A 72,089-nucleotide genomic window follows, 5' to 3' on the forward strand; every position below is an offset into this window, starting at 1 on the left:
CTTCTTTCGGCGGCGAAGTGTTGTCGTCAAGGCTCTTGCTAGGCGGTGTGCTGGTACCTCGTTGTGATGATGCGTGAGTTGTCGTCGTCGGTGGCGGCGGAGGATCTTCGGTATTGCGTCGTACAGCAACCGCACCTCCATCGGTTGCTGCCTTTAGTTTCCGGATAGGGGCTCACGGACCGGCCCCGCGCTGGGCCAGTGTATGGTCGGCGCTGCGGCGACAGGTAACGTCCTGGTGACGGCGAGCGTGAGGGTCGTCGTGGTTGCCACTGGGCTCGGCGAGGTAGTCAGCGATGTCGCGTGGTCGCTCGCCAAGCTGTGGACGTGGCGCGTTGACGGCGAACCCTCGTAGGCCCATCTCGCGGTATGGGCATCGGCGGTAGACATGGCCGACTTCCCCGCAGTGATAGCAGAGCGGGCGGTGGTCGGGGGCGCGCCAAATGTCCGTCTTCCGCTGGTAGCTGCGCTGGGCGACGGGCGGGCGTGCTGGCGGCGGCGGCGGTGGACGACGGAACTGCGGCGTTACGGGGCCCTGGCCGCGAGCGCGGAGGGGGGCCTTGACGACGGGCGACGGCGGCGTAGGTCATCGCTTGCGGCTGTAGTTGAGGCGATGCCGGAACTTCTGGCACTTCCAGTGATCGCTGAACCTCTTCTTTAACTATGTCGGCGATTGAAGTCACCTGAGGCTGCGACCTTGGGAATAATTTCTGTAGTTCTTCCCGTACAACAGCTCTGATCGTCTCGTGCAGGTCGTCGGCGCCTAGAGCTTGTGCTTCGGCGTAGTTTGTCAGCGCACGGCGGTTGTATTGTCTGGCTCGCATTTCAAGCGTCTTCTCGATCGTTGTCGCCTCCGAAACAAATTCTGCCACAGTCTTGGGCGGGTTGCGCATCAATCCAGTGAATAGATGCTCTTTGACGCCCCGCATCAAGAACCTAACTTTCTTTTCTTCAGACATGTCGGGGTCGGCGTGGCGGAAGAGGCGAGTCATCTCCTCCGTGAAGATCGCGATGCTCTCGTTCGGCAATTGAACTCTGGTTTCCAGGAGAACTTCAGCCCTTTCTTTTCGTACGACACTCGTGAAGGTCCTCACGAAGTTCTCGCGAAATAGGTCCCAAGTCACCAGGGTGGTCTCCTGTTCTCAAACCATGTCCGAGCAGCGTCATCCAACGAAAAATAGACATGGCGAGCTTGTCCTCGTCACTCCATTTGTTGAATGTCGCGGTCCTCTCGTACGTCTCCAGCCATGTTTCAGGGTCTTCAGCTGATGATCCACGGAAGGTCGGTGGCTCCCGAGGTTGCTTGCAGCAGGATGGGGGACGCTGGGGCTGCCATTGCGGTCGTTGACTTGGCCTTGATCGCTGTGGTCTTCTCGGGAAGAAGTCCGTATTCTGGCAAAAGACCTTGCTGCCTACGGCTAGCTCGCTGGTCCTTGGCGACGTTGGTCTCGTCCTCCGGTTTCGGGCTTGGGTCGCGGCTTTGCAGGGGGCGTCCGCTGCATGGACACAAAAGCACCTCCACCAGATGTCACGTAGTAGTGACGCTGAAGAAAACAGTCGTAAAACTGTGTACAACGAACTGGTTGTTTATTGGGCGAACCTGTGCCACAAAAGCAAGGTACACTCAAAGCACAACGATAGCGGCGAACACAGTCGGCGATCGTCGAAAATCTGATCAGCGGCGAAACGCGTCGGCTTTCTATACCTGAGTCATCGACGGTTCTAGATTAATCCCTGATGCCCGCGTGTCTTCCAGAAAGTTCTAGACAATTCGCGTCAGTCATGCAATTCAGATAACTATAAGGTCGGTGAAACAGGCAATGGACAGAAGCATCGATAACGTTCTAGAACTTCCGCTACAGGCGCGTCCTGCGCCGAGCGATAACGTTTAACATTTGTTAGCCGTGGAAAGCGGCCACCGGTGAAAGATAAACATCTATACGTGTCAATATTCATTGTTACATGCTTAATTAATGTTGTATACTTAATACTGGTATTGCGCGCGCTATCGCATCTTATCCTAAGAGGATCATTCGTGTCAACAGCACGGTTTTGAAACGGCCTTGAGACGGACACCCCACCATGAGGTATGCATAAAAGGCTGTCGCATTAAAAAAAAAACATCTGCGCTAAATAATCATAGTAATTCTGCCGCTTTCATCATAAAACGCCACCACGAAATCGCACTGGTTACGCTACCAGCGCGCAAGCAGCGCTCGTTCTTGCCCGGAGCAAGATGGCCGCCACCCGGTTTTCCAGGCTTCAGCCGGTCGCATGGGCGCGCATAGGGGATCTCCACTGCAGAAGTTTTTTTATAACCTCCTTGCTAGTGCCTACCAAGCGAAACTAAATTCCGACGAGCTAGGGTTGCCAATGGACCCAACAAAAAATAGCCAAATGATCTCAAAATGTAGCCCAAAGATAGCCAGACCCAAATTTTTTGTGACCCAAAAGTAGCCAAAAACATAGCCAAAAGTAGAAGGTTCACCGCGTATTTCCGACTCCAAAATTACTTCCGCCGCATGCAACAAGCACAACAGTGGCCTCAAGATCTGCGTAAAGAATTCTAGTGAGAGCTGCCACTCAGACGTGGATTTGGATACCACTTATTGTTACAACGAGCCGAAGGATTTCGTTTCCGATTGATTCATGACGCTATCAGTATTTACTGAGCCACGTTGTCAGCTAACTTTAGTTCACGCCTCGCTTTACTCGAGGCATTTTTCTATAAGTGTCGAGCAAAATACTGCCAGCTTCAGCCTCTAGGATCAGCTTCGGCTGGTCACGATCGAGTGCCCAAGAGGCGGCCCGAGCTCAATGCATTTTAGAATAGTGATGCCTTTCCTAAGCTTGATTCATGAAGTAAGCATGTTATTTCTATCCCGCTCTCTCTCTCTCTCTCTCTCTCAATTTGTATTTTTTACTCGAAAGCAGCTTGACGCTGAATTGGTAAATGCTGCCGCTTAGAGGCACACTGTACTCTGGAGAAAACTTGAAACTTTCTCGCAATTTCCTCGTGCGAAGAAGGGACAGTTGTGACTGCAATTCGCCTTTGAGTGCAAAAACGGAACGACCTGCTGGCCCGTAGCTGAAGAGGTGAATTAAAGTTTACAGTTTGAATTGCCGCCTGGATTACGGCGCTGACAATAACCCAGTTGGTATTAGTATCGAAGCGTTGAACTGTGCAATTTTTAAACAGGGATTCCCTGGCGAGATTCGTTCAATCTGAAAACGTGTGCGTAGGTTTCTGTGAATGCAGGCACGAATGCGTGTGTTGCCAAACTTCCGAGGGGGGCTGTGTACCTTACCTTCAGTGGGACTTGAAAAAAATAAAGAAATGTAATTCCACTAGGGAACACATACGCGCGCGGCGACGATGTTACCGTGTTTGGACTTTAGACGCAACCTCACAGCGACGACCACGACCACGGTAGAAATGCGCTTGGAGTGCCCATATAATTGCTATCGCAATAAAAGGAAATAGCTCTTGCTCAGTTACCTGTTATTTTATCATAGACAATCACCTTTGTTAAACCTAGTGAAAGCATTCTCACGTTCCAAAAATACTCATTTTACGGGTGGTCAACCCGCCGGGGCAGACAACAGTAACGGAAACGAGCCCGCGCACTCTGATAACCCGTTCTTCGCGAACACACGCGGCTCCACCAGGCTGGCGCACCCTCCGTTACCGTCACTACACTGAAAATGGCGCACGTCCGTTCTTGCTTCTGCAAAAAGGAAACGCAATAAATATCCTATAGCGCATTCGATTATGCTTTCTTCAATAAAGCCGGTGGGCCAACAATATCTGTGTGTTTCCAAAGACTAGAAGGGCAAGGGGCAAGAGGGGACGGAATGGCAGCGGTCCTCCACGCCACCGTGCTGTGGTTACTGATCTTGAGATAACGACAGACGACGAGCGAGTACAGAGTACATAACGCAAGTACAAAGTGCGACAGTGCGCTCGTGCCTGTGCCGTTCGAAGTTCGTGATCATGTGGGAGCCTCACGCAAGACTTTGACCCTACCTTAAAACATCCTCATTCTCAACTGCAATATTTTAAATTTTGAACGGCTTTATGCTTTCGAATGCGGGATGAATTTCGGAAATTTTGTAATAGAGTAAGAAATTTGCCGAGTTGCTTACTCCATTCCGAAACAACGCACCACCAGACGCTTTTAAAAACAAATATGTGCACAAAGTAAAATTTACCTTTGAAAGAGGGGTCCTTCTCCCATTCCTTCTTATATGCACGGCTGTATTTCGCCCACTTGCCCATGCTTAGTTTTGAAAACGGTTTTCTTACTGAACCACGCGTGCAGCGGCAGCAGATGGCGTCGAAACAAAAACAAAAAGAGAGCTTAGCCTGGAAAGACGTGTAAACACGGCAGCGATGACTTAACGGCATGCACTCAGCGCCGACATTGCCTAAAACACAGTCCTTCGAGATTGCCTACATAACTTTTTCACAGCAATGAGCTTTGGGTTTTCATAAACCGGCGATCCCAAATTTTGTCAGTGCTGACGTGATCCCCGGAACCCGGAAGTCCTTAATAAAAAAATGGCCCAAATATAGCCATGTAGCCAACTCAGAATTTTCGACGCCAAGCCGCGTAAAAAGTAGCCTAATTTGGCTATTAATAGCCCAATCTGGCAACCCTATTTGCCTGTTCAACTGGTCGACTTGATTAGGGAATTTCGGCCTCCATTCTGGGTACATAAAAGCATGGAGGTAAAAAATGTTTCCTTCCTCCATGCATAAAAGAGCTAGTTTTGGTGAGCAGCTCAGAGCTGCCAGCATGGTATATTCTATACCGCTAACCTTGGGCGATGTTGCGGTCGGTATTTAGTCTCGCGCGAAGGAGACTGGCTGGCACCTTCCTGCACGACAAGCAGCAGCGAATCAACGGTCGCCGAAATGGACAGTCCACTATAGGTAGACTCTTACAGAATACCGCCCCTGATTTGTTAAAACATAGGTAACCATGGAGGAAGGAAACCCCAGGAGAGGCCCTGACCAGCACGAGCGTATTGGTAGAGTGTACCCTTCTAGTACACTCTAGTATTGGAGAAGGTGTGGCGGAAGTCACGTGCTGTTTTGCGCAAAGGAGCACTGGGATGGGTGCCCCAAATGTCAACGTTGCCTTGACAACCGCGCTCCTGAAGCTTCGCTGCTGCTCTCGGTCTCTGAAAAGTGAGATAAGATTTTTCCGCTGGTGTCTTTCCCGCAGCACCTTTTGTTCGCCAGAAAAGCTGACTTTGGGGTTTGGTGGGTAAGCTTGAAAGTTGTGTTTTGGGTCTGTGAGTATGAGTGTCGGCCAGCAATAAATACACTCAAGCAATCACGGTGCGGGTCTTCGTTGTCTTCTTCAACGTGCCACGGAAAAACACAGGAGCGCGTCTGCTTCACTAAAACTGCTACAGAAGTTTTGTAGGCTTTGTTTTGACGCGCGTCAGCAGCACACACTTCCGACGGCTCGTAACAATGCAAGTTCAAAGTTCGCGCCCATCTGCTCCGGCGAGCTGATTGGAGGCGCAAAGAGAGGTGGCACACCAACATGACTGCACTTCCGGCTTCAAAAAAGTGACGTCAGGGCCTCTCCTGTTTCGTTTCCTTCCTCCATATAGGTAACCATACAAGGCAAATTTTTGAAAAGAAAAAGAATAATGAGAGCTATAGAAAAATGCTAGATAAAGAGCATGTGTAGTATAACTGAATAAATCAAGCAGGCTAGGTGACTATTTGTCGCCGCCCCGTTTCAAAGAAGACGCCAATAAATCATCATCATCATCATTAGCAGCGCCGCCTGGGCTGCGAGTTGTTCCAGTGCTTCCTATAAATAGAGGAGGCGCTGGTGTTTCGCGACGTCCTTTAGCGCGTGGTCTGGCGTGGTTCTGCTCGTGCGCTCGCGAGTGCATTCGGATTTTGGTTAAGAACGCAGTAGGCCTACGACTGCGACTGTCAGGTTAGTACAGGCCGGTACTCGACGTCAACATAGAGATACGCCGATATTTTCCGCGGACAACACGCTCTGTTCGAACGCTGAGCCGAGTAGCACGGCCGACCCCGCTGAGTCGAACTCCGGTACGAGTTTCGAACAGCAGCTCCTGTGTTTGACGCGTGCTGTTTCATGGCATGTCGCAACTGATCATCGAACTGTTCGATGCGACTTCTCTTCCAGGTGCCATGGATCTCACGAGCGTCTTGGCTGCCCTGGATCCCATTATGGTGAAACACTGCGGAGCGGGCCATTGTACGGCGTTTTACAAGGTCATTAAGGGTGAGATTCAAATATTTAATTGTGATCGAACCATCGATGGCAGTCTCTGTTGCTAAATTATCAATGGCTTTTTCTATAGCCCGCACATTTCTTGCAGCCCCAAGGGCGCAAGCGGCGTCAATGAAAGAGAAAGATGATGTCTGGCGAGTGACTTGCGATGATTTGTAGCGTTTTTCAATCAATTGAAATTAAATCAAATACAAGTGAGACTGACATCAGCGAGTCACATGCAGATTACTTAGGTTTTTACCTAGTTGGAAGATTCGAATATCTGTTCGTTTTACATGGATATCTGATTATATCTAGGCAGCTAAAAGTAAAACCACTGCTCTGGGGGCAGGCAATCTTTCAAACAAAGGTATAAAACGATGAATGGTTATTTATTTATTTATTTATGTATTATTTATTTATGTATTATTATTTATTTATTCAAGTTACCCTAAAGGTAGTCAACGAGTATTATACAGAAGCGGGTTCTGGTACAAATAGAGTTATAGTAGTGCGAATATGATTTCAAGAAAAATATAATTAGCAGTTCAGTCGTATACAAAATTAGAAAATAATAAGTGGAATAGGTACAAAAAATGAATATAACTATTGCATACATATTTACATGTTACATAAGCAACACACATGGGTAATAGCTTGAGTTATTGGTTGTTAAAGGAGAATGAATAAAGAGCATAGTCAAACAAAGGTACAAAGTTGGGTATCGAATAAAGTACAGAGCAAAAGTTTGAAGTATTATAAATTGAATAAAATGCAAAATACATTAAACATATAAAAAAAACCTAGTTGATTAATAAAAGACTGTAAGAAGAACAAAGCCAGTGGAATAATAATCGGGGAGGGTTGCCTGAAAGTTATCGTGAATGAAGTCTTGAAATTTGCTGATGTTAGTTTAGCGGCTGGTTTCAGGAAAAAGTCGTCATGGAGGCATGTGTGATGATAAAGCTTATGGATAAGTGATAAGCGAGCAAGTTTATGGCAATGGGAAAGTTCTTGCAATTGAGCACGATTCCTTAAAGCAGCGGCACTAGCGAAAGGTGAGTATTCAGAGTAAATGAAGCGAACAGCACGGTTTTGAAGGACTTTGATGTCGTTAATAAGGCAGTGTTTATAAGGATCCCAGATGACAGATGCATATTCAATTGTAGGTCTGATTAACGTGGTGTAAGCAAGTTGCGAAAATGAATAGGTGCTTGGTATAATGTTACATTTAAGACAGCCGAGAGAATAATTAGCAAAAGCAGGGGTTGTGTTCATATGGTAATCCCATGATAAGTCAGATTGTAAAGGAAGGTCAAGGTACTTGTACGTTGATGTCAGTTCAACAGAGCTATAGTTTAATTTGTAAGATGAGGGTACACGGCCAACACGGTTAGTAAATGACATAGCCTTTGTTTTTGTGTGGTTAAGTGGCATTAGCCAGGATGAGCGCCATGAACTTACCTTGTCAAGGTCGCATTGTAAAGTCAGCTGTCGGTGATGCAGGATGCGTTACGATATGACGCAATCATCGGCGAACAGTTTAATTCTGGATGACAGTGAAGATGTAAGGTCGTTAATATAGATTAAAAATAGTAACGGCCCAATCACACTGCCCTGGGGGACACCAGAAATGCAGTGTCCGAAAGATGAGGTAGTGTCATTAACGGATGTGAATTGCATGTGAGATAAGAAATCTTTTATCCATGCTAGAATGTTAGGGTGAATTTTAAGCTGTTCCAATTTGGCCAGTATCCGGTGGTGTGGGACGCAGTCGAAAGCAATTGAGTAGTCTAGAGAAATTGCATTTGCAAACGCGCATCTATGAAAGAATGAGTATCATGGATGAAGCCGGCTAGTTGCGTGTCACAAGAGTATCCTCCTCGAAAAATGTGTTGGTATTTGAATATAATGTTATGTTCTTCGAGGTAGTTAATGACCTGAGAATGTATAATGTGTTCTAAAAGTTTACAGACAGTACTGGTTAGGGAAATGGTATGATAGTTGGCAGGAGAACGCCAATCAGCGGACTTAAACATCGGGATAACTTTAGCTATATTCCAGTCATTAGGAATGGAACCAGTTGCTAATGATTGTGTAAAAACTGCACAGGACAATGCACTAAGGGATATACTTTTCAGTATTTTATTGTTGAAACCAATGTGATTCGAAGATAATGAAACTTTTAGTTTGTTTAGCAAAGAAAATATCCCAGCTTCAGTGATGGTTATCTCAGGCATATGCATAGCGGTAAAAAAATTTAAGCCAGGGCATGAGGCGATGACTTCGTTATTAAAAACTGATACATGTAGCTTAAAACACGCGTAAAAATATGTAGCCTGTGAAAGTAATGTGGTGTACAAGATTCCTCTTAAATGCGGCAAGGTATACGTTGGCCAGACGGGACACTGTCTGAATGACAGGCTTAGAGAACATCGTTATGCATGCGAGCAAGTAGCCACATCCAGCAAGCTGGTCATGCACCTTAGAATGTGCAAATGCTCAGCTTACTTTGACAAGACGACAGTCTTCGCTAAAAAAAAAGATAATATAACCAGGGAAATCCGAGAGGCTTTCAAAATAGAATAAAAAGAGAACTGCGTGAGCACGCCTTCAGTCATGCTTACTAAAGCTGAAATCACTTACGCAAAGAATGCGTACACACACAGAACGCACCGATAGAATAATGACAACCAGAAACGTGAGAACGCGATCTGAGAGTATCTGCTGTAACCATAGTTCACGCAGTCGCAATACGTCGTGTGCTTTAAATACTGTGGTATGATCTGACAATAAACTAGTTGGTAGTTTGTGCTCCCCTGTGTCACTTCGTGTCCACTTTATATGCAGTGTACCTTTCGTCCTAGTTGCGTCCTACAGTACTTGTGGAAGAAAAATGAATGCACACCAACTAGCCCAATTCATAGCTCTTCCATACATTAGAAGAATTTGATGAGCTTCGAGTGGGCTGGCTGATAAGTTGGCTAAGGGAAAAATTTAGACATGTTTGTAGCAATGAATGTGCTTCCATGTGACCTGATGAAACAGATTGCGTGGGCCAGCATATTTCTGGAAAGTTCAGGTCTTCAAAAGTTAGTAATATAGAGTTAGCAAATTGCATGGTTCCAAGACTTAGTAAGCACTTAAATTGAGTCACAACACCTACCTGCATATCAGGAGGACGTTAAAGTGTGCAAAGAATTATACGAGTAGCGCCGCACTTAAGCGATACCCACACACACTAAAGGAAAGAATTGGTATGAATTGGTAAAGAAACAGTCCTTTTTTTATGGTCATAAGGACGCCACCTCCTCTTCGCTGTATACTGTTGCAGCGGAAGAAATTGAGCTCAGACCAACTGGCTAAGATAGAGCTATCAAATCCTGTTTCGTTCAGCCACGTTTCAGTCGGAGAAAAGATAGATGCAGAGCAGGAATCTACAAGTGATGACAGGGCAAAAGATTTAGGCAGGATGCTTCTAATATTGGTGTACAAGAAAGAAGGTTATCCGAACTTTTGTTGTGACAGTGCAGGGGCATTGACAAACAAGTGGCTGTGCACGAGGTTGAAGAAAGCGGGGGTGAATTCCATTGAGAGGCACGACTTGTAATAGGTACAGGATGATTGGCATTCGGATCACACACAAAACCCTGATGGTTCATGCACAGCTTATTAAAGACAAGGCACACTCTGTCCCCGTTTGTCCATATCGTCTTGGAGAACTGCCAGAGCCTACGCCGCTGATCTCGTACAGCCTCTGAATAGTCACGTCCGGTGCTAAGTTTTGTATTTTTCAATTCGTAGCTGCAGGACAAAATAGACTCGACTTCTTTTTTGTTCTAAAGTTTTACTATGATTGACCGGCTTTTTCCAACAGTGAAGCGGCCGATTCGATATGCTCTGGCGATGATGACGACACCCAAGTCGAGTTGATTTCTGCAAAACTCTGTGATGGACACGCTAGAAAGATTCCCAGTTTTCAAACTGGTCATTCTCTGCAATGCCATAAAACATGGCGTTTGATCTTCGCGATCAATTTTCCAAATCGTAAATCTTGTCCTGCAATACAGATATGTTTTCCAGCTGAGCAGAACCCGCCGGTGTATTCACTGCGTCAATTTTTGACTGTAGGGTGTTAACTGAGCACTTCTGTAAAGTTTACATCTTTGGGCAAGGAAGGAGAGTGTGCTGCTAGAGGCGAGACTTTCGAGTCGATTTCAAGGGTTCATTCTGTCAAGGATTCGCGCAGTTTCAAAAAGGCGTCGTCGTAGTTAGAAGGGCATTGAGTCGACAACGTCTCCATTTTAGCATCAAGATCTGCTACTCGTTTAGTCAGTGCCTGCTGGCCATTTTGTACTACAATATGAAGATGAAGTTCCTTGTTCATAGCATCCAAAAGGTTACAGTTGCTAACTTCAATTCTTTGAATCCCAGTGGACACAAATTGCTAGTTTTTCTCCTGAGGTTTGGTCATAGGACCTGGATTGGCTTTTACGTTTCCGGCTAGCAATAAAAGACTCCACAAACACACAGCAATCACGCGAACACAATTCAATTATTTACAACTTTAGAGCCACCACACCGCAAGAATAAACACATCATCGTGACGATAACAACAGACGATATAGTAACTGACTTATAGCAACATGGTTGGTGAGCGCGGTGCAAGAAATGCAGTGTCGTGGCCCGAAGCGTTGGTGAAAATCGCGCCCTTTTGAGCCCCCATGGAAGTGGCCGATAAGGCGGATGTAGTTCCATCTTCCCAGATAGATAACCGTGCGTTCACCAGATGTGGTGGGTGGGCTATGAGACGATCCACCGATTCTGCGTGTTCCCTTGGTGGGCTGTATAAACAGGTGGCCGACATGGTCAGGCACAGTTTGTTCAGTCCAGAGTTGACGAGCACAGTTGGCCCAGCATGAACAGCATCAGGACCTGTAGCAACATGATCGGTGAGCACGGCGCAAGACATGCAGTGCCATGGCCCGAAGCGGTGGTTAAAAGCGCGCCCTGTGAGATGGTTATGTGTAGGCTATAATTGGTTCTTGAATATGGAAGCCAAGCAACGCTACATATTCGATACGAAATGTACATTAAGTGGCAAGGAAATCTGCTAAAACTAGATAAATAAACCAGTAAGTGACTCTTATTGTAATGGAACATGTGTGTTTTCATTCCCATTTTGATTGTTCTTTGTGGGCATATGTACACCTTGCCTTTTGTATGTTATAAACAGTTGCTATTTTGCACATCATGTATGTCTCCATGTTTTTCTTTGTGTATATGCCGTGTCAAATGTGTAGTGCAAGTTTGGCATCAAAGGTAGAAATTGTGGAAATGTTAAAAGAATACCTTCTTGGATGTTGATGCAGTGGCAGATCCACGTGATGGGGGAGTGGCATTTGGGCGATCACCCCCCCTCCCCCCCAAAGCCACGAACTAATACACCCCCCCACGCCTTCCACCCCCTTGACACTCCCCTTGACAGCAATTTTTCGGCATGTGGAATTTTTTAGGCTGCGGCGGTGGACCATCACTGCCCACGGCAACAAAGCACCCCTCACTTCCACCTTTTTGGTAGGCGTGAAACTGGCTAATGCAACTGCCACCTTTGTAAAAGCTTGTTTATTGGTTCCTCCCCACCCACAATTTTGCCGCTTCAGAGAGTAGAATGCCATTTAAATGAGCAGGGCAGATACTGCAGCATAGGCGGAAAGTTTTCATTTGTCCGGGAGGGGGAGGGCTGGGGCCCGACCAGCTTTCCGAACCGCACTCATATACAGGGTGTCCCTACTATTATGCACCAAGATTTAAAAATATGCAAATGCAAGCTTGTGAATACACACAAAATTGCCGTGCAACTGGCCGCTAGCGTGAGGCTCTGCAGCTTGGCCATTTCGGGCAAACGGTTTCGCAGGTGTTCGACCTTGTCCAGCAACAACGTGAGCACAACGTCCTCGAATGTGTGCAATGGTGCCAACTTTTGCTGGCTTTCAATGTCAATCAGTATATCTCTGTGCAAAATCAGGCATCCTGGTTCAAGGTCGTCACCGTAGAACTTTGTTATATATGCTTTGTCTTCCTTCCCTATGGCAAACTGCTCAATGTGTGCCATAAGCTGCCACATATTGGGTGGATCATTTGCTTAACGAAGACAGCGCGGTGTCAAGTACTTCGTAGTACCTTTGGCAATGCATGTCCTTCACTGATGTGAACACGGGAGCTGAGAAACCTTCTTGATAGCGGCATGGAGTCTTCTTTCGCCTAGCAGCTGGAGCAAATGGGTCATCACCTCCTGCTTTTCCGGCCTCTGCCAAGACCTCCTTCCAAATTTAGGTAAAGCTTTGCCTCAGTCCAGAGACGCTTTCGGTGACAGATTTGACCAATTTCTCTGCTTGGTCAAAACCTAAGCGTTCATTTTTGCAAGGCGGTATTCAGTGCTTCCATTTGTGAAAACACCGTTGTCACCAGCGTCAACGTGAAGAACGATTCAAACTTAACCACCATCCTTAAAAATCTTACTTTCATTCCAGCCTCACTTTGCTCTTCCGATGCCGTCTCAGACAGCAATGTAATCATACTGCTATAATTTGAAAGAACTGATCGCAGTGATGAATTCTTTAGCGTCTATCTTGTCGGGCAGAATTTATGCAAGTTCACGTCCTCTTCTCTACCTGAAGCTCTTGAAAAGTAGAAAGGCGCTTTCGAGAGCAGGTCACTAAGTTCAGTAGTTCAGTGGCAGTGTAAAGAAAGTCACGGCACATTTCTACTTTCCGGCCAACATCGTGCAAAACCAAATTCAGGATGTGCGCTAGGCAGTGTACATATAGCGCGCGGGGTTCTAGTTCTTACATGAGAGCTTGTACTTCTCTGTGCTTTCCCCTCATGTTTCCTGCACCATCATAGCACTGCCTGCGGCACTTTTCAACAGGCACATAAAATCTACAAAAGAATGTCTTTCAATATTGTGGGCGAGCTGCACCACTGGAAAGCTGGTGCCACCGTTGGCATGAAGTGGTATGAGGGATCACGTGGGCACAGCGGCCGCATTATCTGCTTCGGAAGCGCCGAAGCGAACTGAAAACGAAAATTTAGTCCCACCTGCGCTATGGTTCTGATATAGTGGGGATGTTTTTCCGCTTCGGGTGCCTGCTTGAGAGCACTTGAATAATAATAATAAGCACTATAATAGGTAGTGGCTAGCTTTGACAGTGTCCAACATGGTAGGCTATTGCTTGCAGTGCCAAACGCGTACGCAACAGGGCCCGGTGTCAGCCTTCACACGTACCCGACGACCAAGAAGCTGTGTAGCTTGAATTGCGAAACTTAGAACCGGCAAGCAGTCATGGGCTACAACTCGGGTGTGTAACAAGCACTTCCGCGAGGAAGATTTCTGCTACAGCGTTGGGGCTGCGATGTTCGGTGAGTAGGAGAAAGCGCGCACTGAGAAGCTCGCCCACGCGAGCTGCCTGGTTAATGTCATGAAGATTTTGTCTATGAATTTGTTGATGCTAGATACTGGCAAGTTCACCAGAACGGAAAGGGAATGGTAAGAAGCACATTCACGTTTCTGTTAGCACCAAACAATGAATGTACTGGATTAACAGAAAGAAGCAGCGAGAAATTCCTCGCTGAGAAGACTGATAAACATACAGTGCGACGCAACTTGAGAAATAATGATATTGAAACGTCCAAGAATTAAAAAAAAAGAAAAAAAAGATTGAATCGTCCCGACGGCACATCACAAGTCGCCGTTGGTGCCGAATAGCTATTTTTGAACAGCTCTGATAGCGTCCACGCAACAATGGTTGCTTTTGTACTGTCAAATGTGCATATGCTGCAGCCTAAAGCTCACGACACGGTGCAAAAACACGCTCGCAGTGAAAGCGAAACATCGTGCGCGGTCATAAATGCAGACACGCAGTTGGTCGCTTCGAACCCGTGCGATCGCTGCATTGAGGTTTCATTCCGTTATGCTTCATTTGGTTATACAGACAGCACACTATAAGAAGATATTTCACATAGTCTGCCCTTAGCGATTGCCTCCCTTTCACGCAAGAAACTGGTTTGGGGGACTCTATCGCGCCAACTGCGCGCAGTGGACGTTCACTGTATGTATTCAGCAAAGAGATAGCTCCTGTAAACTATTCTGTGCTTTCTGTTTGCCAAAAGATTATTATTTTGACAGTAAAAAACTTCTCTTGTTTAGAGAGTACTTACAGAAATGTTCAGGAGGGCTCCCGCCTGGTGTTTTTATTGAGCGCCAACAGCTAAACCTATGAAGAGCGCGTCACGTTATCCCTCATAGTACGCAAGCGAGGCGCTTCCGACAGATGGCGACTCCGTAAGTCCTCGCCCTGAATAGCAAAGAAGCTCGTCGCAGTGGTGTCCGTTGTGTTAAAGAAAAACCACAGAACAGCACTTCTATTTCCAGGGTTTCTGTGACCACCCGAAAAACTGTAAGTTGTTCTTTGACAGAAATGGCTGCTATCTTGTTCATAATGACGGCGTAGTGCTCTGCCACTTGAACTTCATCTGGGAGTGAACGAAAGATGTCATGTGCCATGATTTGCACCATATCGTTTGAAATCTGGTGAGAAATTCATTTGTATATTGTTTTGAAATATGGCTACATCCTTTTCTTTAAAAAATAACAAACTTTGTCCTATGTATATATTTAAATATATTGTGTCTGCGCATAGCATTCAGTCAAAATTAAACAAAATATTGAAGTTAAAAAATACGGATAAGGTAGCTGCTGCTCATGCTTCTCTAATGCACTTGTCCTCCTATGGTCAGGATTTTCAGAAAGAAAGCAAAAATATTAATTAAAAGCCACGCACGTCCGTACCAACAATGATGCAGTAAGCTTTTAGTCACAATAAAATTTTAAGTGAAAAGGTAGAGGCAACTGAAAAGAAACCTCAAATGATGTGGGTAACAGAACTCTGGTAATGACACATTGCAATGCCCCCCCCCTCTGAAAAACTTCGAAGGGGGCTCGGGTCCAGGGGCCCCCTATGTAGTCGGCGCCTATGTACTGCATATACTGGCCACCCTACCTGTGCATGGTGCCAGTGCCGAAAGGTCTTTCTCTGCTCTATGCCGTTTGGAGACCTGGATGCGTTCTCAAATGAACGAAGAACGCTTGACTGGACTGGCATTCTTACATACTGATAGGGACATTGACATGGCAAAAGTAATTCAGTGGTTCGCAACTAAGGATAGTGGACAACGGAGGTTAGAGTTTGTTATCTAAGGTAGCTTGTATAGGTTGGGTCTTTGCAAGGTTAATTGCCGAAGATGCCAACGCTAATGCTTTTATAACAACCCTGTGAAGCTTATTGCAAATGGACATCTTTGTTTTATAAATAATGTCTTTCCTTTGTGTGTTGCTTTTTGATTCTTCTGTTTTCGTTTGTTAAGGTTGTTGCCTGTTCAGATGCAGTTGTATGTTTATTTTTAGTAGACGTTATTGTAGTAGTATTCCGTATCTGTATAATATTTGAAGTTTGTTCTCCCAGAGTTTACTTGCTGTCCATGGCTCAGTGTTGTACCGGTGTCATATGACCACTTTTGATTGCCAATGTCTCCCTCGCACAGCTTAAGCAAATGAGCCAATCATGACCGATAAATTCGATCCGGATTGGGCTTGATCGCGATAAAATGTGTGCCTTGTGACACCCCTAATACTCTACTTCACTGTCGACCGTTTTTTCTTGGGCGCCGCCATTGTGTAGGCAGTGGCGCCATCTATGGGCAGTTGGCATGCTGGCTTGGGCGAACACCCGTGTTGTATGCTATGGTGTATGCTTGGCGGCAGTTTGTGGTGGATTTTTTCGCACTCGCGTGGTCTATTTAGCATGAAATGGCATCTTCTACGTGAGGAATGGTCCTGTGAGGCGTAGTGAAGGAATTTAAGTATGAAGTAAATTAGCGGCTGGAGTTTCTGCTGGCATTAGGGCGGACAGAGCACCCAGCGTGAGGTGTGCGCGTATGTTTGAGCTTACAATCAGCCTCGGATATCGGTTAAGTATTTCTGAAAATTCGTTTCACGAACGTTACCTTCGTGCAGCATTCTCAGCACTGTAATTCTAAGTTCTGGTTTAGCTGCAACGAGTATTTACGAAATATTTGACGATCCTAACAGTGTGAGTACCGTTCTGCTGGAGAATAAGTCGTGCTGTTTACTTTGACAAGCGTTCAACTTGTTATCTGTAGATATATTGGGCGACTGCCTTGTTCGCTGGGCTAGGTTTCCGCCCACAAATAAAATAGTTTGGTTAATAATAACCGCATGCCGTACAATCTGAATCGCACTTTTCAAGTGGTCCAACGACCAGCTGCAGACTGCGCGAGCATCCGAGGCAGTACTAAATGCTGTGTTATACATCTTTTGGTTCTATATATAGCGTATGTTCCAAGTAGTCCAAGCATGCAGCATGAATTATTGCGTTGTTATCCCATGTTCTGTTTTATTTTGCCGCAAAAGGAGGACATATGAACTTTTTTTTTTTCAGTTTCCTAAGTTCAGTCATCTACGACGCATTCACCCATCTTACGGAAATTATGTCCTTGCAAATAGCATTTGGATTCTCTTTATGCGATCCCCTTTGTATATTGTGCCTTACAGGGCAAAAAGGCAATGCTGATCTAAGCACGAAGCAATTGTGTCTATCATGTTGGTTTGCCAAGAGCAGTGCTCCTTGTGTTGAGCAAAGCCTTCGGCCTCTTGCAGGAGGCTAATGTAGACATAGTGATTTGAAGTCTACTAGACTTAAAATGCGCGAGAACGATGCCGGTGGCTGATGCAAATGTTTTACAACAACTCCTCGTCGAGTGAAAACAGATACATCCAACACAGTTCATAACACATACACACACCGTGGCTGACGATGCATGTCGTATTTTTGCACATCCAAGAGAAATTTTCAGATACTGCAGTGACTGCTGTACCTAAAGGCTATACAGTGGTTGTTTGGCGACCTCGTAAAAACTGACATCCTGTAAATTGCACTCAGAACTAGCTTAAACACCTCCAAATTGTTCTGCAGTGCGTGACCAGCAACACATTCAAGCCGCGCCGGCTCGCGCAAGCCAGAGAGGAGGAAAGGCTCGTCGCGCGTCCTTTCCTCCTCGCTCAATGAAAAGGTCTATAGGCAAAGCTCGACAGGTCTTTTAGGGTAAATGATGAAATCGTCGCACTCTCCTGGTTAATGCTGCTTGTGTAATTTTCCTAATTAATCCTTGCATTCATATTTGTAGCCGATATTATTCAGATCCCTGTATAAAATTTGTGTTTTCACTTTTACTGCTATTACAAGGTTCGAGCATGCCCTCCGGTGTCATTAAATTGTTTTTAAACGGCTCACATAGTTGTCTGCAAGATGCTGTTGATGAAAAAGGCACTAAGGGATGCGAACAGAACCACTTGGATGTTGAGATATCCTTTTGAGCACATTGCGTGCAAAAATAGAAAACTTGTGTTGGTATAATGTTGCGATTCCTACCGCTGTATTCTATACCACTCCGACTGGTCCCGTTGATAACGCTGGCAGAGCATTGCTCTGCCCACTGACGCAGTATGAGAGGGAATGGCATTGGAATAGAATGGAGTGGAATTATTCAGGCTCCGATTACACATTTCCACTATGCTGGGTGCTCTTGGAAGGGAGAGGGAAGGTGTGGGGGAGACGGATTTTAAAGAAATTGCCAGCGACAGCACGATTCTGCTACTACTTCTGTAGGACTTGGAAGAGTCGGAGATAACTTGCGCACATGGGCAGACAGAATAAGCAGATAACTCGCTCACTAATAATTTTCTAGGCTGTGTACTCACTCATATCTCGTGTGCACTCGCACTCCTCTGCATTCACTCTCATTCCTACAGAGGCTCACCAATGCTTTTGTGTTCAGTCTCGAAGTTTGCACGTACTAGTGTCAACTACCATTCACCGGCAAATAATAAAAGTTCACTGGAACATCTATGCAATTTGCCATACATTTTAAGAACATATTTTCTGAAGCTATAATACTTGAATAAAGAATGCTTTTGCAATTACTGACAACTTGGTAATATATACTGACATGAAAAGGCATTGTATCTGCCTTTGTTTAGGTCATGGTGGATATGAGTATTAATACTGGATAAACTAAGCTCTTTTGTTTGCACAGGTAATCCGCAAAGAAAATGCAAAAACAGCAAGATCTGGATTTTTCTTAAATTTATTTTTCTGTTTTGTTTGAATACCAGAAGGGTGAAAGGTATACTAAAGGAATAAGTTGAGCTTTATTAATATATTACCCTTGTACAGTACCAAAAAAGTCACTTTTATTGTGCAAAGAGGCTTTGCAAGCTAAAAAAGATGCAAAAATGAGACAGGTAGCAATGCCAACTTGAAGTTCCCATGCCATTCACCATGATTTCGACATCTGCTCAGGCCTAGTTCATTTTTTTTATTGGTTAAGGCGAACTGTGTTGTCAAGTTTTTGGCAAACCTAACTTGGAAAAGACTGAACTGAGCCGCAGCAGCCAAAATGCATAAGAATGCTTTAAAATTCATGATGTAGCATTGACGTACCGGAACAGGAGGTTCAGACGTTTAATATAAGAACATGGAACTGGGGTCATCACATTCTCTTTTAACCAAAATAGTTTTTAAGGGATACTTTGTCAGCCTAATCTGATTACGGTTATTCTCTAGCTTTGCTTTAGGTAGTCTTACCACGTCAACTCCTATCTAAATACATGAAAACAAAAGATATTGTGTTTGACATGAAAGAGTTAAGAAAAGTTAAAAAGTTTATAGCGAGGATATTTCTTTATTTCATTCATCAATTGTTCTAAACGAATATTGTAAAAAAATTGTGAAGTTTAAAATCTGAAGTAGCAAGTTTGAGTCTCTAACTCGTCAATGAAAATGATGTCGCGATTCTGTAAACTGAACATATTGAGACATCTATAGCTAGGAGCCTTAGAGTATGCTTAGGTGTTTCTCGAGCAACCTCAAGTTCCTTAGTAATTGCACAGGCACGTCATCCTCCATTCCCTATTATGAGGACGGTTGAAACCTGTCGACACTACTTTCGTGCTTCAGTGCAGCGCAAAAGACACCCAGTAGCAGTTACACTTGCTGAGAGAAACAGGGCGAACATCAACACTGTGGTTCAGGTGCAAGAAAATCTAATACCACATAACGAATTTTGGATCTAGAGTGGACAAAATTGATGTATTATACATCATTCAGAAATATAGCCACTTATTTGTGAGTAGAATTTTTGAAAAGCCCTTGTTAGCATTGTAACTGTTCAAGGTAGTTCATATATGCAATGCCCTCACAGATGCAGTTAATAGAGCTGTGTGTATGCTTTTGGTGCAGAGTTATAGATTTTTAAACTTTGTTCTCGCAATTTGCGGCATCCACCAGAGAAAACTCTGAGGCCCTAAATCAAATTGATGCTTCCCATGGTCAGTACAATTTTCAGCTTTCTCTCTCATTTGCAATCAATTTCGTCCAAATAGGTACAGCTGTTGTCTAAAAAGGTCATTTATGCATTTCACAAATTTGAATAGGAAAATCAGTCAACTCCAAGGTAAATCGCTGTGTTAAACCAGATGCTGGTGTTTTGTCTCCCAGATGGCCGAGAGCTCTGGAGGGCTCAAGTTCCTGTGCTGTGGCCCCACGAAATGTCTGTCGATGCCTTGGCGCTGTCCAAGAGAGAGTCGCTGTTGATGGCAAGGGCCCGCGTGTGCTCAACTCTGCAGGTACGCTCTTCAACGTGCCGGTGAAGCCTGTAGCTCACAAAACCCTACCTACCAACCCTCCTGAATTTTTTTCCTAAAGTTAACGAATTATGGCTCATTCTACTATTTTAGTAACGTTGTGTTATGTTGTGTGAAAAAATTATTTGACATTGTGATGTAGTTTTAAAAAGTTGGGCAGAGCGAAATTGCAAAAAATGCATAAAACAAAATTCTCATGGTACTTCCGCTGCTTTCTTGTGGGGCAACGCAAGATGCCATACACCAGAGGGGTATTTGCATCGAGTGAGTTTAGTCTGTATAGTTTCTGAAGCAGGTGTAATTGGAAATTAACAGCCTATTTGCTGAAAAATGCACTCTGATCTAAAATTCATGAGCCATTGCACTCTGTGAAGGTGGATGACCAGTGAAGCTGTATAGATGGCATATCTAAATGTACCACACAGGGATACATAAATGTTTTTGTGGTGTTTATTTTTTCATGCAAGTTACTAGTGCTTTGTGGTCGCTATGGTAGACGGCCGAGAGTTCAGTGACGACGATGGACAGGTTCTTGGCGAAGGTTAAGTCCAAACACGTGCATCTCGTGGTCGTTGGCACCTTGGGATTGGTGTAGCTCTGTAGCCCTAACCGTTCGAGCATAAACGAGGGCAGCCAGTTGCCATCTGGCCATGATACGTCCACGTTGAAGTCGCCAACAATGTGGACTGGAGTTTGATCGTCGTCCCATGGATCGAGCAGCCATCCAAAGTGGTCGTTCCTTAAGTCCTCTACATTGCGCTTGGAAGAGGCAGGTCAAAGGTACACAGTGGCAACGACCGTCCTGTCGGCGGACCTTACGGCACGCACATCGGCACAACACACCGTGCTTTCTAGTTCTTGGGTGTTGTACGAAACATCCTACAGCATGACAGTGGTGGCCACGTCGTTACTCACGTATATGCATGGCAACTCTGCTCGCTCGTCCTCCTCGCCGGGAAAGCGCCGAGTCAACGCGTCCACTGCCTTGTGCCGTCGCTCTTCCAACCGTATCTCGTTGATTTTGGAGAGGTCGTTGTCGAACCACAGCCGATTGCACACTGTACAACTCAATCCGAAGTTACGGTCGAGAAAGCCTCTCTTAAACCTCGTATAGGCACCGTCGATCCGTTTTGCGCAAGAAGCCGTGGCTGCACAACATTGGCCGAAGTAACTTTGTTGCGACAAAGAACAGTGCTGTTTGCAAGGTAAGGCGCCTTGTTGCTCGTGTCAAAGCATCCCCTAATCCTGCATTTGTTCAAATTCTTCTGGCCTGCTCATCAGCGTTTTTGCTGCAACAATTTGTGCATTTCATAAAAATGGGGTTATCCTTAGTATGCTGAATATTTGGCAGCGACTCCATCACCTCGTACGTCGTCGACTGTTATTAAGTCGGAAATGCAGCACTATGGCTTCTGCTTTTCACTGTGAACAATTATGTGCGAAGATACACTCTCTCAATCGTACTTATCGTGAGTGTTAGGATCTATTGCCTGTTTTATTGAAAATTGAAATAGCGGCTTTTAGAGGAGCTTTCTTTCCAGCGTACTTCGATGTTTGTGTCAGTCACTCAGATACAATGAATTCACACCATGAGAAAGTTAATGGCAAGGATACCTGTGGTATTTCCACATTTTGTCCACATTTCATTTTTTTCAGTTCTTGAATTTGCTTTGAATTGGGCTGCCACCCACGCATGAGTGGGTGACGATTATTATTTGGATTCTCATGGATACAGGCAATGTGTAGTTGGTGTTCACATGATCACACATGCTTGCTCGCACTTAAATTGTGCAACCGTCCAAGTCAGTTTAGAGACTACTGCGCAAAAGCTACTTTGACATTGAGAAGACAAACACATGGATGGACAGTGCACTTGTGACTAATTCATTATAAGAAGGCACACTGAATATAATACTTGTGGTGCACATGTGGGGCAAGAAAAAAAAAGCCAACCACATGTGCCACAAGGAATACTAGATCAGATGCACAAAGTAAAGCATCTTATCATGTGGCAGAAATAAATTCGTGCCGCTGCTCTCGACGTCGTACCTCATAAAATCGCTGTTTTTCGGGCGTACGAACCACTTGCTACCGTCCTGATGGGGGCAGACGAGCTGTGGAAGACTGTGCTCGAGCCAATGCTGATGATGATAGTTTTTGTTCGCAGACAGCAGACATGCCCTAGCCATGTACAGTTTCGCTGTAAAATAGTGTCTCACTTGTCAGCCTCTTCTGTTCTGAGTTTGCTGCTGGTTGTGTTCTGTGTCTAAAGGTAAACCCTTAATAAAGTGTGTATGTATTTTATATATGTTTTGTGCTCGACAAACTTGTACACGTCACAAAAAAAAGTTACCAATTACAATTCTTCAAATATGTTATTGCTTACAATGACTAATTACATTCTCACTGAGCAATTATTAAAATTAATTGGTTACTTTATACGTTGCTTTCCTCCCAACCTTTATTAGCATTGCAGAAATACAGTAAATAGAATGAGCTGGCCTGGGGGGCTTTTTCAATGCTTCGTACGCAGCCCTTCAAACGTTGTTTATCCTCACTAAGAATTGGTTTAAAAAATTTTTGTCTGTCATCTTCTCTCATTTTCTTTAAAAGACATTAGCAGTGCTTGACGTTCACGCTTTAGGGTATGGCGGCGGTGTAATGTACGAATGCCCTCTGCACAAGATTGCGATCAGTTGATGCTACGACGCTTGCCTCTGGATTTTCTGTAAAGTTCAGTGTAAAGTTGTTACTGGGGCTCAAAGCACTCTTCCAATGAAAAAAAAAAGCTGGAAAGAAATTGTCTGTGGGTGATTTCCTGGCATAACGTTTGAACTGGCCATCGCTAATGTGCCATAGCGTTGCTGGTTCAGTTCATCAGCCAACACCTGGTGAAACGTTACCATAAGAAAGCAAATATCGAGTGCCGGGGTATGCATGTCTGAACATGCACATCTGCGAGGCTGATGCGTGGCATATGTAGGCATTCGCCTGTAGTTACGCTTTGTCGCCTGTTACATATTGGCTTTTCAAAAAGAATAACTGGTCACATGAAATTGGTTACTGAGGAAAGTAATTATAACAGCAAATGTAAATAATAAATTAATTGCAAAATTACGAAAACATTTCATTAATTACAAGTAAATAAATTCATGTAATTTGTTGCATGCTAGTCTGGTGCTCAGTTAAAAAGAGAAATGAAAGAAGCTCGTACTTTGCAACTCCGAGTCAATGACTGCGCTAGTTTATCTAGCTAGAGAAAGAGAAGAAAAATTTTATGTGTGTCAAATGACCCATTGAGCGAAATGCAGCTCCACTACGTGAAACCTGGGGAATGCGAATCACGCAGTGATGTACTGCTAATGGGCTCATACTGCCTTAAGCAATGGTTTATAACCCCGTAAATGCGGCCTCTCCATTACGACGACAGAAAAGTGAAATTCTACGCTGGAATGATGAGCGGCAACGCAGACAGCTGTGAAAGACGATGAACGTGGAAGCACTTGGCACGCGCTCGTGCCGTGCCGAGCGCGTTCCGCTTGCTTACCGTGACGACGACAGGAGATGCTGACAGACCTAGCGCATAGTGCCGAGAGCATCCTGCTTGCTTACCGTGATGGCGACGACAGGAGACGACGACAGCCCGAGCCCATAAGTTGCTTCGCACCTAAAATGGCGTGCTGATGGTTCAGCTCTGTCCTGTGTTACACTGTTAAATATTTTCTGTTTAACAAAGTGTGCTATCAACCAGCCCAACTGCAGATGCTCTTTGCAACTCTACGCTTTTGCATATAGCAGGGCTTCGGTCAGTCTTGTTCCCGCTCGCATTTCAATTCATGCTGGCAGCACGTGGCACATCCTGTTGCATATTAGGTGTCCAGTCCACATTGTAGTGCACCCGCATGTTTTGGTTGGAGGAGCTGGGAATCTTAGATTCTAAAATTTTTGAACAGGAGCCACCACATGAAGCCGCAGGCGAACTTTGTCCTTCCAGAGCCAGTTCCAACGACGTCGTCACACTGCCCGGTACCCCAGGCCAAGGTGAGATGCCGAGATACGCACGATGGAAAGTGAGAGATATTCATTGGTTAAGTAGTAGGGAACCCTTTGCAAAGCTTCTTTTCAAAAGTGTGACGACATATGACAGGCGTCTGTGTAAACCAGGCCTTGGGGTGATAATTGTTCCGTAGTAACCTCCTGAAGAAAGACAGAAATTTCCTTTGGAAATGATAGTATAAGGTGCAATGCCACTGCCTAAGCAGAGATTTACCGCAAAAAGCAGAGAGGTTTACCTGCTGCAACCTAAGGTTTCTTTTCTGCAGTAGGAGAGCAAGATGGGGGAGGTTACGATGACACCTGCATTTAGGTTTAAGATGGGTGTGTCATTGCATGCTTTTGATATCACAATGTCTGTGTTATGTCGTGTTCAGTATATCTTTTTTTTTCTGAAGTAAATATAGAGCATATAATAGATTAACGGCGCAATTGCCGACAAAGACAAGAAGGGTTTTCTTCTCAGTCAGCGCGCATCTTGTCACCTTTCTTGTCTTTGTCGACAATTGCGTTGTTAATCTGTTAATGTCTTGCCAACTTGCCAAAACCAACAGCCTCCTTAAATGTAAAAAGGTGGGCGTCCTCATTGGAGCTGACTGGCCCATGTCATCACGTGTGCGAATGTCCTATTCAGAGGCTTTGATCTCTGCTCCTTGCACATCATTATGCTATTGAAACATCTGTGTTATGTTTACGATGCGTACAGGCAGGTCCATTGTTGAAGAAAACAAACACTAGCAGAGCTTGAGCAAATGTCCCTCAGTGGCAACACTGCAAACATTCAGCTTTGCCACAGGTGACTTGCAGTAGCTTCTTTATGTACACCCTTGAGCAAAAGTATACGAACCACAAGCCGAGACTGACAGGTGCGCTAGAAAGTTCGCAGTGCCAAATTTGGACTACAGTTCTCAGTTTCAAGACGCATTCATAGGTGGAGAAGAAAATCTGCTTTATCGCAGAATATCTGGTCTGTCTACTTTTGTCTACTTCTGCAGAGTTCATGACATTTCCACAGGCACTAGCAGATGTAGCGCCCACAAAATGTAATGTATTAGTCTGCATTTTCTTAAACAATGAACCTACCTGTGTGTCTCTGGCCTCTGCATCTCTTTTGTCTTTTTGCTCCACTACCATTGCTTCCCTGTATTGATGGGTAATTTTTATGGGCATCCACTTTAAGTCGAGGTGGTAACTAATAATTATCTAGATTGATGTAGCTTGGTGCTCAAACAGACAAACCTAAGTACAACGAAATCACATCCAGCACGAAAATACCTTTGTTATATCTGATATTAGTTATAAGCACACTTTGTCAAATTAGAGGGGAAGAAAGTTTTGTTTTATAACAATAATTCACTTATCCAATCAATTTGTATTCGTGTTCATGATACCGAGGCTTTGCTATCTGTTGTAATCGAGTCCTCTGCCTATCTGTGCTTTATCTCGCAAAGTTGCCTATGCCTGCAATGATCCTGGCCCCTCCTCTTCCCTGCTTTTTTTCCCCCGCAAGTAATCTTAGACATCTTTCACTTACCTTGACCACTGCACCAGTTAATGCTTGCCTCAGCTTTGAACCCCCAACACTTCAGGAAGGTAGGTGTTCCTTGCGGTTCTGGCGGATCTTCTACGTACAGCGCACACGAACACGATGCTCAATAAAGAATGGCATGCGCACACACAGCGCTGATGCACAACTAAGATTTATTGGCATAACACATTGCGTGCGTTGTGTGTAGATCTGGATCACCAGCTTGCCTGAGCGACCACACCAGCAAGGTTTTGGCTGGGTGAATATCATGGGAATTCCATTACAATGTGCAGAGTCGTCTTCGGAACTTATTTTTCAGTGGGCACCTTAGTGTCTCCAGAACCACCTGCTGACCAGCTGCCTGCCACGCAGACACAGAAGATGGTGAGAAGAAACCTTGCGGAACCTAGCCAGAGACTGAAATCGTGGACCAAGAAGAGGAAAAGACACAGCGCAACAAAGACAGGGACACGAGAGAGCGACACGCACACTGCGCTGACTTGCAACAGTTTATTCATGAGGACATAAAGGAATAAATATATATGGCACTACCAAGCGCAACATGTGAAAACTTAGCAAAACACTGGAGCATCATTTCCAATGATCATAATGATAGCCACGTGCTGACAATGCACACTGGCTGTTTTTAATTCAAATGTTGTTTAGATATGCGAATTCCCAAGATAAAAGTGCAATCAAAGGGGAACTGACACACGAGCTATCAAATTTACTGATAAAATCTGCCTCAATGATTTCACGCGTGAGCTGTAAATTATGTCTAGCCAGCATTTCGCTTTGTTAAAGCAGGGCGTACACCCGTGATCACGGCAATGAATGCCCAGATGACCCTGTACTATGTTGTACACACTTTTATGGTGCTCTCTGAGACGATCATTTATACAGCTGCCGGTCTGTCCCATGTACTTTTTCCACAGGAAAGAGGAATCATATACACCACGCCAGTGGTGCTGGACACTAAACCATTCCCGTGTTTCACAGTACAACGACCACGCCTGGTTTGTGAACCAAACTTACAAAGTTTTGATAGTCCACCGCAACACCAGCGTGTTGCCCTACCCTCTTCAGATTGTGAGAGAGGTCATGTATATACGGAAGTATTGCAAGTTTTTTTTTTTCCACTGGCGGACGTGGTGCTCGATTGTTTTCACCCCGCTTGATTTGCTTAAAAAGCTTTTCCGCGATGGCTGATATTAAAGCCTTCGTGTATCCGGCAGATAACAAGCGGTCAACCTGCACATCAAAACTTCTTTGCATTGAATATGGACATGACTTTCTGAAGGCATTGACGAGGCACACATTAAAGATTCCTCTTTTCCGGTTTTTAAGCAAATCAAGCGGGGTGAAAACAATCGAGCACCACGTCCGCCAGTGAAAAAAAAAAGCTTGCAGTATTCCATACATACATGATGTGTCCCACAAACTGAAGAGGGTAGGGCAACGCACTGGTGTTGCGGTGGTTTTTTCTGCTCCAGAAAAGCTATCGAAACTTTGCAAGTTTGGTTCGCAAACCAGGCATGGTCATTGTACTGTGAAACACAGGAATGGCTTAGTGTCCTGCCCCACTGACGTGGTGTATATGATTCCTCTCTCCTGTGGAAAAAAGTATGTGGGACAGACCGGCAGGTGCATAAATGATCGTCTCAGGGAGCAATATGACAATGTGTACAACACGGTACAGGGTCTTCGGGGCATTCATTGCCGTGATCACGGGTGTAAGCCCTACTTTGACAAAAGTGAAATGCTGGCTAGACCTAACTTACAGCTTACACGTGAAATCATTGAGACAGATTTCATCAAGAAATTTGATAGCTCGTGTGTCAATTCACCTTCGATTGCACTTTCATCTCGGGAATTCGCATATCTAAACAACATTTGAATGACAAACAGCCAGTGTGCATTGTCAGCACATGGCTATCATTATCACCATTGGAAATGATGCTCCAGTGTTTTGCTAAGTTTTCACATGTTGGCTCATGGTAGTGCCATATACATTTATTCCTTCATGTCCTCATGAATAAACTGTTGCAAGTCAGCGCTGCGTGCGTGTCGCTCTCTCGTGTCCCTGTCTTTGTTACGCTGTGTTTTTTCCCAATGAATCACCAAGCCCAAGTTGAGCCAAGTCAATAGTGCACAACATTTACGCCATTGTTGATGTGCAATTTGAAAGATAATAGGAGCCTGATGGCGTCCTACAACTCAAATGTCAAACAGGGTGAGTTATTTATAGTCCAACTGTCATGAAGTTTTTGTTATGGGGCGCATACTCATTTTAAAGGAGCACCCGCATGGTATTCTCGACTTATATTTTTGCATTGAATGAACGTTCGGGAATTCTGATGCCTAAATAAAGTATCGGGAAATCTCAGAGCACCCTAATTAATTCAATATAATAGCTTTTCTACATCCAACTAAAGTTTCGTTTCCCAGAAGGCTGTGTTGTGGGGCAAACATGTCTAGTACAAACCCCAGAGCCCTACATGTTTTTCTAAACCAAGTTTGTTACATAAAAATTATTATTTAAGTGTAGGAAAACCAAATGCAGAGCCCATAATAGCGTTTTTGATCCCTTGCAGTCTTTTTTCACTTGTGGGTAGTTCAGAAACTTGTTAATTAATATACTAAGGTGACCCAAAAAACACTTCATATATTTTTTTGTAAAAATGTACAGACATGACCAAAAAAGGGTAAACAAGTTCTAATTTTCCTTGATGTTTGAGCTTTGTGGAAAGTTCAAATGAACACACAATGCCGATTGAGATGGTGTACTCGGAGCGTTTAATCAGAAGGTACTACTAGCATAAGTAGGGCACAAGGCTTTGACCATGCTACTTTGGTCTTCAGTCATTCCTTCCTTAACCTTAATATGAATTCACAAGATATCGTCAAGCTATAGTCATATCGTGGGGTTAATGTGCTGTTGAAAGCAATATTGGCAGAGTTGCATTTTGAAACATTTTATTGAAAGAGCAACCGTACCCCGACAACTTTGGTCTTGCTGTCTGGCTTACTCTTGGTTCTCGAACCGGTGACTGGTGTAATTAAGAAATTAGGAAAATTTAGTCCACTGCGAGGATTTAGCCCTGAGCGACACTAAAAGTGCCCATGTGACACCAGTGTGAGACCAAGAATTTTTTAAAATCTATTCTTTGAGAGGTATCGTGCTTATTTTGAATCTGAAGTTCATTTTTGTTTCTCTCATTTTGGTCCCAATCTTACACAAGTCTCCCATTCTGAACTTCATGAATAAATTGTGGAAAATCGTTTCTTCAGATAGCACTAAACTGGGTACAGTCAAACGCCTTTATAATGAAGTGCTTGGGGCCTCCCAAATCATTCGTTATACAGGTGTCACTTCATTGTAAAGGTCGTGCAGTGCACCGCTCGCAATTGAAACGGGCCAGAATTATTCCTTCGTCATACTGGTCACTTCTTTGTAGAGGCTTTGCTTGTAAAGGGGTTCGACAGTATTATGGGTTTCTGTCCGATTCAAAAAGTCCAAAGAGACTAACCCTATTGCTCTGTCCAGACACTGTTCAAGATGCTCTTCTGGAAGTCTACTGTGGAGTCTTGCAACTTTTCTAGGATAGACAGAGCAATAATTTTGGTCATATTGACTACTTGAATTGTAAAGGAGCCAATAATAGGTACCCTGCTTAACGCAGTCGAAGGCACTGTGTTTTTTTTTCCTGAATTAAAAGACAAAAATGGACTTCACATTGAATTAAGTGCATAAAATGCATGCATCACACATTTTCAGCACCATAACTCTAAAAATGAAGATTTTAAACAACTCTCTCTCAACACGCGTGCTGTGTTTCAGGCAAAGTTTGTCACTGGACATCTATGGTCACGTGAAGTTGCGATTCAAAGAGGTATTTGAAGGCAGTGCCAGGAACAACTGCAGCTCTTGTGCAGCAGCTTGTGGAAAAAGGCCACGTAGACAAACATTTAACCCCAAAGACTGCTTCGGTCCAGGAGGTGCGACGCCAGAACCACCACTGGATTGCTCCGGTATGTATAAAGCTGCCAGAAACCTCCACTCCCGGTATGCAGGACATAATCGTATAGTTTGAGGCAAGTGCTGATTGCAGTTCAGAACAATACGTACTGCATTTTTGTGCATATAACCCGCATGCAAAATTCTGAAAGTTCAACCGTATAGTCGGGGTGCAAGGTTATATGTAAATTTTGCCATGAGGTGCGGCGTCATGGCAGCGTACACCATGCTGCTGCGAAGCCAAAACTCGAGGCGGAGTTTGCCACCATTCTGTTTCGTTATCTCCTAGGGAACCTCACCTTCTCCCGACCCCTGCATGCAAAGCTCCATTTTCTGATCTTTCATGTTCGCCCATTCTCCTCTTTTCAGGGTCACCTTTTTGTTTCGGCCTCGTTAGTGGTTTGAAAATAGGGCATTGGTGAATCAGAAGTCTGATCGCAATGAGCTGCGCCCAGTGGCGGTCCTCTACACTGCAACAGAAGCTGAAGATTATGAACTTTGCCGAATGGAGACTGTTTTTACACACTTAATCATTGATGGAGACTGTTTTTACAAAGACTTAAGCGTTGATGATTACAGTTGATCGTGCATGTTATACGCGTGAATAATTTTTTTCATTTCCAGAGTGTTGTAATAGGGGGTATGGGTTAGACGCGGAAAAATATGGTATGACAGTATACAGTCTAGCCTCCTTAGTATACCGAAGCTGCGTTCGACACAAAACATACCTTTGTTAACAGAGTGTTCAAAGGGGCTGGTTTGTTCATCATTAGAAGAATACAAAAACAGTGCGAAACAGGACAAGTGAAGAGCACAGGAAAGAGCGCTGACTAACAACTAAATGCTTTATTTCCAGAAGCAGCATAAAAGGACATCATTGAAGGTCACACAAAAGAAAGAAAACGGATAAGCATTAGCCATGGAGATAATCCAGTTCTTTTGTTGACAGCGTGAGGGACGCAGAACTGACGTATGCGATGCCACTTGTGAATATAGAAAAAGTCTTGAAGATTTCACGCGTGCGCTCTTAACGATATCTGCTAAATATTTGCTCTTATCAAAGATCAGGCTGCAACCACAAATGTTACAGTGGGTAGCCAGATGACTGTACGGGTTACCTTTTAGTGAAGCGGCATGCTCGCTCAGGCGATTGTTAATGCATTTTCCCGTTTGCCCGATATAGCAGCGGTTACATGTGATCGAGATCCTATATACGACCTGCGTTGTACATTCAATGAACTTGCGAGCATGCTTCTTGGAGCAGTCTTCTCGCGCAACAATATCCACCCTGCTGACTATTTTACACAACCCGCTCAGTTTGTTTGGGGCATTGCACATAACCCTCATAACCTTTGTTAACATAACATAAGCATTGTTAACACAGCATTACCTTTGTTTTTTACCATACCTCCGACACCTCATCATAACAAATTTGTGTGACAGACAAATACTTCGATGTTTACTATGAACATATCGATATCGGTGAAAAAGAAATAAGCTTTGTAGTTGTGTATGCAAAAGGAATACAAGCAAGATGCCTTGAATGGTCAGCAAAGAGCTTCCTGCCAGTTTTCATTGCCCATCATCTGTTTCCATGCCAGATACGTTGCTCGTAAACAATGATAAATACAGATGCACATTGTGCCATCGATATGCATGCAGCCAAGCAATTGGTGTGGTCAAGCAGAATCGTCAAATTAGCTTGCCGGCTGTGGGCCAGCCAAGCCAAGCTGTTGGTTAAAGTGTGTCGTTGTGTCAAGAATGTGCCATTGTTGCTCTTATTCAGTATTTGACATTTTGCTGCCAGATTACATACTTTGAGTTGTGAGCGAACAAACATTTGCTTCGCTGTAACCATTATTGTAGCGGGTGCTTGAAGCAGAGGTCTTTTGCTACCCTGTGAACCTTCTACGTAGGGTTGTCATTACCATGATTTTTTTCTTTATTTTCCTTTTTTCTCTCTGCCGTATGTCATGCGCTGACTCCTTCGTAATCTATCATAACAATCTGCAATTTGACCCGTTATGCTTACCCCCTCCCTTTTCTTTAGAGTCGTAGTTGGCCGAAAAGCAAAGTTAATGCAGAAGTCTCAGTGAACGTACAGTTTCATCTGGCTTGAGTGAGTGGGAAAACGCTGTTGCCAGCGTTGTCATCTAGTTTGGGCACTGCTTCTTGTGGCACCAAGCTGCTTCACCACGCAAGAAAGACCATTAAAGGCATGGAAGAGACTGCGCAGTGCTTAATGTTAGAGTTTAATGTTTAAGCTTTGATTTCCTTGATGTTTGAGCTTTGTGGTAAGTTTGAATACACAATGCTGATTGAGATGGTGTAATCGGAGGGTTTAATCAGAGGGTACTACTAGTTTAAGTAGGAAACAAGGCTTTGACTATGCCACTTTGGTCTTCAGTAATTCCTTCCTTAACCTTATATGAATTCACAAGATATCGTCCAATTATAGTGATATCGTGGCGTTAATGTGCTGTTGAAGCTACATTGGCAGAGCTGCAGGGCTAGTAATTTTGAAACATTTTATTGCAAGAGCAACCGTACCCCGACCACTTTGGTCTTGCTGTCTGGCTTACTCTTGGTTCTCGAACCTGTGACTGGTGTAAACAAGAAATTAGAAAAATTTAGTCCACTGCGAGGATTTAGCCCTGAGCGACACCAAAAGTGCCCATGTGACACCACTGTTAGACCGAGAATTTCTTTAAATCTATTCTTTGAGGGGATCATGTTCTTATTTTGAATCTTATATTCATTTTTGTTTCTCTCATTTTGGTTCCAGTTTTACACAAGTCTCCCATTCTTAACTTCATGAATAAATTTTGGAAAATCGTTTCTTCAGATAGCGCTAAACTGGGTACAGTCAAACGCCTTTATAACGAAGTGAAGTGCTTGGGGCCTCCCAAATCATTCGTTATACAGGTGTCACTTCATTGTAAAGGTCGCGTACTGCACCGCTCACAATTGAAACGGGCCAGAATTATTCCTTTGTCATACAGGTCACTTCTTTGTAGAGGCTTTGGTTGTAAACGCGTTCGACAGTATTATCGGCTTCTGTCCGATTCAAAAAGTCCAAAGAAACTAACGCTATTGCTCTGTCCAGACACTGTTCAAGATGCTCTTCTGGAAGTCTACTGTGGAGTCTCGCAACTTTTCTAGGATAGACAGAGCAATAAGGTTGGTCATATTGACTACTTGAATTGTAAAGGAACCAATAATAGGTACCCTGCTTAGCGCAGTCGAAGGAACTGAGTTTTAGGGGCGAAGCACCTTAGGGCCGAGCCTTGTCCTTCATAGTCTGTAGCTCTGGTTGGCATGGAGACCGCTGTGTATGTATGTATATGCATATATAAATATATATGTATATGTATAGTATATGTATGCCAAGCTCCGGAACTGCAAGCCGGCTTCCGCTTCCGGTTTCAATTCCGGTTCCGGTTCCACTTCCGGCGTTTTGCCAGAATGATCCCCCAGTGCTTTGCCCACTCATCATCATTCACTTCGTGGATATGCGGTGTTTTTTTTTTAATTTTCCAGAATTAAATTAATAAAAGGAAATTTGCATGAAATTACAACCAAATGAATTAGACAAGAATGGACTTTACATTGGAAATAAGTGCATAAAATGCATGTATCACACATTTTAAGCACCATAACTCTAAAAATGAAGATTTTAAACAACTCTCTCTCAAACACGCTTGCTGTGTTTCAGGCAAAGTTTCTCTCTGGACATCGACGGTCTCCTGAAGTTGCAATTCAAAGAGGTATTTGAAGGCAGTGCCAGGAACAACTGCAGCTCTTGTGCAGCAGCTTGTGGAAAAAGGCCACGTAGACAAACACTTAAGCCCAAAGACTGTTTGGGACCAGGAGGTGCGATACCAGAAGAACCACTTGATTGCTCCGGTATGTATGAAGCTGCCAGAAACCTCCACTGCCGGTATGCAGGACATACTCGTAGAGTTTGCGGCAAGTGCCGATTGCAGTTCAGAACAATACGTACTGCATTTTTGTGCATATAACCCGCATGCAAAATACTGAAAGTTCAACCGTATAGTCGGGGTGCAAGGTCATTTGTAAATTTTGCCATGAGGTGCGGCGTCATGGCAGCGTACACCATGCTCCTGCGAAGCCAAAACTCGAGGCGGAGTTTGCCACCATTCTGTTTCCTTATCTCCTTGGGAACCCCACCTTTTCCCGACCCCTGCATGCAAAGCTCCATTTTCTGATCTTTCATGGTCGCCCATTCTCCTCTTTTCAGGTCACCTTTTTGTTTCGGCCTCGTTAGTGGTTTGCAAATAGGGCATTGGTGAATCAGAAGTCGGATCGCAATGAGCTGAGCCCAGTGGCGGTCCTCTAGACTGCAATATAAGCTGAAGATTATGAGCTTTGTCGAATGGAGACTGTTTTTACAAAGACTTAAGCGTTGATGTATGCAGTTGTTGGTGCATGTTATACGCGTGAATTGGATTGGACTGGACAAACTTTACTTAGGTCCTGCAGGCCACGCTTAGGGCGTAGCGGGCATCTCCCATGTAGGGACTGACAGGGAATACCTGGCGGCCGCTTCGTGGGCCTGCTGAATGCCCCATTGCTGGTCGGCGAGAAGTGAGCTTCTGAGGGACTCCTCTCACTTGTTCGAGGTTGAGTCAGGATGAGCATTTCTACACTCCCAGAGCATGTGTGCGAGTGTCGCCGTGTATCCACACGAGGGGCACATGTCGCTGGGGTATGAGTCAGGATAGAGAACATCCCCGCAGGGGCGTCTGCATCAGCAGGCATTTGGTGTGTTGCGACACCACGTACCCGAGCACATGGGGGTCGGCCTCTCCCGCGTGTAGCCGTGCGCGGCTTAGCCGTGTCCGGGGAAAAGGGGATCCTGGGGGTTGAGGCAATACCGGGTGTTGGACCTTTATGGCCTCTCGGTGGAGGCAACACACCGAAGTCGGGTCCTTGCCCCAAAGAGGGCAAGGACCCGACTTCGGTCAGCAGTTACAGGCCTATAGCTCTAACAAGTTGCCTATGCAAACTTTTTGAGAAAATTACTAACTGGCGCCTGATCCATTTTCTTGAAAGCAACAAAACACTAGATCCCTTGCAGTGCGGCTTCAGGGAAGGTAGATCCACAATAGATCACCTTGTCCGCATCGAAACAAATATCTGTGACGCCTTTGTGCACAAGCAGTTTTTCTTATCGGTATTTTTAGATATGGAGAAAGCATATGATACAACTTGGCGTTTCGGAATACTTCGTGATCTGGCAGCAATGGGCGTCCGAGGAAACTTGCTGAACGTAACTCAAAGTTATCTCTCGAACTGCACATTCCGTGTTCGGATTGGTAATGTCCTGTCTCGTCCATTTACTTAGGAAACTGGCATGCCACAGGGTGGAGTGCTCAGCTGTACTCTATTTGTTGTAAAAATGAACTCGCTCCATACTATCATACCACGTACAGTGTTTTATTCTGTATATGTGGATGACATCCAAATAGGTTACAAATCGTGTAATCTTAGTATCTGTGAGCGACAAGTACAGCTTGGTTTGAATAAATTGTCCAAGTGGGTGGACGAAAATGTTTTAAACTAAACCCCCCAAAAAGCACATGCATCCTCTTCTCGAAGAAGAGGTGTAATACCGGATCCCGTTATTGAGCTCAATGGAGAACGGCTATCCATTAGCCATGAACATAAATTTTTAGGCCTCATTTTAGACTCAAAATTAACTTTTGTCCCACACTTGAAATATATGAAAGTGAAGTGCCTGAAGACAATGAATCTGCTCAAGCTCTTGTCCCGCACATCTTGGGGAAGTGACAGAAGCTGCCTCTTGAACTTGTACAAAAGTCTCATACGGTCACAACTTGGCTATGGAGCCACTGTCGATAACTCTGCTTTGTCTAGTGCTCTGAAGATGCTGGATTCCGTCCACCACCTGGGTATCTGTCTTGCTACAGGTGCGTTCAGGACTAGTCCTGTGGAAAGCCTGTACGTTGAATCCAACGTACAGGCTTTCTACATTACCAAAAGACCTATTTAAGTTTCTCATACGCCCTGAAGGTGAAATCAGATGTACATCATCCATGCCATTCACCTATATGCGATTTCTCCACGGCCAGGCTGTTCCGTAACCGCCCAACCACTAGGCCTCCTCTGTCTCTCCGGTTGGAAGCACTGTCAGAAGAAACAGACGTCCCCCTTCTAGAGAATGTCCTAATGGCTCCTACTCGGCTTCCAAGGCCTTGGGAGTGGCAGACTATCGAATTTGACATCTCCTTTGTAGAAATGTCAAAACGAGCATCTGAGGCACATATACATTCACGTTTCATTGACCTTCAGGAAAAGTATTCCTGTGCTGAATTTTATACAGACCCTTCGAAGTCTCCTGCTGGTGTTGCTTACGCAGCTCTAGGACCATCGTTTTCACTATCCGGTACACTTAATCCATATACCAGTATTTTTACAGTCAAAGCATACATGATCCTCCCTGCAGTAATACACATAACGCAAACGAATCTCACTAGGGCTATTGTATTCATGGACTCATTGAGCGTAGTCCGAGCCCTAATGAGCTTACAAAAACATAAAAACACTGTCTTTAACGAACTCTTTGCATTGCTATGCTCAGCTTATATAGAAAACAAGTCAACATCCTATGCTGGGTACCTGGACACAGTGGCATAAAAGGTAACGAAGATGCTGATGAGAACGCTACATCAGTAGCTTTTAGCGACACTAACATAAGCATACCCATCCCAGCCACAGACATAAAACCATACTTGCGGCATACGCTGAAGAAACACTGGCAGAAGCAGTGGGATACCCAGGTATCCAATAAACTGCACTTAATCAAACCTAAATTAGGGCACTAGATATCGGAGAAAACAGCACAATGCAAAGAAGTGCTCCTTTGTCGATTAAGAATAGGTCACACCTTCAGCACCCACTCTTACCTACTGACTGGAAGTGATCCTCCGTCATGTCGAAGGTGTACGTGGCGACAGGCTTACAGTTCTCCATGTCCTTATTCAGTGCAGGGAAATAGAAAGGGAGCGTAAAAAGTACTTTCATTCTGCATATCGCCAGCATATTCCACTTCACCCAGCATTCCTTCTAAGCGATTGCAAATTCAGTTCCTCTGTCGCTGATGTCCTCTTTCGTGTCGATGCCCAGCAGCGCAAACTTTCGCTCCGTTGCAGACTGCGACGCCAGACTGAGTTATCATTTCCACTGTTTGGCTCATGTCAGATATGGGTGTATTTCAACACTTCCTATCTACCCTACGCCGAGGTTATAGTTTCAAAAGCAACATTTTACTACCGCAACGTCCCTTTAATGTTCTGCTAAATGAGGTTGGTGGTAAAACAATGGTTTTAGCTTATTTTACTTTTTCTCGTGGGAGTACTTAGTTTGAGCTTGGGAGCAAAAAGGGCATGTCGGCTGTTACAACGCCCACATGGGCTAATTTGTGTTTACAGTGTTCAGTCAGCCAAAAACCCCTTCTGCAATACCATGGGATTAACATTAACACCTTGTGATTCTTTTAACGTGCATCCAAAGCATGTTACTTGTGTGCCTTCACCGGCGCACAAGAAAACGTCATGCTTTCTTATGCACCTGAAGCAATTGCCATGTGGCATTTTTCGTAGGTTCATCTTTCTTTTCAGTCGACGCGAAGTGAAGTCAACTTGCAAGAACACGTTACCAATGGCGATATTTAGGCTCCAAGGTTTCTTCATAGCCTCACACACAGGCTGGCTTCAATACTGGCCGGAAATGGAACACACTTGCACCAATTGTGTCAAGTGTGCCCGGCGCGATCGCCGTACGGTCAGTCGGTCACTGCAGAAATTTCCAATTCTACTGCCGCACTCAAGAAGTGCTTCAAGCATACTCACAGAGGCTGTTTGGTGCTCTTGTTAAGAAACGAGGTGATCAGTGTGGGATGTGAATGCAGCAGTCAAGCTCGTGTTTGTCTCGGTCGGATGGGCATTCGTGATTATGCAGTATTCAATGATGCCACAAAAATGATTGTGCAGCCTGAAGACTGCCCACAAGGCAAACAAAGCATGTAAACAAATGAGAGGTTTCACTGTCCATATCTTACCCCTTGGTGCATTGATTGCTCCATGATTGCCTATTGCCTTGTGGTTCTTCGACCAAGCTCGGCCAACGCCTCAGCTATTACTTAGACATCGCTCTATGGTGAAAGCATTCAGTCCTACTTTTTAAACTCTGCCCGCCTAAATATGCTTTTTCTTCTCTGCACCAAAATTCTTACATAGACAAGAAAGATATAAATGACGTCATGAATACTGTAATGCTGTGTTCATATACATCATCACTCTTACAATGCCTTTGTTTGGGGGCATATTCAGCAAAATTAGTATTACGCCAGCAATATATGTGACACGATAGCTTTCTGGACGCAGGACGCCATAGCACTGTGTTCCCTGCCGGCTATTTATTTTCCTTCGCAGTTTTACAGGTGATGTAAAGAAAAATGATTCATTGAAGGATTGCGGCCACTCTTTTAAGTTTCATGGTAAATCATGAAAAGACCAGGGAAAAAATTTGGGGGGAGTTCAGCTACCGCTAATTGTGAAAGTATACGAAAGTGTGCTTATAAGTTTCGGAGGTATATATTTATATATAGAGTCGGTACAATTAATGATGTCAGATCCAACGTACCTGTTAGAATATGTGTGATGGGAAGTTTTCGTGGTGCGGCTAAATTCTACGAAACTGCTCATATACTGAGCCACATTTTGCAGCATAGAGATTACTGAGCCTAGCATAGCATGACAGCATCCCAGTTCACTATTAACATCTCCAGGATCGACCCATGTTTTCTGACTTACGGTAGGTGTCTCTTCAGCTTTAATCAAAGTGACGTCTCTATACCTCGTATGCAAACTTGCACTTTCATGCACACTGACAGACTCGCGTAAGCTCAATACACCAAGACTCCTCCAAAGCACGTGAAGTCCGACTATAATGCTATAAATAAATGTGTGACTAATGACGGGATGGAACATTTGTCTTCCAGCACAGCAGCCAAACACTACAAGCGATAGGCCACGAACGCATGTTTCTCTTGTGCAAAAGTCGCTATTTGAAACGTCTGCTGGCGTGTATGTCACGTGCCAGCTTCTCTCTCATTCCTCCCTCGTTACAAGTAGCCCGTTGAAACGCTGACTGCGCTACCTTTGGGATTGGCCCACATTTTTCTTCAGCCATTACAGGTGTACATTACTCAAATATGTGCCTGCGAATTTGACCCTTCTCGGGATAACGCCGCGCCAGAAGAGCGGCAGTTACTCGCTAGCACTTTCACGGCAGCCAGTAGTCCCCCAACCTGTGGTTCGCTGTGATTCGCAACCACGGTGGGGGATTCAAGCCAGTGGCGACTGGGACGAGTTTTCAACTGAAGGTGTTTATTGTCCACCTGCAGTTATATGCGACAGACAACAAAGAAGCCGTAACGATGGAGCGTTCCGTGCAGGTGTGAGCGAATCTGCAAATGGGGAAGGAGGGTGGGGGATGCACATGACGAGAGCATAAGGGTGCAGCGCAGCTCGTGTCACTGCGCGCTCTCGGCCCTGGAGAGGCGAATTGCTTACTGTGGCCGGGGTGCTGCGGGGGAGACGCGGCCGACGGTCTTTGGCTGAGTCGACATGCGCTGAGTCGCATGCTCTTCAGCCAAAAGACAAAGTAGCATTGGGGCAATGAACGGCGTTTCTCCCCGAGCTGCGGAGAATGAGTCTCCGCATGTTCCGAGAAACGGGAAAGAGGAAACGAGGAGACTCGGCAGCAGCTTCACAGCAAGGTGCGAAAGGTAGTGGGGGTGCCCGGCTGTGGGGAGTGTTGCGAAAGTGCCCACTCCGCACAACTTTCCGGCGAGTGCGCGCATTATCAATTACATGATAACCACGCGCAGCCACTCTTGAAATATGCACGTGTATCCCCGTAACGGATAACTGCAAAGTAAATGAGGTCTCCCTATGATGCTATCGCATTAAAAATTTCAACCCACTGCGGCAGCCCAGTGGCTACGGCATTGCGCTATTGTGCACAGACACTGGTTGTATCTTTGTAGCCGCGGCCGCATTGCGATGGAAGGCTGTGTGCAAAAACGCTCGCATATAACATGCATTTGTTGCACGCTAAGCCCTTTAGATGTGGTCAAAACAATCTGGCTGGAGTACGCCACTACGATGTGCCTCCAAGCAGATAGAGCTTTCTGTTATAGTGAGTTACGATTCTCACGGTTTCTGTAATTAAAAAGGGCTCGCTTTTATTCTCTCTCTTTCTGCAAACCGTGTAATGCGCAATCTGCTGATCTTGTTAACGCACCGCCGCTTCGAGTTCCGTAGTTTATATTACTGAACTCAGCGATAACTTAAATTGAAACTAGAAAGGCAGATATGCACTGAAGCAGTGAAGTTGTAATTGTGAATAATCTTGCTACTTCAGTTTCGCTGGAGATGACTGCTTGCTTTCTTATTACCATACCAGAATTTGCTGAGCAAATGTAAGCTGGGTAAACGCAGTATAAACGAAGCACGCGGAAAACAAAATAAAAAGAGCACAATGTTTCAAAAGAGAGTACAGGTGAGTGCGAGTTCCCTGCCAACTGACAGTTTGCATTCTTTTCATGCGTGATATGGGAAGGTTCTGCAGTTTTTGCACAAGCGTGTGGCCTTAGGTGACAGTATATAATATTATCATTTGAATGCTATAAGTGCATTTCATTCGCCTCCCCCTTCCCCCTCCATCTAGAAAAAAAGAAAGATCGGGACAAACTACTCTCAACGAAGTGCCACTGCGCATACATTTTTTTAATGTGTGCTGCCTGATTCCTGTATTCATACTAGTGCAGCATCGATGCGGTCACTGTCGGCTTTGTCTCTCAGCGACTGGTTAACTACAACAAATTTCAGCGATGTTTCGAAGGCTTCCGTACGTGAAAAGAAAGCCCGTGCCTGGACATTCAAAAGATCACACTAATGCACTTCTCGAGCGGTATCGCGAGTGCCTAAGTGAATACTCCTTGCTTGTCAGCATCAACTTTGCGTGATGTGCACGGCCACCCGCACTTGGCTATTGCATGCTCAAGTAATCATGCTGCTTAACTGTTTGCACCCTCGTTCGTTTCCACGCAGGGATATCCTGTTCAGGAGTAAAAAAATAATTGTGCCAAAGATTTCTGGCAGCCTCAACCAATGGCCCGCCGAAGACAGCGGTGCCATAATACCCAGGCATAGCCAGTGGAGGCGTACCATGCGCCATCCTTCGAACCAGTGCCACCGGGCCCATCGTTGCAGGCGACAGCTGCCGAACTGCTGGTGCCAGCAACAGCACAGTCGACATCAACTACACCGCTGGAATCGCGCACGCCGTCGAGGTTAGCCGCTATGGTGGATGCAGCCGCGACGGAAGATGAGTACACTCTCCACCTGCGGGAGCTGTGGTTGACCATACCCGTAGCCACAGCCTGCTACTGAGGGCCCCGCTCGTCCAGGAGGAGCGCGCCATGGGCATTTCCTTCGTCGCAGCCGTAGGCACTCGACTGTTCGAATAGCATATGTATTAGATATTGCTTTCATTTTCATCCTGTAATCCGCCTCGTTCCATGTCTCTTTCTTTGTTACGTTAGAGAATAAATGTATGTGGCATGCATGTTTCCTTTTCCTGTCAATGTTGACTAGAGCCTTGCTGCGATACTGAGCCACTCGTCGCACTTCGTTTATCTGGGCGCAGATGTGGCTGAAGCCCGAGAAAGACTACTCAGTAGAATTTGCACTTCTGGAGCTGTCGGGGTCGTATGGCTTTTAATGCATTTCTTGTGTAATTTAGGTGTCGTGGGTAATTTACGAAATACTAGCAAACAGGAAATAGTGCCACATATTGGAAAACAGCCTATTATACCTACTTGCTCTAAATAATGGGAACTGGCTCCCAAGCTCTTGAGAACTTAAAGAGTAAAGTTCACATACACCGCTAAGAAAGTTGAGCGGGAACAAATGCTTGTGGCAACAATAATATGCGCTTTGGTTTTCGACAATGTAAAATACAGAAAATGCGAGTCGTGCGCTATACCCGCCGCCTCGCCTTGGCTTAGTGGCTATAGCGTTGCGCTGCTATGCTCAAGGGCACCAGTATTGACTTCGATCCTGACCATGGCGGCCACATTTTCATGGGGGGCCAGAATCTGTAACACGCATGCTGCGTGCACTGGGCAACGGTGCTTGTTGCTTTCATGCAGAAGCGGTGCTACCGCTCAGCGCAAGTGGCAGCAAATCTTATGCACGTATATTTAACGTCGATTTTAGGTACATGTTAAAAGAACCTCAGGTGGTCAAAATTAGTCTGCAGTCCCCAGCTGCGATGTGCCTTATAGTCTGCTCGTAGTTATGGCACATTAAACCATCCACAATCTAACATTTTTTTTGTCATATGTGCGGTTTCGACTGCTATTAGCTACTGCTCACCAGCCGCGGTGGCTTAGGTGGCTATGGCGTTGCACTGCTAAGCACGAGGTCGCGGGATCAAATCCTGGCCGCGGCGGTCGCATTTCTACGAGGGCAAAATACAAAAAACGCCCGTGTCCCGTGCGTGCCCCCCCTGGCGATCAAAATTAATCTGGAGTGCCCCACTACAGCGTGCCTCATAATCAATCCTGGTTTTGTCACGTAAAACCCCAAAATTCAATAAATTCAATTACAGCTTGTGTTTACAAATCAGTAGATGTGTATGGACACTGTCTGGCAGAGAGAACACCCATCTTTGCTTTCGTTTTTTCCTTCCCAGATGCAGCGCTTGCGACAACTTTTGTTGTGCTTCTTTGTTGCATTTACACAATGTTCACACGTGTGTATGAAAGGCTAGCGACTTGCCATGAGTTTGCACATTGGCAGGATAAGCTTGACGATCCAGTCAGACATAGGAATAGCGAGATAGCATCATACTTTTTGAAAGCGCTGTCCATTATATTCTAGGAAAAGTGAAGCTGTTCCCACATGATGGCGATACAATGTAACAAAGGTCATTGATATCTATCAAGGGGTTTCATTTTAACGTTAACAGAATTTTTGAATATCCCCTGTGGATAATGCAGTCGAGACCACATACAAAGAACGCCTTCGTTGCACAAAGTGTGTTTCCTATATCATATATATATAAGGGTACTTTCGTTCAAAAATACTGATGAACTGAACAAGGCGTAGAAGAAACATTTTATTACCAGAAACGATGGGCACTGTGCTTACTGGCAGAAATCACTGAATTAATCAGGTTTTAAGTTCTGTAAACCGGATAATGGGCTCTCAAATGTTCACCAAGATGTTGACGTGGTCTTAGGTGAACCATTGGGGGGGTGGGGGTTGCAGCTGGAAAGTTGCCAGTTTCTTAGTCATCCTCACCACTGGCGACCTCCATTTCTGGAAGTCTTCGCACCTGTACAGCAATTGTTTTCTCAGAGGTGGTCTCCTAAGCCCCCTCAATGCTGATGAATGCTGAAGCCATCACAGCGCCAGCCAAACCAGTACCGCCACTCAGTGTAGACTCATGGTGCCACGTCGCGCCACGGTTCCATCCCCCTCCCTGTTCTTCCAGTGCTGCTAGTTTTCCAAAGCACCTCCGTGGCATGATGGGGGGCTTTGGAAAGAAAGAAGAGGGGAGGGTGAGCGAAGGAAGCCTCACTGGGGAGTGCGGAGCATTGGGTGCCATGCGAGTAAAGTATGCTGTGTAAACTTTTACTTTCAACATTGTGATGAAGGTCAGACATGACCAGACCATACGGCACCGGCAGCGTCATCAGAAGCCAGGGAGATCGATGCGGAGTAGGCCGAGTTTGGTCTGTTCAGTTACCGCTCCTATTGAGCGAGCTCGAGCCTTCTTTTCTCTTGTGTATGTGTAACGCGCATGCTGCATGCACTGGGCAATGGTGCCTGTTGCTTTCATGCGGATGCGGTGCTACCGCTCAGCGCGAGTGGCAGCAAATCTCAATGTCACGGCTGTGATTTGGCCGTGTTACGCATCTATGCTTGCAGCAATTTGTATCATGATTGGTACTCTTTATGTATCTGCGAAGCAACTGGACCTTCGAAATGCTCAGTGTCCAGTGCAATATTTGAGAATTGTGAGGTGTGCCGGAATTTCATCAGTGTATCGCAGTTAGGTTAGGCATGTTATTAAGGATTTTATCAAGTTACTTATGGATTTTCACGTAGAGTTCAGGAGGTATCCCATTTCACTTACGAGGCAATCTTGTTGCACATGCTGCACAGCATCAGCTAAAAATTTGTAAAATCATGTGCTGAGCAACGATTTATGTGGGGTTTCTTTTTTGTTTTAATATTACTTTTTTGATCCTCTCAGACACATTTTATTGTTCAGCTGTGCTTCGTGATAACGCAGCCTGTGCATTATATACTCATTTTTTATAGTTTATTTATGCTTTATAGGTTATTTATGCACATTTTGATGCATAAATAATTAAGGTGCTTTGCGGCAAATAATTTATAATCAGTCAATCAATGAAATATTTATTTATCATGCCCAGGAACTACCATGAGGTCAAAGTTTTGGCGCACACATACATATAAAAAAACGGCAGGGGAATATCAGTAAAATAAAACAATGAATAAAGGCCCAAAATTAAAACAAAAGGAAAATGAGATGGGCAGTTCAACAATATGACACAACAACGCAAAGCTCTGAAAAGAACAATGAGTTGTGCAAAATATTAAGATCGTGTAAGTAAGGTATTCTGTGGATGGTTGTGTTGACAGGCAGTAACATGGAAAGGTCTACGTTCTCTGGTGATCTTGCGCAGAATACGAAACATGATACAGCCGAGCAGTTAGGATCACATACTTGATGATTATAATAATAATAATGGTTATAATAACAATTTACATCATTTTACTTCAGCATTGCCGCTTGTCATACATGTGGATGTGGTATAGTGTGTTAGTCTTAATAGTGTTTTTAGTGGCACGAGCATCGAGTGAAGATGAGGGAGAAGGGCGCAGGGAAGCGGATATGGCCTCGGCCACCCCGTTGCTTGGGTGGCTCCCCTCGCGCTCCCTCGTAGCTCCCTCGCCTTTGACTGTCTCCGTGCGCTCCCGCCGGTCCGGCGCCAGCTTAGCCACTCCCTGAAGTTTCGTTTTCTGCCGTTGAAGCGAACGTTGGCCGGCGTGGGCGATTTCGTTGGCCGGACTGGGCCTCCGCCGGTGCTCCCCTCTGCGCCGCAGCCGCATACACGCGTGTTCCGGTGCTACGCAGAAACGGTGACCTTGCCATTTGAGAGAGTGAAAATTCCGCCGCGGTTTTTTTTTTCTTTTTTTCCCCTCTCTTTTTTTTCTCTGCGCGGCGTTGAGGGATCTCGCCTAAGCTATTCGCAAGTTCCGTAGACTGTCACGCCGCTTCGCGGCCATCGGCGGATTTTTTTCACAGTATCGGAGTAACCGCAGGCGACGCGCATCGGTAGCGTTTGCTTGCTTTCTTCGTGGTGGCCAGTAGGGTCTATTACCTGTGTTTACGCATCGTTTGTGCAAGATGAAACTCAAAAGCAATCGCATGTGCTGCGTGCCGCAATGCGCCAACAAAGCTGTGCCAAGTGAATTGAGCCTCCACTCGTTCCCCAAAGATGGCAATGAAGAAAGAATGGGTTGTCAAGCTGCGAATTGGCTGGCCGGTTACACCACCGATGAAAGTGTGCAGTGCGCATTTCGTCAGCAGTGACTTCTTTGGGAGCCACGTAGATAACAAAACGACAGTTCTTAGCTTACGCGCATTATTGTATTTTGTTTTTCTACGGACAATCGATGCGTTAAACACTACAGCCTGCGACAGTGTATTGCAGCAACACGAACGACAGCGTGGCTTCGATCCAGAGTAGATGTACGTGGGCGAGCGTCGGAAGTAGTTTCTGAGGTTTCGCCGGCATCAAGTCGTAGTGTGTGGCTGCCGCGGTGTCTCGTTTCCGCATAAGCGCATGTTTTCGTTCTCGCTGCAGCCCGTGCTCCGCCGCACGGCCAAGCTCGAGCTGTGCACTTGTGGCCAGCGCAACGAGAACATACGAACATTTAAGATAAAAACTGGCATGTTTGTAGCACTTTGTCACAGCTCTAGAGACCCGCAAGTATGGAAGCCCATTAGGAGGTGACTGACGTTAACATCTGTGCCTTCCTGTACGGCCTGATGGCAGAAAGAACTCGTCGTGGACGCAAGCAGCACAAGAACGTCATAAACGTGCATCTGCTAGGCATTCTCAAGAGCAACAAGCTTCTGTCGTGACTCCTCGTCACTCGAACGATACTGCATCTGCACCAGCGCAATCGCACTTGTGATAACCTGAGTGATATACTTGCTTCAATTATCGAATAAATATAAATATCTGCTCATAACAACTCATTACGTGAAAGGAGCTCGAGAACATCACAGAGCAGTAAAATTACTCTTTGTCGCGAAACGGCAGTGCGCGAAAGGCAGCTGGGCTTTGCGGGCCGCTGCGATTAGCACGAAGAAAAAGCGAAAGTAACGTACCTTGATAGAACCTTCCCTATCATAAATAAATTCTAGCTCGTGTGACTTCTGGCGGACCTGTGACGGCTGCAGTCAAAGCCCTTTGCAAAGCGATAGACGATGCGCTGCAAGGCTTCACGCAGCAACAAATAACGTGTTTGGGGTTCATGACCTCTTCCTCTTCAATGAGGCACTGTATCCGCGTTTCCGAGGCGTGTATGTGGCGCATGATGTCACTCAACGGCACTGAATGTGAACAGTAGCGCATCCAGGAAGGGGGGGGGGGGGGTTGCATTTTTGTGGTGGTGGGGGGAAGCACGCACTTTGCATAATATGCCATTTTCTTGCTTTGGCCAGAGGAATCCAACACCAAATAAAATGCCTAATAATTACTATAATCTAATGATACCAAGGATAATGACAATGTTTATTTCTTCAGTGTTTTACGCAAAGTAATTTAAGGGTGAGTGAATAAATACAAGACAGTGATAAGAGTGTTTTTGTTAATGAGGAAAATTCGACCTCACGCCACCTCCTGAATTGTGAACAGAGCACTGAAGCTACACGTTGGACTGGTGGGGCTGGACGCGGTAGGGGGGGGGGGGGGAGGTTTAACTCGGACTCAGGGGGGGGGGGGGGCGTTACAACACCCGAACCCCCCCTCGTCGTCGCGACTGGTTGTGTAAAAGGTAGAGCCAACTTCAAGCGCTAAGCCAAATCTGACATGACGGACAAACATGTACTCAGGCGTTCCTATGCTCTCTGTGGGCGCCATATGATGTTGATGGTTTATTAGCATCCCCTTTGAAACGGGGCGGCGACAAATAGTCACCTAGCCTGCTTGAATTAACCAGGTATACTATATACATGTTCTTTATCTGTCATTTTTGTATACCTGGACTGGACAAACTTTATTCGGGTCCTGCAGGACGCTCTTAGGGCGTAGTGTTTTGTATACCTCTCATTATTCTTTTTCTAAAATTTACCTTGTACCGATACCTATGATTTTAACCATATTGAGTCGCCTCGCGCGCCCCCTACAGGCGACGGAACTTGCGAATTGCTCTATGGCGGTGTCGGAGCAATGCCGGTCGGAGGCGCCGCCACGTGATTTGGCGAGCTACTGAGAGCATTGTCGGTGCGCGGTATGTTCGAATTAACCGTCACAAATGCTTTCGCGTTCGAATTACCGGACCGTTTTCGCCCATTGGAATACACATAACTTTGACGGGACCACAACGTCAGTTCGAATTAAGCGTGTTCGAATTAACAAGATTTGACTGAACCAACCGCGCCCAACGATTGGTGTGCCTTACTGCATGAAATCGTTGGATTATGACATGCTGGAACTATTGAATCTCCGTCCAAAGATAGTCTACGTAGCGTTGCAGTCTAAATATATTATCACAGTCAAAAATGCAATCAAACCACTTACAGGTCTAACTGCCAAATGTCATTGCGTAATCACGAGTTATCATATATATATTCGTGAAAATGACCGTTGTCGAACGCGCAGAGCCATTTCAATATCAATAAAACACTGAACTGAATTTTTTTCTAAAGGCTTGTGGGACTTCTGAATTTATCGATTTCGTTTTCAGGCCGTTTCTAAATAAGAGCTCCACTATTACTTGTTTCCTGGCAGGAGCGAAAACAGATGATATTTCATATTTTGAAGAAAGGAAGGCCACCTTTTGGTGACGTGTACCGAAAATTTGAACTGTGTAGGTTCAGGGGTGGGACTTCTGCGCTAATTGAGCCATTTTGATACAAACGCAGATTCCTGCGCCAAACACAGAAAATTGAACTAAATTGCGCCACGCTGAGCCAGAACGGCTTCGGCATGTGTGCTCCGGCAGTGGCCGCGAGCGGATTCGTTCTCCGAAAAAGAGTGCGGCGGTTCACATTCCGCAGACCACGCGACGGCGCTTCCCGCACAGTTTCTTCGCGATTATATTGACCCTATTCGCGGAGCAGTTTGCCCGAGAGGGACGAGATGGCGCTTTCGGCGGCGCGCCATACGTTGCCTCAGCTAATACGCACGAATACGAAACCGTTACTGCTGTACTGTGCGATCATCTGTCGGAAATGCAACTGGGTCTTCAGGTAACGCATTGTGCCCTATTCATGCTGCAAAATGTGTAACGAGAGAGGGAAGATGTGTGCGGTAGTTAGCTGCAAAAATTGTGATTCGCCTATTAGGGAATGGAATCAACCTGTGCCGCCGCTGCTACACAAGGACTGCCTGTGTTGCCGGCCCTTCGCGATGCACAGCTTTCCTCGAGGATAAAAAAAGCTAATTCATCCGCCAGCGCTATATCGCTAACCTCCAAAGAAATGACTTCAACTCTGGAACGTCGGCACTTACTGGCTTAGTAAGTTTCTCGCACGTTATCTACACACATCCACCCCTACTCGCACGCAAACTTACGCCCACTCTTTCGCCAAAGTATCAATAATACGTGAATAGGCGCAAACTTGAACCAATGTCCCGAAGCACGAGTTGGAAGCTGAATGTTTCGTGATGGTCCACAGAGTAAGCGATGGACTAGCGATAATACATCTTCGCTACAAGCTACCACAAAATACAGAACAGCTACGTTCCAAGCCTTGTGCGCAGCAAGAACAAATCTACCGCAACAAAGCACACCCGCGAGTGATTGGGCTGAAAATAAACAATCAGATAGTGGCCGCACCGTGGAACTTTACTGAGTCAAATACATGACAAGCCGCTGCTTCAAAATGTTTGCCAAATAAAAAAAAACAATGAGTAAAACACACTGATCCTTATTTAATTCATAAGCGGAAAGTTTGTACAGCTTGGAATACATTACTAGCCCCGCATATAGCACAAGCACCGTATACGCTTCTCGCGCCGTTTGGACAAGGCCTAATCCGCTCTGAAAGCACGTACATGTCCTCTGAAGATGTCGCCAAAGCTTCGTGTCGTCCGCACAGTCACCGTCTACGATATCCGTCGAAACGAAGGTCTGCTGCGCCGCAGCGGCGTCACGTACGCGCTTGCAGTGTAAACACGGAGGCAGCTGAGGCAAACAATGGACGCGTCACCACGTGATAAAACATGGCAGCGCCCACAGGATCGCCGGGAAAAGGGTCAATAACACTGGACTTTTAGGCGCTTCCGCCAAGTGGCAGGCCCGCGGGGCCAGGGCGGCCGAATTTATAGAGTGTACTAAAATACGGTTGAGTGGGCCGAGCGGCACGGCGCTCCCTAGCTGAGGCGCAAAAGAACGAAAAGCAGGCTCAAGGCTCTGCGAGCGAACGAGATATTAGGGAGGCGCACGCTGAAGCGGGTTCAGTGGGCGGGCGTCTCTGTCCCCAGGGCCACTATACCGTAAAAATATTCCAATATGTTTTTATGACCACATGGGCGAGGCCTGAGCCATTTTGACATATCGCGAAGGGCTAATTGCGGATTTGGAATAAAATGTTGTAGTTTCGCGCGAAAGAAGAAGCATCGATTGTGATAGCAAATTAGTAGACAGCTATACGAAGTAAGTATAGTAGCTTTATTGGCCGTATAAACTTGTTAAGATTCGCTTACTAACTAAATTAACAAGCATGGTGTCACGTATGCACAAGCAAAAATGAACACGTCTCACTCGATGACCGCGGAAACTGGCGGTCTAAACGCTGGAGTGAGGAAGCGCGGCGGCAGCAGCGAGCCAATTGACCTTCGTGCTGCCTATCGCTTCAACGCGAACTAAGCGGCGAAAGCGCGGCGCGCACGAAGCTATGAGCACTCGCACTCTGTCCCCATCGCAGATCGCTCCCAAGATAGGGCCCGCGCTGCCGCGCCATGCGCAGCAGCCGCCGCTGAACGCTCCCCTTCCTTCCCTCCCCCCACTGTACCTTGCGCGTGACCAAAGACGGCGCTTTATCGCCGCTTTCCTCCCTGGCGCGCGCGAGACTGAGCCGTCATCTTCGGCTCACCCTCGCAAGCTCACTCGCACATACAGTATACGGCACGGCAACGATGTTATCGCCGCTGGACTTTATACGGAACATCACGGCAACGACGACAGCAGAAATGCGCCTGGAGTGACGATATAATTGTTATCGCAATAAAGACTGATTGGAATAGTTCTACGTTATACCAGCCCAGGGTTGATTGCTTCTCTCTGGCTCTGCGGTTGACATATGGCGACCCAGAAATTACGTTAGCGCGTCGATTGGACCGCATAATTTGAGAACATTTTCCGTTATCATCATGCGATTTAGCGCGGGAATATGTAGTTCGATTGTAGTTCCACCGATGGTTTCGGCTTTACAGGAAAACATACTCCGTGCCGCCGCTCGACCCACTCTTCCACATGATAGTACGCTATAGCAACAAATCGTGCTTCTACTACGCGCTTTGTGTTGGTTTAGCATATGATATTTCAATCACTATTTATTTAGGGTCATCCTGCAGTTAAGTTGGAGGATTATGGTGCTGTATACCGATACGTGTAATGTTCTGTTCGTTTTTTTTTTTCTTTTTTTCCTTTTCTTTTTTTTCATTACTTTTTATTATAGTATGTTGAAGGTACGTCCGAAACCTCCTCCAGTCCACTACATTTTCAGGCATGGAGTGGCACCTGACACCGGCAAAAAATATCGCCGACAGCTAGTGGGGCTATACTAGTCACGGTGCAACCAAATTAGGAAGGTCCATGCGAAGCTTTAACAAAGTCACTCCCTCATCAGAACTGGAATTGGCCTCCCTGCATGGTGCAGTATTCAGCCGCTACCTCAGTAATGACTCTTAGAATTTACCCACGGCCCTCAGTCCCCAACGGCTGCGGAGCACCTAACCAAGGCGGCGGTCAGACCTGCTACGCGGCAGAGGGTGCTAAGAATCTCTGGGTCCGGACATGCCGCCAATGGAAACTAAACCTGGCAACGTTCAACACGCGCACCCTGTCGAGTGAGGCTAAATTAGCAGGGCTATTTGAAGAATTATTAGGTATTGCTTGGGATATTATTGGCCTTAGTGAGGTGAGAAGAACTGGTGAGGCTTATACAGTGCTGACCAACAGCCACGTCCTCTGCTACAGAGGTCTTCCAGGTAGGGGAGAATTCGGAGTAGGATTTCTAGTCCATAAGGGCATAACGGGCAACATTGATGAATTCTCCAGCAATAATGAGAGGGTAGCAGGTCGTAATAAAGCTGAATAGGAGGTATAGAGTGAAGGTTGTACAAGCCTACGCCCCAACCTCCAGTCACGATGATGAAGAAACAGAACAGTTTTATGAAGATGTTGAATTAGCAATGAGAAAAGTGCAAACTCAGTGTACTGTAGTCACGGGCGACTTCAAATGCAAAAGTGGGGAAAAGGCAGCCTGGTGAGCAAGCAATTGGCAACTACGGCATCGATTCTAGGACCGCTAGAGGAGAGATGTTGGTAGAATTCGCGGAAAGGAATAGGCTTCGAATAATGAATACCTTCTTGAGGAATCATAGCAACAGGAAGTGGACCCGGAAAACCCTAATGGGGAAACAAGGAATGAAATAGATTTCATACTCTCTGCCGATCCCAGCATAGTGCAGGATGTAGAAGTGTTAGGTAGGGTAAAGTGCAGTGATCGTAGGTTAGTGAGGTCTAGGTTTTCTCTAAATTTGAAGAGAGAAAGAATAAAGTTAGACATGAAGAAACAGGCCAACCTAGACGCAGTAAGGGTAAAACAAGACCAATTCAGGCTGGTGCTCGCAAACAAATGTGCAGCTTTAGAACAGGAAGATAAAGACAACATACAGGTAATGAATAAAACCGTAACTAGGTTGATCTCAGAAGCAAAAATTGGAGTGGGAGGTAAGGCACCAAGGCAACCAGTAGGTAAGCTCTCCCAAGGAACAAAGGACCTAATAAAAACGGCAAAACATGAAAGTGTCAAACTCGAGAAGTCAGATAGAATTCGCTGAACTGTCGAAACTGATCAACAAGAAGAAAGTAAAGGAGATCCGAAATTACAAAGTGGAAAAGATTGAGGAAGCAGTAAAATATGGACGCAGCATGAAATCAGTGAGAAGAAAACGAGGCATAGGACAAGGCAAAGTGTGTGCACTGAAAGATAAGCAGGGTAATATCATCAGCAATTTCGATGACAGTAAAAGCAGCAGAAGAATTCTACTATTGACCTGTACAGTTCCCAGAGCAGCCAAGCTACTTTCATTCGAAGTAGTGATGAACAGGATACAGAGGCCCCTTCTATAACTAGCGATGAAGTTAGAACGGCCTTGAAAGACATGACCAGGGGAAAAGCTGCTGGAGAAGATGAAATAACAGATGAATGACGATTAATAACGATTTATTCAGGGATGGAGGAGGTATAATACTTGAAAACCTTGCGGCCCTTTATACGCAATGCCTCACGACTTCAAGTGCACCAGAAAGCTGGAAGAAAAGCCAACATTATACTCATCCATAAGAAGCTTGGGAGACGTTAAAGAATTGAAGAATATAGACCCATTAGCTTGCTCTCAGTATTGTATAAAATATTCACCAACGTAATTTCAAATGGAATCAGGGCAACACTTGACTTCAGCCAACCAAGCGAACAGGCTGGCTTCAGGAAGGGATATTCTACGATGGATCTTATCCATGTCATCAACCAGGTAATAGAGAAATCTGCGGAGTACAATCAACCTCTCTATATGGCTTTCAGAGATTATGAAAAAAGCATTTGATTCAGTAGAGATACCAGCAGTCATAGAGGCATTACATAACCAAGGACTACAGGATGCATACGTGAATATATTGACAAATATCCACAAGCATTGCACAACAACCTTGGTTCTCCACAAGAAAAGTAGGAAGTTACCTATCAAGAAAGGGGTCAGGCAAGGAGACACAATCTCTCCAAAGCTATTCACTGCATGCTTAGAAGAAGTATTCCAGCTCTTAGACGGGGAAGGCTTAATTAGGAGTGAGAATCAACGGCGAATATCTCAACAACCTGCGCTTTGCAGATGACATTGTCCTATTCAGCAACAATGGGGACGAATTACAGCAAATGATTGAGGACCTCAACCGAGAAAGTGTAACAGTGGGGTTGAAGATTAATACGCAGAAGACAAAGATAATGTTCAATAGCCTGGCAAGGGAACAAGAATTTAGGATCACCAGTCATCCTCTAGAGTCTGTAAATGAGTACGTTTATCTAGATCAATTACTCACAAGGGACCCTGATCATGCGAAAGAAATTTATAGAAGAATAAAATTGGGCTGGAGTGCATACGGCAGGCATTACCAAATCCTGACTGGGAGATTACCACTGTCGTTGAAAAGAAAAGTGTACAATCATTGCATTCTACCGGTGCTAACATATGGGGCAGAATCTTGGAGGTTAACAAAGAAGCTCGAGAACAAGTTCAGGACCGCACAAAGAGCAATGGAAGGAAAAATGTTAGGCCTAATGTTAAGAGACAGGAAGAAAGCGGTGTGGATCAGATAACAAACGGGGATAGCCGATATTCTAGTTGACATTAAGCGGAAAAACTGGAGCTGGGCAGGCCATGTAATGCGTAGGATGGGTAACTGGTGGACCATTAGAGTTACAGAATGGATACCAAGAGAAGGGAAGCACAGTCGAGGACGGCAGAAAACTAGGTGTAGTGATGAAGTTAGGAAATTCGCAGGCGCAAGTTGGAACCAGCTAGCGCAAGACAGGTAATTGGAGATCGCCTTCGTTCTGTAGTGGACATAAATATAGGCTGATGATGATGATTCTCTGTTTTATCGTGGTTTCGAAGTGCGCTGCCATATTCCATTATTCCACCAAAATCCAGATTGGCCTGCTCCAAACTGCTCCAAAATGAAAGTTACTCGGATCCAAGTTGCTCTGAAATGCAATTTTGTCAGCCCCAAACTGCTCCATAACGCAATTTTACTTGCTCCAAAAATTGCTCCAAAGTGACTTTGGGAAGTCCGACCCCTGTAGGTTGCTTATGTGCTCGAAAAAAGGCATTTAGTTGTTTTCACCCCAGTATACTCGGTAAACTATGTGGGGCACGGTGTTTATATTTATTCAAAGTGCGAAGCAAATACTGAGTGTCGAGCGACATGTGTTTTGTTTAAGTTCATTACAGCCTTTGTAGATAATTACATATTGAAGTGTTCCAGTGTGTCATACCACCGCTTTCCCAGACTCCTAAAACAACTGAATGAAATACGGACTTGAAATTCCATGAAAATAGGTAGAATTTTAAGCGCAGTGCATTGCGAAACTTTCACTTTCCTGCTTTAAAGGCAAGTGTTGCCGATAATTACTAAAACCCAGGCCTCGGTTTCCCATGTGTTCTCGTGCATCACACGGGATGCGTATAGGTTGTTTCTCCGGTGTCCTCGGTGAGATAAACAAGGCATCCACCTGGGGAAAGTTAGGGGCATGGTAGGGCCAACATGTAGGTAATGTTCCAAATAAGTTGTTTAAAGGCTCATTTTCCCATGCAATAGACGGCTGTGCTGTCATAGTTACAGTCTACAACTGAGGTCAAATTTTGTGAATATAGGGTGAACATTACGCCAAGTTAATGTGCGATGGTAAATGCATGTTGACCAAATGAAGCTTAAAAAACTGTAAGCAAGTATTTCAAGGTATCACACTTTTGTTAACAGTGGAGCTGTTTAAGCCGGCCGTAATGTGTGCCGCCTGCCAGTGCGTTACCTAGCAACCACCTTGAGGAGCGTCGCGCGCTATGCTCAGGAGAGAGAAAGAGAAATGAAAGCGAGAGAGAGAGAGAGAAAATGCGAGAGAGAAAGAGAAACAAATTGTAGCAGCACCAACGAGGCAACGTGCAGAGGTGCTGCCGACGCCATCTGCACTTATCCCCGCATTAGCGCCGAATGCTCGCGGTGTCTGTGACTGCAGCAGGCGCCTCTGGCGGCAGCTCGGCCGAGCTCCCACCAGCTACATGCTACTGCGCATGCGCCGTGACTTCACCCCGGCGTGTCGTCTTCTGTGCGCCGCCCGTACACTGTGCATAGCTTTCGCCCCACTTCCCCTACGTGAACATGTGCTCGGACTGCAAGTGCTTCGCGAGTCGTTCCCCGATGCCACGGACCACGAGAAAATGGTTATAAACTTCGTATATATACAGGGTGTTTCAGCGAACACTAGCAAAATTTATTTATGGTTGCCTGTGGCAGATACCACATTTCTAGTTAATGAGCTGGTCTACTCGAAGAGGCGGACATTACATGCACAAGAAATATAAATGCATAATCGAATAATTAACAAAAATCACTAATTAAGTTTTTAACTAATTACCTGATGGCCCATATTGCAATTCAAATTGTAGCCGTGGAGTTGGCAAGGCGGATCCGCTTGGAACGAATTCTCAGGAAGACACCAGTTTCGAGATATGAATTCCTGAACTTTGCGGAGAAATGCATTGGCGTTCCAGTTAGTTTCTTAACAAAACGTCGCTTTATGCATTAACAAAATTAACTGGAATGCCAATGCATTTCTCCGCAAAGTTCGGGAATTCATATCTCCAAACTGGTGTCATCCCGAGAATTCGTTCCAAGCGGATCCGCCTTGCGAACTCCACGGCTACAATTTGTAAATTGCAATATGAACCATCAGGTAATTAGTTAAAAACTTAATTAGTGAATTTTTGTTGATTAGTCGATTATGCATTTCAATTTTTTGTGCATGTCCGCTTCTTCGAGTAGACCAGCTCATTAACTAGAAATTTGGTATCTGCCACAGGCAACCATAAATAAATTTTGCTAGTGTTCGCTGAAACACCCAGTATATATATATATATATATATATATATATATATATACACTATGCGTCTTATATGCGTCGTACTTGGATGCACATCACATTTCCCACATATTATCACCCCATATTAGGTCCAATAGGGGTATTTAGAGAACCCAGAACGAAATCAAGGCTTGTTTCTGATTTCGTAGACTGGGCCTCTTTTAAACAGCATGCTGCGACAGATTTTTGCCATTCCCGCTGTCCGCTAAGAGGCAACACCACCTAGATAGAACAGGCCTACGCACTCCGATCTATGACGTCGTACTACCTGGCCCGAAATTTCCATTGCCAAGGCTGGCGTGACGAAAGCGGTGACGTCAAAATCACTTGCTTACGCGGGGGCGGGATCCCCATTAGATTCTATGGCAGTCAGGCCAGGTAGCATGACGTCATGATTGGAGTGATTAGGCCTTGTGCTATCTAGATGGTGTTGTCATAGGTAGCTAAAAAGAAGCTTGCCGAGCGTGTTCAGCACACCGGTGAGTCGTACACGTCATACGTAGGAGACGTCCTCACCCATCGCCGCCTTGTCAACAGCTTCATGGCGGAGAATAACTGCGCGCGCCATTTACTCAAAGGCATTGGGGCCGTTTCGTTAATTGCCCGAGTGTTTATGAACCCCCGTACTGTAGCCGACATCATCGCTACGTGACAGCGCCAGGATGAACTTCATTTGATCCGCTTGCAGCCTGACGCGTCTGATCGCATAGGCAACCAACGACAACGAGCTCCGCGCACTGGTCCGTACCATCATTCGCGAGGAATTGCATGCGCAAGCTTCATCGTCGGCTTTCAACGTCCATACAACGCCTCCGGTGGCGGCCTACGTAACATCGTGAGGGAAGAAGGGTAGCTTCATTGACGTGCGCGCAAGGCCCAATCCCTCTGCCCCTACCAACACCCACTTGTGCCCAGGTTGCTGCTGGGGCATCACCCTTCGCGCAGCCACCGTTGCCTGGCTTACACCCCATGGTTTTCTCACTTCACTTTAAGCAAAAGTCATATGACTACGCATGGCGCCCACCCCAACCGGTCTGCTGTTACGACGGCATCCGTGGGCATATTTCAAGGTTTTGCCGACGCCGTCAACAGCACGAACAACGTGGTCATGAAACTTTTGAGCGAGATGAGCTTTCTGCCCCAGGACCCCAACAGCGTCGCTCTCACCCACGTTACGCACGTCGCTCCCCACCTTCGGACAACGTTGGCACAGCCGAACGTTTCCGTTACGCGCGTCGCCGTTCTCCTTCGCCGAGGTGACGCTCCTCCTCTCCTCTTCGTCCGGCCACTTTGTCTCCTGACCATCGCTCGGAAAACTAGATGGGGCAGCCTCAGGAGGGAAAGCTGCAGCTTTCGGACGTCCTCGTTCAGCCCTCAGAAGCTTGCAGCGCGCGTTTTCATTGATGGCATACGTCACCACATTCAGCGCCTCGTGTTGTCCTCCTGCACTCAGGAACTCATCTTAGGATGGGACTTCCTCTCATCCGCATCAACTTTGATCTCTTGCCGTCAATGTGTAATTCTTATGAGAGACACTGAATGTTCAATTGAATTAGACGCAAACAGCCTGCGCTTCGTCACAGCTGCTGATTGTTTTATTCCGCATGTCCATAAGGATATTCTAAGTGACTTCCATGTCGTCGTTTATGGTGATGTGTTCCTTGCACCATTCGGTCGTCAGTTTCCTAGCAGGCTCACCATCGCTCCTAGCTTGGTGAGGTTTCACGACTGAAGTGCATGCAGTCACCGCATTTTACCCAACTGTTTCGCCAATCATACTTACCCAAGCCACCGCTATGACTTGCTTTACGGACCCCGAACCTGTTACGCTTGTTCCCCTTCACTTGGCAACACGACCTTTGTCTTCCCCTCCTGTTGATGATGGCACTGTAGCTTTAAAAGACACGATAAATGACGATCTCACTGTTGCGCAGAAAGAATACCTTTTAGTTATGCTTCAGAAACACAGAATTTTATTTGACGTTCCACTCAAAACTTTTCGGGCGTACTTCCGTCCCAGTTCATCGTATTGAAACCGATGGCAGCTCTATTGTTACGCCGCCGCCCATACCACGTGTCTTCCACGGAGCGGAAAATCATCGAGGAAAACGTCCCCGACATGCTCAAACGCGACATTATCCGGCCGTCATTAAACTCTTGGTCGTTGCCTGTTGTGCTAGTCCGGAAGCTGGACGGTTCTGTACCATTTTGCGTCGATTATAGAGCACTCAGTAAGACCACGCGCAAAGACGTGTACCCGATGCCACGAATCGACGATGCCGTTGATTCCCTCCAGGTCGCTGAATATTTCTCCAGTCTCAATCACCGATCGGGTTATTGGCAAATGCCTATGCATGCATGAAGCAGACAAGGGCAAAACCGCCTTTCCATCACCAGACGGACTGCACGAATTCGACGTAATGCCCTTCGGGTTGTGCAACGCTCCTGAAATCTTTGAACGTATGATAGACACTGTTCTGCGTGGCCTGAAGTGGAAAACGTGTTTGTGTTATCTTGACGATATCGTTAGTTTTTCCTCCACTTTTCGCCAGCACCTTCAGCGTTTGGACGAAGTTTTGACCTACATTTCTAACGCTGGTTTTCAGCTCAACACTAAAAAGCGGCGATTTGCCAGCAAGGCAATCAAAGTGTTGGGCCACCTTGTCAGCAAGGACTGCCATAGTAAACAGCTTGGCCGAGTTGCAACCGGGACAACGCACGTACAATTACATATGTGCTTTTCTATCCATCCGTACGGTCGAACTCTCGGTGGGCAATCTACTCTCCGAACCGATCAATCTTGGAGATCGCGGCACCCCTCAAGGAGCCGTTCTATCACCTTTCCTATTTAACCTCGCAATAAAGTCGCTACCATCCAAACTCGACACGATACCCGGCCTGCGACACACTCTCTACGCCGACGACATTGCGCTCTGGACGACCACGGGATCCGACGGACAAGTCGAAGAGACCCTGCAGAAGGAAGCCGACACGGTGGTCCAGCACGTGACTGACGCGGGTTTAGAGTGCTCGCAGAGCAAATCGGAGATACTCCGACCCCCAGATCGGCACAGAATAAAAGCCCCACTACCCAACATTAACGTGTACGTGAACGACATGGCAATACCCCACGTGGATCACATGAGGGTCCTGGGCCTTTTTGTACAAAAGAATCACAACATCACCAATGATCGTCTCACCATAGCGGTGAATCAGACGGTCCATCTAATCAACCGAGTGAGGGCATGCAAGCAAGGTATGAAGGATAAGGAGCTACTCCAAATCATCCACACCTTTGTCATCTCAAGGCTCACCTACGCCCTTCCCTACCTACATCTACTTCAAACCAAAAGAGAACAACTGGACCGCCTCATTCGCAAAGTGTACAAGGCAGCGCTGGGGCTTATCGGTACCACTCCTACCGAGCACCTCCTAAGCCTTGGGTTACACAATTCCGTGGAAGAGCTTCTAGAAGCACATCGCACGGCGCACATTCACCGACTACAGGGAAGCAAGACGGGCCGTTGGATCCTGGACCGCATCGGGCACAGAGTATCCCCAACGCACAACGATCCTGCCACCGTTCCCTCCGACATCAGAAAGAGATTCATGATCAAGCCGCTGCAAAAAAAAAAAAAAAAAAAAAACTTGCTGACAGGTCATCACGACGGCAGACGAAAAGCAAGAGCTCAAGCCCTGCACAAAACCCACGGCTCCAACTCCGAAGCAGCATACGTCCACGCTGCTCAATTTTCCTTGCCACATAACGCGTACGCAATCAGCGTAACTCCCATTCCAACGATCAACAACAATGACAACAACCAATCTGCGCCCCGAGCAACATCAATAAGGAGGACCGGTTCTGTCCGTTCCCTCAACTCGGCGGATCGAGGCACAAGATGCGGCCATATTGCCCTCGCTGCAGCGTTTTGATTCACCACTGTAATCAGCGACTCAAAGACCGCCATATCCAATTCTGCACGTGGAATCGTGGCCCCAGCCACGCTACGAATACTGCATCCCCTACTCTCCCCAAACAACAAGATAAGGAAGAATCCACCCCAATTGAATTGATATAGGTCCCGGCTCACGCAGGGCACCCGGGGAACGAGGTGGCCCACCAGTGTGCTCGAGGATTCGTCAGCCGAGCGGTGGGTACAGTCTCTGACCCGGGGGACCTGGTCGGCGAGCCACTGATAACATACCAGGATGTTGCCCAGCACTACCGCCTCGCAAGACGGGCAAAACCCCCACCTCATCCCAAGCTCACCAAGGGACAAGAAGTCACCTGGCGCCATCTTTATGGGCGCCCCATTACCGTCTGTTGCTTACCATGACACACTATGATGGTTGTCATCGGTGAGAACTTTGTCTGGACGCCTTGGGCACTGGGTGCTCCGGTTGCAAGAACTTGATTTTGATGTGATCTACAAGTCCGGCAAGAAACATGAAGATGCCGATGCTCTATCTCGCTGCCCCCTGCCGCTATCATCTTCAAGCAGATCTCTGAGTTGCACGTCAATGGTCCTCGAGTGCCTCGAGCAGCCAGTCGCGCGCGGCAAGTTTGCGTGTATTCGCAGGCTTCTTTCACGCTCGGAAAAACTTTTATGTAGCACGCATTGAGCAACAGAAATCTGTATCAGGAGTTTATCACGTTTCTCTACAATATTATCATTGACACTTTTCATCTAATTATAATATTTGATAAGTTGATTGATTAATTATAATTTATTATGAAATTAGGCGGAATGAAAAAAAATATCTGAGTATCTGCATGCTACGGCACACAACGTTACCTTGGTTCTGTCCAGCTACGTGGCATTTGCATATTTTTAAATGTTGGTGCATGATAGGTGGGACATCCTGTATATACATATACATATGCGGCATATCGTTTGCAACAGCTGCGCTCTTGCTCGCGGCTGGCAAAAACGAGCAACTACTGACTTTTTTCCTTTCCGCTCACGTTGACGTTCCCTCACGGCTTGACGTTGTGTCGGGATCAACTTCCCTGAATGCAAAATATATAGCTCACTGTGTTAAATTTGAAAATAAATACCTCGGCACAGAAGAGCTCCAGGAGAATAAAAAGAAGTCCTCAAACACGGTTGTCTTAACGTTTCAAAAATAAGCATATACCACTGTCGCAATACCAAACAAAGTTAATTAAGATTTTTTTATTAATTACGCGCATGCAGATTGTAACTGTTCGCGAGAATTGTGTCCGCCAATGCGCGCAAACCACGTACGTAATGTGCAAGCAGATTTTGCGTAGCTAGCATCGTGTTTTGTTATTGACTTTGGCGTTAACCATATGAATATCACACACACACACACACACACACACACACACACACACACACACACACACACACACACACACACACACACACACACACACACACACACACACACACACACACACACACACACACACACACACACACACACACACACACACACACACACACACACACACACACACCTATATGTCTGTGTGTGCCTTATAGCTATCACATCGCCCTGTCTCACGAACTGTGCTAAACGTCCGTCAAGTACTTCCGAGCTGCTCCTACCTGCATGGTTGAATTCAACGCTCCTTGATCTTCTAAAAATAGCGATAACTGCAGGCAGCGCCGCGAGGTTTGTGCCAAGAGAAAAATACTTGTGCTTGCCCTTTACGAGCCGCGTTACATTAAGCGGCAGTGTGACACTAGGTGGCCAATCCGGGAGTTCGGTGCGTTATTTCAAGCCGGTCGCTCCTTTCTCTTTCCCTTTGCGTGAGCAAACGGAGAAGGACCAGGTAACTGCGAAAGCAGTTATCGTCATATCAAAGCCGTACATCGTATGGAAGGAGACGTCCGGCCGCAAGCGTGCGCCCCTGTTGCGAACGCAGAACGAAGTGCGCAAGCTAACAACAGCAGCTGCAGGCCCAAACCCGGGGGCCAGGAGCAGTTATCTTCCCACCCACCAGGGTGGCTCAATCAGCTAAGGCGTTGCGCTCCTGAGCAAGAGGTAGCGGGATCGAATCCCGGCCGCGGCGGCCGCATTTCGGTGGAGGCGAAATACAAAAATGCCTGTGTGCTTGCGTTGTAGTGCACGTTAAAGAACCCCAGGCGGTCAAAATTAATCCGGAGCCCTCTACTACGGCGTGCCTCATAATCAGAACTGGTTTTGGCACGTAAAACCCCAGAAACAAGAAGTTATTTTCCAATCGGAGAAGTTCTCTTCCAATTGCATAGCTCGGCAGCGAGACCAAAGCCTTTCGCTCCTTTTAGAAGTTCGAGGGCCTTTGGGTAAATTCTGACCTAGGGCCAGTATATACTTCCGAAGCAGTTCGCACTCTGGAATGGTTGATTAGAGTATATCGGGCACCGGTCAATCGACGACGGCCGGATAACAGATTATCAGCTAACGTATCTGACCATTCAGTGCACTAAATCTTGAACGAACCGCGTCGCGAATATGATTCCTTTATATACTGTACGTATTTACAAAGCAGTTAGCACACGCCATCGTCGTAAGGACACACGCCGGCGAGTCACACATTTCTCGAAGGTGACCGGCCAATGACAACATTTTCTTGAGAACTAAAATCTTTTGGAATTTCAAAGCAATTCGTGGTTCGCCATCGCCCAATATATAGCACCGAAAATCCTCAAATCAACATTACGCATGCATTTATTCCGTAGTGTTTAGACGCAACTAAGGAAGGAAAAAAAGGATCAGGACAGGAAAGAGCGTCACTTGCAACTAGTTTAGTGAAAGCAGACAAGGGCCCCTTTTATAGGAGAAAGTGGCCTTATGCGCACGTACATTTGCGCACATAACTCAAAGTTTGCATCATTACCCAGTCATATAGTGCATAAACTGGCGTTCAGTGCTGCGTAAAGCCACAGACGTATCGCTGACACAGATGTCACGTTTCAGAGCAATGAAATACGCCTCCATTAATTTCCGTGCCAGGGAATCTTTGCTTTCGCCAAGAATGCGGATATTGAAAAAGTCTGCTTCACGTGTGCAGGAATCACAGTGCATAGGTAAATGTCCACTAATCTTATTCTTGTGAACTTGTGAATTCTTGAACTTCTACGGAATAAGATGAACCAACTAGCCCAGCAACAAGTCCTGATACATTACGCATGCACACAGATGGTGTTGGATCGCTTGCTAAAGCCGTCTTATCGGTAACCTCCCTGCATTCATGCGGGCAAGCGTTAGCGCGCTTCTACGTGTATACAGCAGGTGCATGCGCTGCGTGACGCGGGTAGTAACGGCATACGTCATTGAGGCGGTATATTGTAGATCTGTATTACAACGTTTCAGTGTGAATATATCCATCAGTTTATTAACTGGCAACAGCAGGGGAGAGAGGCAGCGCTATAGCTGCTTGCTTGCTCAGAGAAGTTCGTTCAGTTTCGCGGCAAAAACATGGCAGCTGCAGCACGAAACGCATTTTTCCTAGTCACACTGCCGAGCGTGTGAGGTGTATAAGCCAGAGCGTGCGCGCCGCTGGATCGCGTATGTAGCGTTTCGCCGTCTTCGAGCCGACGTCAGCTGCAGGCGAAGGCCTCAGAAGCGCTGCTTCAGCCGCAAGACCATCACGGTGTCGTCAGCTGCCTTGACTCTGCACGACAGGAAAAAGGGATCAGGGATGCGCGCCCTTTTTATGCTATCTTTATTTTTTTCACACTGTCGTAACAGGGGTCATTTTTCTTTCTCTTTTTCTCTCGCTCTCTCCCTTCATCATTCTCTTCCCTTACCAATGCATTTTAAAGTGTGGAATCATCCAGCAACAACATAAAAAATGGTGTGAGGAAGGAGGGGGGAGGCGCTAAGAGCCAATTTACGAATTTACAACGCTTATTAACAAATCTAATTGATTATTTTGACGTATAAATCTCATAAAAATGTTCGTACCCATTTTTCACTGCCAGAGAGAAAGGCGTTCCGTATAAAGTATATAGGTGTGCAAAATGTATTTAAATAATTAATCTAAATATTTCCTCGTTGAAATAACTTGATACCTTACAGATGCCATTTAGTTTTACTGTGAAAAGAGTACAAAAAGCTTTAAGGTATAGTGTTTATATATAGACAAAGACGTTATACAGCAATAGATTAACTTTTTACAAATCGAGCAATACGCATATAGCCTATGTTATATATAGCATATAACAGTTGCAGCTTCGCTCGAAAGGCGAAGCATAGATTGCGATAGCAAATACGTAGACAGCTATACAAAGTAAGGATGGTAGTTTAATCGGCCGTATAAACTTGTAAACATTCGCTAACTAACTAAATTACCGAGCGTGGTGTCACGCGCGCACAAGCAAACGTGAACTCATCTCACTCGATGACCGCGCACACTCGCTGTCAAAACGCTGGAATGAGAAAGCCCGACAGAAGCAGCGAGGGAATTGACCTTCGTGCATCCTCTCGCTTCAACGCCAACTAAGCGGCGAGAACATAGCACACACGAAGCTAACAGCACTCGGCGCACTCTGTCCCCATCGCAGATGGCGTTCAAGTTAGATTCCGCGCGGCCGCACCATACGCAGTAGCCACCGCAGCAAAACGCTCCCCCCCTACCCGGTGCCTTCGCGCTTCCTCCTCGCTTTCCTTTCTTGCGAGCACGAAATAGGTGACCCGTAAAAGAGCGAGCGATTCTGGGGTGCGCCGTCTGCTGGATGTTTCCGGTTCTAGGCAGCGCAGCCATGTTCGGCAGCGCAACCATGTTCGGCTGTTCAGCCGGTGGCTGCTCAAATTCAAGCGTTAAAGGTAAACGCATGTAACTACTGCCTTGCAGCATCCTTTGCTGAGTCAGCTGTGCAGAAGCATAAGAGGCATGGCTGCAACTTCCAAAACTGGAACAAGGCAGAGACCATCAGTCAACAAAAAGAAAATGAACGTGCAGTGCCACTTATCAGGCGGCGATTAGCTGTGTGAGGGCCGACACGGACACGGAATGATTCCCCAAGATATTTCTCCCTCTCCGCAACGGCTACTCTTACATTTTATTTAATAAAGTGTATCATCATCATCTTCCTCTAAGATTGACTCATGCAAGCAGAACTATTTCAGTGCTCGTATGCACATATAGAGGTATTATGAAACATGGTCTTGCGGCGCGAACTTAAGCGGGACGCAGCGAGGTACATAATTAATACTCGTAACCAACTAGCCCATCTTAGCTCCTTGAAAACAGAAAGAAGTAATGTGCAGCGGTAATATGTCGGCGATACGGCCATTGTTGGCAAAAAAGCGAAAACATCTGACTACGTAGCACTTCAAATGAACCTAGAGTTTCGACCGAGAAATACAGTTGACAGCGCACAAAGTTATCAAGCATTTTCAGCGCTAGCTGCGCCGTTATACCGACGATATCGGTTGCAGCGACGATCACAGAGCAGCATTTACCAGACCGCTGTAGCCATCGCCTCAGCACCCGATTTTCTAAGTAATGCTTCTATACGCTTGAGAAATTATCGAATATAGATAACTTTTTCACATGTCTGACTGACCCGCAGGCAGAGCAGTCAATGACGGTGCGTCCAAGCAGCGGCAAATGTCGTAAAATTAAACCTGTCAGAAACAAAAAAGGCGGCCGAAACGAAAACCGAAGTTGGTTTATGAATAAAAGCATATCCTTGCCTTTCGTTGCTTGTCATCATCGCGTCCAAAATGAACTGAAACCTAGAAATCAGCTGCATGATTGGTACGACATTGCTGGTCGCCAAAGAGGACGGAAAGCTTCGCACGACTCACAGTCGAGACCACGCAGAAAAACATGTGCGATGGGCACGCGTCGCGCGTCGTTCGTCAAACCGGAAACTGGCAGCAGCCGCCCCGCCCACAGTTTCCTGCGATTGCTCGTTTTACGGAGCCGCTATTCTGGACATTCCGCCATTTTCTTCGAGGCGTGACTACAGTGTACTGTAGTCACGCCTAGTACACTGTAGCGTGACGTAGCCGCGACCGGTTGCGACGCTCACAAAATGGCGCTGATGGCCCCGTTTTGCTTTCGTAACGTGACGCAAATTTGACGTTTCGCCTAAGAAACTGTAATGTATGCATTAAACCTAGCGTTCTTGATGAAAGAAAACAGTTTTCCTCCCCAGTAAAAATAAAGCAGCTAGCTCAAAGCGTACGATTATTCCATAAAAATCGTTTCTCGCTTCCGTCGTCTGCATGCGCACAAGCTGTCGTCTGCTTCATTAGCTAGGATGCGTGTCCTCGGAAAACGGAATGAGTCATCGTATATTGGCGCCCACGCACTTGCTTTCTACATGCTTTCTACCTTGAGACAACATACGCGACCTACCAGTGATGATGAGCGCACGCTCTAGGCCGCGTTATTGCTATCTCGTGAAACGCAAGTGACTCAGCCCGACTCGTCTGCATGGCTGAGATGCGGCCGAATATCATCGATAGCGTTGCGCGCGCCACAGGTATCCGCTTGCGCGACGCAAGCGCGGGCGCTGCCATCTCTTGTTCAATTCGCTGCTTACTCGCACCGCGAGAGGAAACTTCAACTTAACGTGCCTTGCCTACATTTATTTTTATAAATTAAGAAATCACCGTTGTCATAGCTTTGATGACGCGAAAAATAATTAATATTGATTACAATACAAACGCCATGCATAGTGAAAAGGGCAAAACGTCGCCGAATGTTTGCTAGCTTCAACCAATATTATTTCAAAGAAACGTGTTTTTAATAAAGATGATGGTTCAAGACACAAATGCCAACACCACCCGAGAACGATGCAAATGCTATGAGCACGCGTTGTCAACAAAAAATTTTCATGACCCCAAATGACAGGGAAAATGCGGCGATACGCATGCCTCTCGACAGCCGTTGCACATGGCCGCTCATTACCATAATTCGCGCGGCTCGTCACACCACAAATTATGGCGGAAAATCTCTGCAATGGCGGCCCAGCGCAACGTCACGCAACGTCAAATTGACGTTTACGAAACAGCCCTTCCTGTGACGTTTTTCACGGCATATTCCTTCAGCCAATTAACAAGCTGACATGCCGGCTATCTTGGAACGCCACCACATATTCGCGGAATTGCAGATGCATTGCGCGGCCTTCTGCACGCTACCCTCCACTTCCTTCTTAAAGCGCTAAAGTCGCAATATAGGTGCCAAGGACCACAAAAAAGTATTAGTCGATAAAATTTGCAGCTCCACGTCACGTTTCGTCATTCTGATGAAAACGCAAAATAGCATTTTGCAAAACTTCCGTTTCCTGGCAAAAATTTCAAAACACGTGACCTCTGGACAGCCAATGAGATGGCGGATAATGGCGGCCGTGCAGCCGCCATGCGTGTCCAGAATAGAGCCTCTGGTCATCTATTGAGCCACCATCGTCGGCTTACACTCGCACGCTTACACTCGCACATACAGCATACGGCGCGAGGGGCGACGACGTTATCACCCTTGGACTTTATACGAGAACATCACGACGCCGATGGCATAAATGCGCCCGGAGTGTCCATATAGTTGTCATCGCAATAATAGGAGAATTGGAAACTATTTATTATGGAGAAAACGCCGCCGTATGGTCGGCAAAAGGCAAACCTTGCTACAAAAATCTATGTCACCCTCAGAATGAATGACACTGATGCGAAATTATCAGTTATTCTTTTTTTTTATGCGGGAACGCTCGCACGATCTCGATGCCATGCCCGGTTATTTTTTCTGTCTATATATATTTATGTTGTCCTGCAGTGGACGTAAATATAGGCTGAAATATAGGACATGAATATAGGATGATGATACTTCAAAACACGCGCGCTCAAATAAAACGACATACAACGCTCTCAGAAGAAAAGATGCTTGGGCCATGGCCTATGCATTCTTGCATGCAAAAGGTCACAAAAGGTCACAAAAGCCCTTCTGCAGTTCGTGAAGATTACTGCGTTGTACGAACGCTTGTGACAGCGGAGATTCTTCTTTGACTGTCTCTACGAATGACTGACTCTATTATTTTGCTTTTCTCTCGTTATCTATTCTTCCCCTTTCCTCCTCCCCAAGTGTGGGGTAGCCAACCGGGCACGTCCTTGGTTAACCTCCCTACCTTTCCCTCTTCGTTTCTCTCTCTTGTCGCAGCCGCTCACTTAAGCTACACGCTGTTCGCCCAATGTAAACATTTCCGCAAGACAGGGACGTACAGGATAGACAGCACATGCAACACAGACGGCGCAACGATTTCTATTCTTCACATCACAGTGAACATCACCCAATTAAGGCGTCCTGGAGCGAATAGTAAGGGCCCCACTCACCTCTGCATCCGCTTGGCAAACATTTTGGCCATGTGCTCTTCAAGATTAAGCAGCACTGATAGCAACGAAAATCCCAGCCATATTCCGATGTATCCTCCGAAATAGCCGAACGCCTCTACTATCTGCAGTTTAGAAGAAGAAGAATAAAACGAAGCTTTAATATAATTGAATTCGGGGGTTTTACGTGCCAAAACTACGATTTGATTATGAGGCACGCCGCAGTGGGAACTCCGGATTAATTTTGACCACCATGGCATCTTTAACGTGCCCCCAATGCACGGGACACGGGCGTTTTTTTTTTCTTTTTTCTTTTTTGTTTGATTTCGCCCCAATTAAAATGCGGCCGACGCGGCCGGGATTCGATCCCGCGACGTCGTGCTTATCAGCACAACACCATAGCCTCTAAGCCACCGCGTAGGCTGAAGCTGTAATATAGATGAGGTGCTTAAATCGGCAAAATAAGCAGCTGAGAGCTCACCCTGTCTAAAATTGACCAGAAATCAGACTCAGGCCGGATGACTCGCACTCATGGGCCAACTCAGATTCACAGCATCATGTGTTCAGAATGAGCGCTTTCTGAACGTGATAGAATTAAAAAAGAATAAAGAAGTTATTGAGATTCACATTCGACCATAAACGATACATCATGTGCAGTACTTTCCCAGAACCGACCTGCCGCGAGACAACCCTTTTCATTGCGTGTAAGGGAGCTCAGCAAAGAAATGGGCATCCAACTCCTCGATCATCATTTAATTGCTCCAGCGAAGCTCTTGCCGCCGTGGCAGTGGCAGGTCATAGAATGTGACATATCGTTTGTAGATGTTACAAAACACGCTCCAGAAGCACATATTCGTATCTATTTTCTCGAACATCAGGCAAAATATTGGTTCCCAGAATTTTACACTGACGCATCTAAGTCTCATAGTGGTGTGTCTTATGCAGCCGTTGGCATATCGTTTTCGGAGTCGAATGTCCTGCACCCGGAAACAAGTATATTTCCTGCAGAGGCATACGCAGTAATGTCAGCTGTACAGCATATTAAGAAAACATAGCTACCATAAAGCAGTTATATTTACAGACTCTTAAATTTAAGCGTTGTAAAATCTCTAATGACATTCTATAAACGGAATAATCCTATACTCAATGATCATTATTCAATCTTGTGCACAACATATATGTCTAACCAGCATGTCATCATATGCTGGGTTCCTCGACACAGAAACATCGAGGGTAATACGCTTGCCAAGCATGTTGCTACATCCACTAAATATCCGAGCAATTCTGCCGTAGCAGTCCCTGCCACAGACTTCAAACCTTTCTTACGGAAGAAAATTAGGAGCTATTGGCAAAACACATGGGACGCTGAAACCCATAATAAATTACATGATATTAAGCCAAACTTAGGAAATTGGCCACCTCTAACGAAAGTACGACATACCGAGGTTACTTTCTGTCGTCTTAGGATAGGGCACACATATGGCACTCACTCCTACTTGCTGACCAATGATGGATCTCCTGTGTGTGATAGATGTGGCGAGGCGCTGACGGTCCTTCACATCAATTAGAAGATCAGAGGAAAAAGTATTTTGCCCCTGCATACAGACAACAGATTCCCCTTCACCCTGCAATGTTTCTCGGAATAGAACCGAGTTTTGACAGTAAAGTACTTTTGAGATACTTACATCATGTTGGTAAATTGCCAGTTATCAAACCAAGGTATTCTCATCCCTCTTACTAGAGGCTACTGCTGCGACAGCACTTTTGTAGAGCACCTGCCTCCCAGCGCTTAGGTTCAAGGGCCTTGTTGGGGCACTTGTGCTAGTGTCATCAACGTGTTTTACAATATTCCTTCATAACAAAACATTCATGGTCATAGCGCAAACCTGCACTCATTGCCATTATTTTAATACTGATATATTTTATGAAAGTTGTAGCGACTGATTTTAGGCCCTTTACAGCCATGCTACATCCACCGTTCACAGCCAATTTTTGCATCGCATAAACGTCTCATTGAAAACTCATCACCACGTGCCTGGCGCTCTTTGGTCATATCTGGCCCTTGCGCCATAAAACCCCATACATCATCATCATCCACCGTGATTGCTCAGTGGCTATGGTGTTGGGCTGCTGAGCACGAGGTCGCGGGATCGAATCCCGGCCACGGCGGCCGCATTTCGATGGGGGCAAAATGCGAAAACACCCGCGTACTTAGATTTAGGGGCACGTTAAAGAACCCCAGGTGGTCCAAATTTCCAGAGTTCCCCACTACGGCGTGCCTCATAATCATATCGTGGTTTTGGCACGTAAAACCCCCATAATTTTTATAGCGTCGCTCATAATTGCCGCTGCTTATAGTCTAGGGACGTTCAAGCACCACAATATAAACCGCACCGACGAACCGACGCGGAAGCCACAGATCGTGATGAAATGGCCGGGGGGCAAAACAAAATAGATCACGCGTACCATTGCTCTTGGTGCATGTAGCAGGCAACAAAACACAACACGTTCGCGTGGTTTAACTGCATGCATTCGTGCGACGTGCGGTTCCGTTCTTACCGAAAGATTGGGCTGATACTGCAGCACTCGTTGCGTATCGGACGAAAATTTTATTATGAAGGAGAACTTGTCCCTGCAAAGGCACAATAAAAGCTTCAGTGAGAATTGTTTGACAGCCAGTTGGCATGAATTGCAGGTGAATCGCACGAACAGTCGGGGAAATGACAGAAAAAAGGTTCGGCTCTGCTGGACCAGGCTCCCATCACACCTCCTAAACCATCTAAACACGTGATACGGCTGAATCAGACCCTAGTTATAAGTCTGAATATTTCTGCCTTTCCCTTACACGCACACTTATTTTGAAAGGTGTCGCACGGCGACTAGCAACTATGGTGATATATACGGAGTGTCCCAGCAAACTTTAGCCAACGTTTAAATATGTGCCCAAGGACCCTCGGAGGAAGCGACTACATGCATGTTGTTGGCTATTGTATGGAGCAAGTCACAATATTCTTGCTATTTTACTTAATTGAATCAAGATTATTTACCGACCTTCGTAAATATTAACTTTAGGGCGAATCTTTCAATCAGAAAGTTGATGGGGCGTTCTAGAAAACATCTAATTTAGCAGCTTCTATCTTCCTACTTGTTATGTATTAATTTTTACTGCGTCATGAGGAAAGCCCGCGAAATATGAAAAAGAAAGCATGGCGTTCAATGAATAATGTTTTTGAAAGGAGCCGGTCATCGCCGCAGCAGATAAACCCCTTCAAGCGCATTATTCCTTTAAGAGGAAGCTTCAGCTCGGGGTTTCCCATCTAAATACATGGGAACAGAGAAATAGTTTTCCTCGGCAACCACTGCACCGAATATGACGAGGGTTGTTGCATTAAAAATAAGAAAAGTTAAAATCAAGTGGCTGTGGGAAGGGCATTTCTCAAATGAAACCGTACGTGTTATTACAAGAATTGTTGAAAATGGCAAATTTGAAAAAAAAAAAATCTCACGTATAGAGTTTACAAGTGTAACTCAGCCATAAAAGCAATATCAAAATTCTGTCAACTGCACCTAATATTACATACGAAGAGCACAACATTTATGCGACATACGCTGCTTTGAGATATGCACCTAATTTGGGAGCGGAACTTTTGCAAAACCCTCGTGAACATTGTAACAGTTTAGGTAAGCTGCAAATTCATATATCAAATCATTTCTCTTTAGATTGTCTAACAGGTGCGGTCTGCATACCTGCGATATCAATTTTTCGTGCTGAGTTGCAACTTTGTAAACTTCATGCTTCAATTTTTAAAGCTTACGGATATTCAGGAATTCCCGTAAAAAAGGACC

The 72,089-nt window shown here is 45.7% G+C and overlaps 1 protein-coding gene and 1 long non-coding RNA gene across 5 annotated transcripts in view; one reads left to right on the forward strand and one right to left on the reverse strand.

Annotated features, from left to right (window-relative positions):
• Window positions 1-5,817: 5,817 nt before the first annotated feature.
• LOC119452893 (uncharacterized) lies at window positions 5,818-41,321 on the forward strand. Of its 4 annotated transcripts, XR_007464902.1 has the most exons (8): window positions 5,818-6,082; window positions 6,180-6,278; window positions 19,904-20,031; window positions 24,003-24,090; window positions 25,950-27,863; window positions 29,472-29,662; window positions 33,364-33,554; window positions 40,811-41,321. It is a non-coding gene; the product is annotated as an uncharacterized LOC119452893 (long non-coding RNA). The 4 variants fall into 4 exon arrangements; XR_007464903.1 differs by lacking the exon at window positions 40,811-41,321 and having other exon boundaries at window positions 23,967-24,090; window positions 33,364-34,450; XR_007464900.1 differs by lacking the exon at window positions 40,811-41,321 and having other exon boundaries at window positions 33,364-34,450.
• A 22,036-nt stretch (window positions 41,322-63,357) lies between these two features.
• The window catches only part of LOC125942862 (uncharacterized), a 14,425-nt gene continuing 5,693 nt past the window's right edge, over window positions 63,358-72,089 (reverse strand). The window contains exons 2-4 of the mRNA XM_049661111.1: window positions 70,803-71,022; window positions 68,247-68,368; window positions 63,358-63,582 (exon numbers count right to left, since the gene is read on the reverse strand). Of these exons, the coding sequence (XP_049517068.1) occupies window positions 63,528-63,582; window positions 68,247-68,368; window positions 70,803-71,022 (397 nt within the window). The 3' untranslated portion in view covers window positions 63,358-63,527. The remainder of the gene's footprint in view (window positions 63,583-68,246; window positions 68,369-70,802; window positions 71,023-72,089) is intronic.

The sequence above is a fragment of the Dermacentor silvarum genome, chromosome 1, assembly GCF_013339745.2.
Source record: "Dermacentor silvarum isolate Dsil-2018 chromosome 1, BIME_Dsil_1.4, whole genome shotgun sequence".
In the NCBI taxonomy this organism is placed as follows: Eukaryota; Metazoa; Arthropoda; class Arachnida; order Ixodida; family Ixodidae; genus Dermacentor; species Dermacentor silvarum.